Source organism: Rhipicephalus microplus, chromosome X, assembly GCF_043290135.1.
Source record: "Rhipicephalus microplus isolate Deutch F79 chromosome X, USDA_Rmic, whole genome shotgun sequence".
Classification (NCBI taxonomy): Eukaryota; Metazoa; Arthropoda; class Arachnida; order Ixodida; family Ixodidae; genus Rhipicephalus; species Rhipicephalus microplus.
In genome coordinates, this window is record NC_134710.1 from 431,044,789 (window position 1) to 431,116,877 (window position 72,089).

Below are 72,089 nucleotides of genomic sequence, written 5' to 3' on the forward strand. Positions count from 1 at the left end.
TGATTCACTATGATGGCAACACCTCCGGATGATGTCATGGCATCAACACGGTCCTTTCGGAAAATAACGTATTTACGAAGAAAATTTGTGTGTTTTGAATTAAGGTGTGTTTCTTGTACACACAGCACCTTTGGTGAGTGTTCGTGTAAGAGTTCTTGGATGTCGTCAAGGTTTCTGAGAAGGCCCCTGACGTTCCATTGTATAATTTGAGTGTTCATGGTGAATGTAAATAGTGCTGTGTGTACGAAAAGCGAGTGGCTGTTTAGACAAGGAGTTTGAGTTCACTGAGCAGGGCCGTCACCACGCCCTGTTATCTGCTTTTTTGTTTTCTTGGCGCGCTCCAAGGAGCCACGCCGCTCTTTCGGCACCAAGGGCACCGACGTATCCATTGGATGCCCGCACGTGCGGGCTGTTAGTTCGAATTTCAGGCCTCGCCTGGTGAGGTGAGGCCTTGAGACCCGAGGACTCTGGAGTCTCCGGTCTCTGTTTGGGAGTAGGCGGTGTAGCCTGAGCTACAACCGCCTTGGGGGCAGGTGCCACAACCACCGGCTCGGTATGCGCGGGAAGAAGGAGTGGCGAGGGCTGGTGCGGCGGTGCCCCCTGACGCATCGCATCAGCGTATGTAGGTCCATAGAATAGAGCGACTCTTCGCCGTGCTTCCTTGAATGTAATGTTCTCCTTCACCTTCAACGTAATTATTTCTTTTTCTTTTTTCCAGTATGTGCAGGAGCGTGAATATGCGGCATGGTTTCCTTCGCAGTTTACACAGTGTGGCGGTTTTTTGCAGTTCTCAGACACGTGGCTTAGGACTCCACATTGTGCACAAGCCTGGCGACCACGACAGGTTTTAGAGCTATGGCCATACCTCTGGTATTGGAAGCAATGACGAGGGTTTGGTATGTACGGCCCGATAGATGTCTTTGTGTACCCTGTTTGAATAGATTCCGGTAGTTTACTGGATGCAAACGTGAGTATTAAGTGTTTTGTCGGTGTTTCCTTATTATCTCTTCTGATGATGATTCTCTGTACATTAGTGACATTTTGGCTCTTCCACCCCTCCAAAAGTTCAGTCTCAGTCAAGTCAAGCAAGTCCATGTCAGATACCACTCCGCGAGTTGTGTTCATTGATCTATGTGGTGTTATGGTTATTGGTATGCCACCGAAATCTGAAAGACGGTCTAGCTTTTTAAATTGTTCTTTGTCACGGATTTCGAGGAGAAGGCCTTTACTAGCCATTTTGGTTACCTTGTATCCTGTGCCAAGAGTTTCGGTAAGACATCTAGAAACTAGGAAAGGAGAGACGGTCCTGGCTTGCTTTTCAGTTTTTTCACAGTGAATGACGTGGAAGTGGGGAAAAGTTTCTATTGGCTGGTTGAAGAAATTTATGTCGTCGGTGCGTACCCGCTTTAGGCCGGTACGATCAGACAGAAGAGGGAATGCTGCATGCATGCCGGTCTTATTTTTGTTCAGCAGCGTTGGCGGCCACCCACCACGTAGCCCAACAAGGGGACGCTGCAAGTTTGCAGGTGCTGAAAGCTTGCAGACGTCAGCCGTACAACACTGCCATAACCCAATGCGCCTAGACCAAGGTAGGCTATTTGCACAGGGTTAACCCTTGCCGCCAGGAAAAATGGAAGTAAACAGAAGAGAGTAGAAGACAGGACAGATAGATAGTGAGAGATAACGACGAAGATGTAGGCAGAGAGAGATAGGAAAAGGCGACTGCCGATTTCCCCTGGGTGGGTCAGCCCAGAGGTGCCGTGTACATGAAGCTAGGGCCAAAGGGGTGTGTTGCCTCTGCCGGAGGACCCTAACGGTTTAATCAGCGAGCGTCGGCTCAACCCCCAGGATCCCCTTTTCCCCGGACACGGCAAAGCCACGCACGGCTAGGCGTGGGAGGGAGTAGAAACTCCCCCGTTAGCTCGGGTCCGGGGTGTGGCTACACACCAAACGCCTGCTTGCGCAGGCGCCCCTGCGGGGTACAATTACAATTAGTACAATGTACAATGTACAATTACAGTGTACGATTTCAATGGTAATTACAATTACAATGTACAATTAGTAGTGCTCTTCTGGCTGTTACACCACTTATTTATGTTCCACTTTCACCGTTAACTACTACAGCTACCACAGCGTCCACGACCACAAGACCATGTTTACTCATTAATGAATCATTATACATGGACCTTAGTCGTCGGGATGAAGATGTATCACTTAGCGTTAATGGGGATGCTTTTACGAAAAAAGGTGCTTCGTGCTCTAGCTGTCGAACACCAACACACATTGTTGATGATTTGATTGATATGTGGCATTTAAGGTCCCAAAATCATTATATGATTAATAGAGATGTCCTAGTAGAGGACTCCGGAAGTTTCAACCACCTTGGATTCTTTTACGTACACCCAAATCTGAGCACACGGGCCCTACAGCATTTTCCGCAACATTGTACAAGCTCTCTTATATTAATGTACAGTAAGCACGGAACTACTGCTGTAAGGAGAAGTCGTCTTTTCGCGTTGTAGCGATTCTAATGACGGAGGGATTGACCATGTTTTTAGCGCTGTTTTACTACCTTAATCCTTTCAGAAAGCCTATTTCAAGGGCGTCGGCAGGACTTCGTGTCGGGATTACAAACTAAGCGTTGCATGGTGGCTGCTTGAGGGTGGAGCGCTTGTGTGGCTTAGGAATGGAAGGAGGGAACAATGGCCCTTTTTACACATTCTCGCAGCCGACGCCCACGAAATTGCATGAATTGCAGCACTGACACCGCAAGGAGGAATGCGTGTTTCAAAGAAGTACGAGCGAGACTCGTATTGAACGCCTGTGAACAGGAGTACGAGTACGACCACAGACTTCACTGAAATAGTGCGTATGTCATATACTCGTGCTTGAAAACAACACGCACAGTTTTCTCGAAATGTTTATTGCATTATCTTTCTTCGGTGATACAAAGCCTAATGCCTAAAAGCAGAATTTTATTGTGTACTAGAATAGACACACCAGGCCCCACCGCCTGCTACTAAAAAAAGATAAAACAACCACGCGAAAGCGTCTGACATGGAAGCAATGTGGCTGCCACATTGAAGGTCAAGATGGAAAAAAGAGCAGCCTCTATAGCGTTCACTTTTAACTCTAGACAAGTTTGAACTCCGGCGTTTTCATTTGTGGATGACGCCAATATGAGCTACCTGAACGTCAAGGTATTTCTGCGTTGCGCAACGTTATCTTGTTCAAGCCTCCTGAAAGTAAAAAAAAAACTCCCGAGTAAAACACACAGCTTCACAAAGGCTTAGTGCACGTGCTCACCTTGCGGAAAACTTCCAGCCTTTGCGGCTAGTGTTGAGCGAGAAAAAAAACTGTTGAATATACTTCTAGGAGCATGTGCAAATATGCTTCAAAAAGAAATAGCCAAGTTGAGCCACACACACGAACAGGCCTCGGCTTAGTTGCTTGGATAAATTGGGTCTTGTAAATAGACTGTGCCCGCGTGCGGTGCGAAGTCTTCGCTTATGAATTCGTCTCATTCAACAGTCATGAATATTAAAATGTCGACGTTATTCGGTGCGCCATATTTCGAACAACTTAATTCTTGCGGAAATAGGTCTTTTGTTTTGGGTATTTAAATCTTGGAGCTCCACACGATGTTTCTTCTTCGTTGGTTATTACAGAATAATCCTGAAAGCACACGACTCAGATAATGAGAGCCAATATAAAAACATTTGAGGGATTACGTAATCGAAGTTTGATAGATAAGATGGATGATAGATAAGATCATCATTGGTATTTGTTTGACCACCAGCGGACTTAAAATGTTTTTTTCGTAGTCTTAGCAGAAACTCTGAACCAAGAAAACTTGGTTCAGAGTCTTTACTGCCACCTGTGTCTTCACGCCAGAAAGGGATAAGAATAAAGGCAGTCACCGAGATGGGTGGGTGAGAGGCTGAGAAGGTTGGTCTCTAGGCACAGCTTTAACGCAGATGACGTCGCTTACGCCTCTGCTCATTCTTCCCCGCTGAGGGTACGATGGTACCCTGTTGGTTGGAGTGGTTGCATAAGAGATCCGAAAGCTTTACGCATAGTTGGACCAAAACACTCATGTCGGCGATGCAGCGCGCACACTCAACGCCGGCTTCGTGGCTTGTTGAGCCCTATGAAGGTGGCAGTGGAGCAGAGGAGGCAAGGTGCGTTCACAACCACGTGGCCGCCATTTGGCTTCCCCGCTGGGCGTATCCACGAGACCTTCTGCTGGGAGCCGTCCACGCAGTGCCGGTAGTGGACGTGCAGGTAGCTGAGCCTTCGCAGCCTCGTGCCCAGTTGTTTAGCGTGTTCGGTTGCGTTGTCATGTGATAGGAGAGCATCCGTGAGCAGGCACAAGTACTCGAGCCGCGTGACGCGGGTTAAGTTGTCCTGCAACGAAAGCATTGCGCGCAGGAATGTTCTGTGGCAAATCACTTCTACTGCAAATAGCAAGGTGGAATAGGGTTTAATAATAATAATAATAATAATAATAATAATAATAATAATAATAATAATAATAATGATCATATAATCAGCCTGACTACGCCCACTTCATAGCAAAGGCCTTTGCCATGATCCACCAATCAACCCGGTATTGTGCTTTCCGTTGCCACGTTATTCGTGGCGGCGAGATAGTGCTATAAGAGGGCAGCAGGCGTTCCAACTCTGCCGTGAGGGAGGGGGGGGGGCAAACGTACCTCACGGTCATACTAATATACATCCATGTTATATATATATATATATATATATATATATATATATATATATATATATATTGTGAGCATCATTACTCGTTCCATCTTTTCATCTGTACATACTCATCATAACCAATCCAGTTTAGGTTGTGGGGCAGATACTCTAGACAATAAAGAAGAGTCTTGAGGGTACTGGACGCCATCTTACAAATGGTGGAGAGTGCTGCCCGATTCCTGCGTCCTCTCGTGCTCTCGGACAACCCCAGCGTCTTCTAGAACACATCCCTGGAGCTCCGTTCAGGCCGCCACTTAAACGACCTGGGTTCGGTAATGTCGCAAGCCGACCAGCCCAGCGCAGCAGCTGCTCCACCGCTCCCACCACCAGAAACCCTTCTCACCTGGTCACCAGCCCTCAAAAGGATCCTCCGCTGTTCGCAGGGCTTCCGAGTGAAGACGTTAAAGACTGGCTCTGGGAGTATTACCGCGTGAGTGTTAACAACTGGGATGAGCCTGCGAAACTCACCCATGTTGCGTTCTACTTGAACGGCGTCGCAAAAACGTGGTTTTTAAACCACGCTACAGATTCTTTGACATGGCCCGCCTTTACGCACCAGCTCCGCCAGATATTCGCCAACCCATCAGTGCGCTCGGATATCGCCAAGAAAAGGCTTGGTGCACGTGTTCAACGCCCCGGCGAGTCTTACACTTTTTACATTGAAGATGTTCTCGCCCTTTGCCGCCGCATCGACAACCATATGGCGGAAAACGACCGTGTGTGCCACCGGCTAAAAGGCATTGCGACTGTCACTTTTAATGCGCTTGTGGTGCAGAATCCCCAGACCGTAGCCGATGTTGTAGCTACCTGTCAGCGCCTCGAGGAGCTTCAAACCACTGATTCTTCGGCATTGAAAATTTTCTGTGTGCCACAAGATCACCTGCTTGTGACGGTACATCACGAATCTGTCAAATGGCATAGTGCTTATTACAGTGCATGCACATTAAACAGCGCATTCACGAGCTAAACAACACAGAAAAGTTTTTTTTGAATAGCTGGAGAGCGTCTCCTAAATGTAATTCAAGTAGGTTAGCCGCTGATCACATTAGTAGCGCCTACTTTTAGCAGCTGGTGAGATAGATTCGTATGAGCTAGTATAATTTGCAGCGAAGTGTGTTTCGAGCGAGTTGAGGAGCAACACTACCACGGGGTGTTGGAAGGAGCCGGCAGTTGCTGCGACTGAGCGAGAAAGTGACGTCAACGCGCAACTGCGCCTTGACCTACTTGGCATTGTTCCAACAACTGTGGCAGTTGGAACGTGGTGCGGCGTGTTGGCACGGAGACACGACGGCCAGCTATACACAGGCTGGCCAAAGAGCTGCTTTGCATTTGAAACCACGGTGTTTCACCTTCACATTGGGCCGGTGGGTCAAGTTGTGGGGCAAATTAAAATCTGAGTTTCCCCACTGTGCTCGAATCCACTGCTTCATGCGTCACCACTTTGCAAGCTGCCGCCATCGCTCTAAATATCACAAGCAAGGCGGATTGGGGTGATTGGAGACTACAGCAAAACTAAAACATTTGAAAATGTTCACAATAATCGTCTCACTGCCGTGATTCTATTCCTTTTCGATGAAAGAGAATGATTCTTCTGAAGCAGCAAAGGCTCTTACTGGTCCATAAAAGGTTTATTCATTTCCCTGCATAACTGCATCGGTTAGTCGCAGCAGAATAAAAGCATGAACAAGTGATGTAATGTTAGAGGGCCCCTGTTCAGCGCTAGCCTGCTCTGCAATGCCAGAGCACAAGGCACGAAAACGTCGCATAGGTGGAACGCACCGCAAACCGCCTTCAAGAAAAACTGTCACACCAGAAATATTAGGAAAATTTCACTGTATTGCAACATTCAATCGTAGTATTTTCATTTCATCGTAACAATATAACAGTGATTACTGTGGTGAACAAAAACTTCGTTTAATTGTTCCGTTTCCTCAGCGTGCAGCCAAGCGAGAACTGTCGAAAAAGGGGGGGGGGGCAAAGCCCCCCCCCAACTTTTCACAGTGGGGGGCTAGCACCCCTTTGCCACCCCCCGGCTGATACGCCTATGGGTGGCAGCACCATTCCCATGAAAGTGTGGATAAGCGGTCGGTGGCGCGTCTACAAATACACGCAGCGGCGCTTCGTTGCGTGTGGTCTGGGCCGATTGTCGGTGGATAAAATGCGTTTACTACAGTTTACTGTTAATATCTATGCTCTTCCATACCGAATCGGTGCACGACGCTTATGCAACGTTAACATTCATCATGATCATCATCATCATCATCGTCGTCGTCGTCGTCATCATCATCATCCTGACTACGTCCACTGCAGGACAAAGGCCTCTTCCATGTTCCGCCACTCAACTCGGTTCTGTGCTTGCTGCTGCTGCTACTGCTGCTAATTTACACCCAGAAACTTCTCAATTTCATCTGCCCACCTGTCTCCCCCTAACCCGCTTGCCTTTTCTGGGAATCCAGTTACCCTTGTGGACCAGTGGCTATCCTGTCTGTGTGCTATGTGCCCGGACCATGTCCACTTGTTTTTGATTTCAACTGCGATATCCTTCATCCCGTTTTGTTCCCTGACCAACTCTGCTCTTTTCTTGCTCTTAAGGTTGCACGTATCATTTTCCTTTCCATCGCTCGCTGCGTCGTCGTCAACTTAAGCAGAACCCTCTTTGTAAGTCTCCAGGTTTCTGCTCCATAGCTAAGTACTGGCTAAATGCAGCTGTTATATCCCTTCCTCTAGAGGGTTAGTGGCAGATCGCCATGCATGATTTGAGAAAGCTTGCTGAATTTGATCCATCCCATCCTTATTTATCAAGTTATTTCACTCTCATGGTTCCGCTCCGCAGTTAGTTTACCTGTCCTAAGTCGACATATTCCTTATCAACTTCCAGCGTCTCTCCACTTACTCCAAAGTGCCGTTTTCTGCCGAGACTGTAGCACACTAGTTTTGTGCATATTTATTTTCAGACCTACTTTTATGCTTTCCGTGTCCAGTTCTGTAATCATGAGAAGTAATTCATCCACTCATCAAGGCAATGTCATCAGCAAATCGCAGGTTACTAAGATATTCTCCATTAACTCATTCCTAACTCTTCCTAATATAGGGTCCTGAAAACATCCTGTAAACACACAGTAAATAGCATTGGAAAGATCGTGTCTCCCTGCCTTACACCCTTCTGTTCAGGAATTCTGTCACTTTAATTATGGAAATTTATGGTAGCTGTGGATCCAATTTGGATTTCGTCCAGTGTGTTTATGTAGGGCTCTTCGACACTGATTCCGGAATGCCTGCGTTTGCTGACGTCTCAACTGAGTGAAACGCTTTATCGTAATCTATGAAAGCTATGTATAGGAATTGGTTGTTTTCCGCGCATTTCTCTACTACCCGATTAACAGTATGATTATGGTCTATTGCGTAGTAGCCTGTACGGAATCTTGTTTGGTCTTTTGATTGATTTTATTAGCCTTAATGTGCCTTAATTCTATTAGCTATTATTTTTGTGAATAATTTGTAGAAAACGGACAGTAATCTGATCAGCCTGATTTTTTAAGTCTGTGACATCTCGTTTCTAATCAATTAGGATGATGTTGGTGTTCTTTCAAGATTCTGGTACCCTTCCCATCAAGAGGCATTTCGTATTAGCATGGAATTTTTTTTTCAAACAGAATTTCCCCGCCATCTTTCAGGAGGTCCATTGTTACCTCATACTCACAAGCTGCTCATTGCATTCCTTCTAGAGCTTTCCTTACTTCCGTTATCGTTATTGGTAAGATGTCAAATTCCTTCGGACGATTATTGTTTTTCATGATGTAATCCTAGTTGTTTTGGCTTCTGTACACCTCTCTGTACAACTCCTCCGCCCCCTCGACTATCCTAATCATATTGGTTATGACATTGCCTTCCTTGTTCCTCAATGCATAGATTCAATTTTGGCCTATACACAAGTCTGCCTTCGCAGCTTTTAGGCTTCTGGCGTTTTTCGCAAACTGGTCAATTCCTGCCATGTTATATCTTCTGGTTTGGGCTACCTTGCGCCTACTGATTAACTTCGAAAGCTCCAGTAGCTCAATTTTGTTGGTTGCATTTGAGACTTCCATCGTTTGTCGTCTCTTAAGATTTTTCGTCTCCTGAGATAGTTTGCCAGTTTTCCGTCTAGTGACTGAACCTCCAACTTCAATTTCACACTCTTTGGTGATACTAGGAAGATTATCATTCATTGTGTCAACGCTAGGGTCGGCTATCTCATTTAGTGCCTCGAATCTATTCTGAAGCAAAAATATAAATTTATGTTCTTTCCCTCTCTCCACCAGTACATTAATTGGCTTCTTGCGTATCAGTTTTTGACTTCGTTTGAAAATCTCGATGAAAACAAGCTCTTACGATTCTATGGTCACTGCATCTGATCTTCCCAACTACTTCTACAATCTTTATGATGCCTGGATGTGCACAAATATGAAGTCTATTTCATGTTTAGTTTCGCCATTAGGACTTCGCTACATCCACTTACGGTTAGCCTGTTTTTGAAAGAAGGTATTCAAGAACAGTAAATTATTATGCTCTGTGAACTCTACTGATAACTCCTCTCTTTAATTTCTTAAGCCGATGCCATATTCACCCACTATATGGTCTCCAGCCTGTTTCTTGCCTACTTTGTCATTAAAGTCACCCATCAGAATAGTATGATGTGCCTTTAATTTATTAGGCGCTGAATCTACGTCGTCATAAAAGTGTTCTAGCAAATGATCATGACTCAATGTAGGCGCATAGGTCTGTACCACCTTCATTTTGTACCTTTTGTTACACTTAATTATGATACTTGCCACCCTCTCACTGATTCCGTACTATTCCTCTATGTTGCCAGAGATATACTTGCGTATGAGAAACCCAGCCTTAGTTTTTTCTGTCGACTAATCCACGGTAGCATAGGACGTGTCCGTTATTCAGCACTGTATTAGCTTCACGTGTCCTCCTAACTTCGCTGAGCCCTATGACATTCCATTTAATATCCTCCAATCCTTCGAATAGCACAGCTAAATTAGCCTCACTAGGTAGTGATCTATCGTCGAAGGCAGCCAAGTTTATAATGCAAGGGTTATATATGTGGTGGAATTAAAAATATATGGCACTCACCTGTTTGTAGCTCTAAGGTCTACATGAAAGTTACGACAGATGCCAGAAAAAGGAAGCGCTTTAGTTGAAAAACTAGTTACGCTGGTGAGGGATTGAAACCCTAGACCGATGATTTTCCGGGGCGGTCTCTGAACCGTATGAGATGAACATAGGAGATGGAAGGGCTAGGGTGCATCGCAAAACTATAAGCACACCTATAGTAAACCTGGTGTACATTTGCAGAATTGATTACAGTATCGACCATTACCAGTGTGGTTGGCTGAGAAGCTTTTAAAAAAAGCTTTTAAGAGAAGCTTTGAACAGTTTAGATTTCCTTGTATTCCTATAGTAGCTTTTAGGAGAGTTTTAAACCTCCATTCCTCTGAGCAGAGACCCTCATAGGGTGGCGCCCAATATAATATTCGTCTTATCAATCCGTTTCAGCATAGCAAGAGCAGCGGCACGTGTTGCTATTAAAAAAACTCGCGGTCACCTCAATAATTACTCTCCAAGACCAAATAATAAAGCTAGTTTTTTTTAATGGAGCAGTGCACAAAAGGTTACAAAAAACACACATAGGAAGGACGCAAACACAAGCGCTGTTGCGCTGCCTAATTTATAGATCCTTTCTCACCAACCAGCCCATCAGTACATGTGAAGCAGGCTTTTTTTAAGGTGTGCAGGAGTGAAGAAAATCTACATTTCCGCTTTCAGTTAAAAGAAAGGCGCTTGAAGTTAAAGAATAACTCTTGTAATGTAATTTGTAGCTTGAAGTCAACTATTTGAAGTGCTTGACTAGACAGAGGAACAAAACTGTTGAATATAAGCGGGCTACGCACTAAGGTGTTTTATCTGCGAATACTATATTCCAAAGGCTACGCTGGTGCCTAAAACCGGAAGCCATCCTGAAGATGTTTATGTACAAAGCGAAAAGGTCTATAGCGGACTGATGGACGGACGCACACGCACGCGCACACGCGCACATTTTATAATACCCAGGAAAGCCAGTTTTTTTACAACGTTTTCTCGCAGGCCACAGAAGTTGTTTGGGATGATCAGATTGTCTAGACGTGAACCTATGCTTATGAACAAATATTTTTCGAAGTGTACTGAGGGCATTTACTTAATGTGCTGATCTTACCAACCCCTCAGAAAATGGACATTTTGGAAACAGTTTTTCAAAAATAATTCGTGATGTAAAGGATTATTAATATGCGACCTTGAATCAAATTACTAGATGTGACTCTGAACATTTACTCATTACAATGCGATCATGAGGTAGAAACCCGCTATATGTATTTTCACGCCTACTTAACCGAAAAAAAGTAGGCAGGATGCACGCGTCTTCAATATGACGCCATATTCTTAATGCGCAATACAACTGAAGAAAGAAGAGTGGTAACCTCAAAAAATCAAAGTGAATGTTCGCTGACTCTCGGGAAAATACCTTCAAACGCCGATAGTTCGCGAATCACGTGCCAAAAAGCTACGCCGAGCAGGGCGATGACCCATCACGCGCTGTGTCCCGAGAAAATACGTGCAGCAGTACGCCGATTCCCATTTCCTGTTCGGCGTGTGCCACGTCAATCGAATAATCGCGACTCAATCATTAGGCGAAAAACGGGAGTTGGGAATTCTCCACACTAGGCGCTCTTGCCAAAAAAAGCAAACTCCAGCGCTTGTCAGATGGCTGCTGCACTGCTTTCAGCCCACCGGCCGAGTGTGCGTGTTTGTGGGGGGAAGTGCGTTCACCTTGAAAATAAAAATATGCCCCCCCCCCCCCCGGACCATAAGCCTGTTTGCGTTGTAAAAACGAATGAATGGGAAACCCCAGTATTTTTGATCTATGAATGGGGCTTTATAAACCGGAGTGTTTAAGTCATTTAACACTCCCAGTGTCCGGCTGCTTCACGTGCAGTGTTATACAGTGTTATGCATATTCTTCGGCGGAAACGACGTGATTCTACGCTCATTTTAGTTCTACAATACTGTTATATTGACTGCAGAAGACTGTCGTAATAGAGCCATCACAGTATTCGTAAATTACTGAGATTGTATAAGGAAGACCTTGGCCTGAAAACAGACCACTTATGGCGAGCCCCTCACCAACGACTATGTGTCTTGATCATTATAAACGCTTCCAATACTTGTGGTCGAATTAAATGAATCTTTTATTGTTCCTTCTGAAGATTATGAGAATCCTGTACTAGAAAATTATCGGTTGCCATCGCTAAGATTATTGAGATCAGTGGTACTTGGAGTATCATGAGATCTACGCAAATGCCATGGCTGGCTTTCGACGTAGTCGATCATCGATCGATAGCGTCATCGACCTAATCACGCCCGTTGAACACGAGAAAGGCCATAAGCGTCTTTGCGCCTCTCTGTTCCTTGACGTCAAAGGAGCCTATGATAACGTTACACATGAAGCCGTCCTTACCACACTAGGAGAGATTGGAGTGGGTGGCCGAATTTTAAGTGGATGCGCAGTTATCTCCAAATGCGATCCTATTTTGTGAGTGCCGAGACCGGGAACACGTCTACACATTTCAGTTATTGTGGCGTCCCTCAGGGTGGTGTACTGAGCCCCGTGCTATTCAATAAAACACTAATTGCTCTCCATACGCACATACCAAACAACATTTATCAATCAACATACGCTGATGACATCTGCATCTGGACATCTGCGCTAACTCGCCTGCAGTTACGAGCGAGAATACAGAGAGCTGCTACTGCAACTGCTTTGTATCTACGCAATCCAGGCCTAGAAATTTCCTCCGGAAAGTGCGCTCTTCTGGCATTTATGCGCAAACCCATGTAGAATTACAGAGTGCCAATTAACGGTCAAAATATACCATATCGTCGATCTCACAATATTCTGGGTGTCATAGTCGACAGAGACATATCATGGAGCCCTCATGTGTCGTATTTGAAAAAAAAAAACCATCGACAGGCATATGCCATCTTTTCAAGTTTCTCGCTGAAAAGACTTGGGGAATGCAGCCTAATGCTATGTTACGACTGTACAGGGTGCTTTTCCTTGGTTTTTTACGATACAGTCTGCCTGCATTATCAAACGCCAGTAAAACAAGTCGACGCATGATACAAAGCGTTCAGGCACAGGCTCTTCGAATATGTCTAGGTCTGCCTCAGGGTGCCTCAACAATGGCGACTATAGCTATAGCCAAAGACCACCTCGTGCAGACCCATATTGAAATTGAAGCTCTGAAGACACACATAAGGCACGTGGGCCGGACACCCCATGACCACCTAGCCTCTCCACCAGCGGATAGACCCCATACTTCCTTTTGTCGAACAATAACTGCACATGGTGACTCTCTACCATCTGGTTTTACGCCCGCGGCGAGACCTTCAGTTCCTCCATGGTGCCTCAAACAGCCAGTCATCAACCTGACAATACCAGCCCTCAAGCAGCTCGCCTTACTTCTGCTGTACGAGAAGTACCAAGACTGCACCCACGTCTACACCGACGGCTCCGTCCTGCCAAACAGCTCAACTGCGGCGGTCGTTATTCCAACGCACGCCACAACCATCAAATTCAGAGCAGCTCATGCAACCACAACAACGGCAGCAGAGCTTGCAGCGCATCGCGCTGCGCTGCGTTTCATTAACGACCAAAGCACGCAACGGTGGACGATTTTCTGCGACTGCAAGGCGGCACTGCAGTCATTTCTGTCAAATCTACGCCGTGGTCCACACGAGCAGTTCATATTTGAAACAGCAGAAATGCTACACCATATAACAGAGAAAGGGCACTACGTTATATTTCAGTGGTTGCCAAGCCACTGTGGAATTATTAGTAATGAACGAGCTGATCAAGCTGCCCGTTCAGCCCATACAGAAGACAACAACCAGTTAATACCTCTCTCAAGGACGGACGCTGCTAGGAGGCTCCGCATGCTCGCTCGCCAATGCTCCATGGCTCGTTGGAATGAGCCTCCTGTTACGCATGCAAGATTACAATACCTTGATCCAACATTAAGCATACAGCTTCCAACAAAAATTCGACGAGGCGATGCTACTGCTCTGTGCAGACTATGGTTGGGAGTCGCGTTTACCCGCGCGTACACGTTCTGCATAGGTATGGCTGACACCGCCGACTGTGCACACTGCGGAGATAAAGAAACCATTCACATATCCTGTGTGACTGCCCGAAGTACAACCTGGAAAGACAACAGCTTTCCAATAAACTATACAGGTTAGATGGCCAGCCGCTGTCGGAAGAAAGTATACTGCGCCATCGTAATGACTCATCGTCACAGAAAAAAGCCATGCAAGCACTACTGGGCTTCTTACGAACTACTGGCCTGTCAGAACGCCTCTGAGTGGACTGATTTTGTGTGTGAATCTGTGTCGGTGTTTTTCTCTTATTTTTTTAACTCTCCCTTTCTCTTTCAACCCCCTATTCTCCAACCCCAGTGTAGGGTAGCATTCCGGATATTAGCATCTGGTTAACCTCCCTGCCTTCCTTTTTTTCTCGTTTCTCTTCTACATAGTTTGGCTTGAAGTAAGAGAAACACACAAAAAAGAAAGGGATGGGCAAGGTCGTCATTCTGTGTAGGTGAAGCAATGCTCTGGACAAAAACAAAACAAAACAAAAGACAACATGACACTTGCTCCAAGTGCGTTTCCTAATCCCATGTGCTGCCGTACTAGATGATGATAAATCACCCATTCGCTCAGTTGTCCACATTGCTGATCGGGCAGGCTGTCTTCCTTGTGTATGTGTGTATGTGTGTATGTTGGGGCAAATTAAGTTCTTCAGAAAGTTCTAGCTATATGTCAATAAGCAGTTCTCTTATAGCAAAAGGGCTTTGCGAACTCACTATCAGTCCTGTCGTGCCGAAAGGCAATACGCTGTCCCGGAGCACAAGGTAGCGCAGGTTGGCGTTGCTCCACAGTACGCCTCCAATGTGTACAAAGTCCGAGAACGATGGAAGCCGACAGTCGACAAGGCGTAGTTCCTCAACCTGGAAGTAGTCAAGGGACACCGTTCGTAAATTAGACAGATTGGCAGCGAAACAAAGGTGAAAACAACGAGCCGATGAGTTAGAGTAGACTAATAGAAAAGACTCGCAGTAGGCCTGATAGAAAACAGCGTGACGTCACTGCAAGCACCACGCCCACCAATCCTTCCCTCGGCGTAGCTGCTAGTTGGCAAGAAATTTTCGCCAACGGGACCTTTATGCATAGCAGGGTGGGTGTGTCTGCATTCTTTCAACAGAAATATAAATGAATTCCTTTTTTAAAACCACCAAAAAGAAGAGTGAATGCCTCTTACGCACCATGCTGTTAGGCTAACATGTGGTGATTTTCCCATCGTAGATGACAGTCAATAAAAAATATCGTGTCCTCTTCGAAGGTGACCGCTCTGCATGTTGATGGTGGCGGGTGATTTGAAAAAAATATTGACAGAAATATTGGGTGTAAATGTACTCGATTTTCGTCGTGACATGTGCAATGCAGTTTTAAATAAGGTATAGCATTCATGGCAGCATCGCATTGGGCTGCCGTGCGCGAGGCCATGGACAAGATTCTCACTCACTGCCTAAAATTTTGATCGATTATGAATGAGGGTAAAAGGAAATTTAAAACAAGAAAACACTTTTTGCTGTGCGTTAGGCTGAGGTTAATAAATACTTGTGAGAACTAGTGCGAAGTTTTCGTCGGCGTTCCCGATAGCCCACTGAAAATTTATGCGATTTCAAACCCAATACCTAATTACATACACAAACCTTTGCGCAGTTACCTCGCTGCATCTGACGCCTACAACGTATATGAATATAAAGATTGTGCCTTTACACCTGATTTTAAGAACTTGTAGTGAGCATTGTCTATTCGTAAAGATAGAGCCGTTAGTACGAAGTACTTGTAAAATAATCTCCACTGTTTATATTGAGATGATATGAGGTCTGCGATAACACGAGTTATACCTTTATTGAACTGGCCTACTCGCCGTCATGAAGCGTGTGCGCAGCTTCAGCGGTGCTAAGCAGGCATATTGTCAAGGATAGTCCTATCTTTCAGCCCGAGTTGATGCACTTTTTTTTTTGCACGCAGCGCAAACGTTCACATGTACCCACTTGCAGACGATCGTGCCAAATGCATTCTTTCCTTCACTAAAATCTCGGATCAAGAAGTTTCATTGTCAACGAGTTCCTAGCGTCAGCCAACAAGGAGTGGTAATGTTTTCGCAAGCAAGACGCATCGTTTTAAATGCAAAGCATTTCTTAGCGAACTTCGACTATTTTGACCGTGTCACTCACTCACTCAGTCACTCAGTCATTCACTCAGTCTGCAGAACTGGTATGGTATGGCATGACGGAATTATGAACATGAGGGGTAGACCCTAACATGAAAATCATGACATGCAAGTAATGCAAGTGATGACTACCCACCACGCTCATGATGCGTTCGCGGTCGTTTCGCTAGCTTCACGTATACGAAATTCAATATTACGGGACTTGAATGAATGATGGAAGTATATGACTGATGTAAACACGTTAATCTTGACATGAGTGTCATGTAAGACCATGGCTACATGCCGCACTCATAATGCGCTCGCGGCCGTTTCGCTCGCTTCCCATACACAAAATTTCATATTACGGGACAAGAACGAAGGACGAAGGTAAATGACACGTCGAAACATGCGACATTTCATGACATGAAAGTCATCCATGGCATAACTTACATTCGTCTCGTAACGTTGTGCTGATTTCGAACTGACGTCATCCATCCTCACTCGTGCTTCGCATAGCATCGATTCCTACAGTACTTGTGATCTGCCAATTTTTCACACTGCTCACACGAAACAATATTCTCAGTGTCACCACACGTAAAGGTGTACTAGCATTGTTGATGCCTTCCAACGCACACTACACGCCACAATAAGCACTGCACACTTTCGAAGACGATGCTGCTGTTTCTCGCACAGGCCGCCACATTTGTTCGCTTATATAAGACAGTCAGCCAATGTGACAAGTATTTCGTCACGTAGTTTACTGCACACCTAGACGTTCTCTGCCACTTACCACAGCCGCCGCAGTAAAATGAAGTTTAGGCTTTGAAAACAAAAAAGAAACCTTGCCCGATGCACCGCACCAGTGTACCACGCTGAGCCATCAGCGGGTGTGTGTTCCAACCACGCCTTTTGTTTGTGTCATTTACCTTTGTTGTCTATTCACGTCACGTGATACAAAGTTTGTTGTATGTGGAGCAAGCGAAACGGCTGCTAGAACGCGATGAGCGTAGCATGCAGTCATGTTTTCTATGACCCGAATATTATGGTTATGTGTGGATGTGTCGTTTACTTTCATCGTGCGCTGGCGTCACGTAATGCTGAACTTGGTATATGTGAAGCTAGCAAAATGGTCGTGAGCGATCCATTAGCATGGCATGTAGTGATGTTTTTACATAACACGCATCACATTATTATGTCTGCACCAGTCATATACCTTCGTCATCCATTCACGTCCCGTAATACCAAATTTGGTCTGTGTGAACCTAGCGAAACGACCGTGAGAGCACTATGAGCGTGGCATGTAGTCAAGACTTGCATGTTATGCGTGTAACGATTTCCACGTTATGGTCTACCATTTATATTCTTCATGAAGTCATGTCATTCCATGCCAGTTTTGGAATAAATTATCTGAACGAAACCACCGCAAGAGCAGCAAGACCATGAAATGTATATCATGACCTCAAGACATACATGCCATGATTTTTATGTTATGACTAGTCAATTTGCCCATCATGCAGTCATGTTATGCCATACCAATTTTGGTATCTGCACTATTATCCGAATGCCCAGGAGAGCTAGAAGTCGTAGGCAACTAGACAGACAGACAGATATTGTTACGGGAGTAAAGTATAGGCGATGAATACTGAGTTCGTGACAAGATTGATTGATTGATTGCTTAATTGCTAGATAGATAGATTAATTGCTAGATTGATTGATAGCGAGATTATATATATATATATATATATATATATATATATATATATATATATATAGATAGATATATAGATAGATATATAGATAGATATATAGATAGATAGATATATAGATAGATAGATATATAGATAGATAGATATATAGATAGATAGATATATAGATAGATAGATATATAGATAGATAGATAGATAGATAGATAGATAGATAGATAGATAGATAGATAGATAGATACGCTCAAAGTCGCCGAAGTTCCCTAAGAAATGCTTCGCATCAAAAACGAATTCAGGAGCCTTGCAGCAATAGCGTCTGCCGTATATGTTGACCGGCTTTATATGCCAGAACCGCAAGAGCAATTCGATCATAAGACGCGCTTCGGCGAGGGAAACCGCATCTGTTTTCATTTTGAACAAATTCAGAGCCTTAATGTCCAACGAGACGGAATGTCCAACAGGTCAAGTGGCCAGCGAGACAATATCCGATGGAGACGAAATGCGCAAACGAGACTGATTGAGCAACTCAGATTGATTGTACAACCGAGACGCAATTTTCAGTTTGTAAAAGAAGATTGCACTTTAGTTAAAAATTTGTCAGATAACTAATTCATTGGCTGAAGATAGCGTAACGCAAGAACAGAGTTTGTGTGTTTTTGAAATACTTTGTGGGATCACGCGTCGCATTCTTTTCGTATTGTCTTGCATTCACCATTATTTGAACTTTTTATTTTTTATTTTTATGAAAATATTAAAAGTCTTACTTCATTTCTTTATGTACTGCAGGCACACCTAGCGTCTTTCTATCTATCTAGCCACCAACTTTTGTGTGCTCTCGTGATCGCATCATTAATTTGCGGTAAACCGAAATATGGAGGGTAAGATGATTTAACGAATATGGCTTGCTGGTCATGACATGAATACCGCTACAATTCTGTCACGTATGTCGTCAACCGACACGCCTGGTGCATTGATTGATTTGTGAGGTTTAACGTCCCAAAACCACCATATGATTATGAAAGACGCCGTAGTGGAGGGCTCCGGAAATTTCAACCACCTGGGGTTCTTTAACGTGCACCCAAATCCGAGTACACGGGCCTACAACATTTGCGCCTCCATCGGAAATGCAGCCGCCGCAGCCGGGATTCAATCCCGCGTCCTGCGGGTCAGCAGCCCAGTACCTTAGCCACTAGACCACCGCGGCGGGGCAGGCCTGGTGCATAACCGTATACCAAAGACGGGTACGTGTCACAGGTGATTGAAAGTTTATATCTACCTAGTATCTCAGAACATTCGTAATTAACACTGTCGCGTTAAGAAAAACCTGGGAAAGGAAGCATTGACTTGAAAAAAGCGAAGAATAAAGGTCAGTGTCCCAGCGGGAATCTAGCAGCAGCATTCTGCCTGGTAATCAAATATTCTGCCACAGAGCCATGGCAGCAATCACAGAACTGCTTTTCAATAGACCCTGATGTTTAGGATAACGTCAATTGTTGAAGTGCTGGCTATCCAATTTTATAAACATTACATATGTAGTCGTATGATACAGCCATTACACATGTAGTCCTACGACTACATATGTAATGGCTGTATCATACGACTACATATGTAACGACTACATATGTATTCACGTTAACCTATGTCAAGTTAACGTGAATTGTAGTAAACCCCATCCGCTGACTGATTCATGTAGCCATGCCAAGCTCCACCATCCTCGCTAGCACAGGTGCTACATATAAGCTTACTGAACCTGGTTTTGCTGATATCCTTGTTGCTGTTGGCATCGTTGCGCAACCATAAACAACTTATATAAACTCAATGTGAGTGTGTGTGGGTGCGTACAACAATTGCAAAAATGTTTACTTTCCCTGAATAAAAAAATTACGTCACAGTCAACTTCCCTGCGCATGCTTTGCGCAACATTGATTCCCATGGTACGTGGAATCTGTCGACTTTTTTCGCGTAGTATGCCCCTTCTCTTTATTTCTGTCATAAATTCAATTTCGCACCCCTTTCAAAACCACGAGAGAGGGTGCTCCCTCACCAATTTCGCGCGATATTTGTGCGTTTATTTTCCGTGATCGCTTTCCGGTGCCACTGCACATGATGTTCACACGAGGTGGCAGCTGACCACTAAATATGTTACCTAATGCATAATGTCTGCCGACTGCAAGGCCTGGTTACGAAAGTGCAAAAGAAGAATAATTGTTCTAAGAACTCATTTATTTGTTGGAAAACCAAACGCCAATTTGGCAAAATGAATTGTGGGAGACAACATTTGTTGGTTTTTACAGCACCGCTGTTAGGCACCAGTTCCTGCACTTAAGCGGCATGGCCATCGCCAAAGCCATCGGTGGCGTACCCGATGTACATGAACATGTAACATATAGACATGAAAAAGTTCAAACGCAACAAAAAACAAGACTGAATGGTTATCAAACTTGTGCTTTTTCATAACAGTACGGTATTCTACCGCGGAACAACGATTTTACTTTAAACGTATCTGCCAAAAATTCCATTCAGGCGACATGTCTGGCAAAGAATACGTTTACCCACGTAATTCACCGCGCAGAAGAATAACAGCCAATAATAACACAAACTAATTGTGCAACGAGCATGGGATTTACACCCACTGAAAGTAATCAACCTCCGTTGAAAAATACTCAACCATACTTCTTCATCGTTATCGTCTAAACGACGTGTCCAACCAAGCGCACATGATATACCTTACAGATGTGCAGTGGGCACGCCACTTATGCGCATATAAACGAATAATGGTGTAGTGGATGTTGCGCAACTTCACACACACAAAACAAAAATTATGGTGCTGTGGATACCTTGTGAATATCGAAAACATCAAACACAGTTGGCATTGTCGCAAGACTGAAACGTAATAATTGAAATTTAATAAAAAAATTCAGAAGGAATAAAATGCACCCATTTCGTCTGTAGAATCCTAACCCACCACCTTATAATTACGGCTGCGAGTTTGGCTTGGCTTATCAACACCCGGAAATCTAACTCGCATTAATACCCCAAAAGGTGGACCCAGGAGCGATCTCCGGCGCAGCTTCATTAGAACGGACACGTAATAGGAAATTCGTGGGACGCATCCCACAGACAGAAAGGATTATGACTCGCGTCCTTCATTGTTTCAATTTAGACCAGATTCATTACACATTCTGCAGTTAAAAAACAACAAAGCACCTATGCTTTCCTTGGCTGGATTTGTTGTTGGTTTTATGACAAAGAAATAAGCATCTCGAACGATTCTTTTTTTTAATGTTGGTCGGAAAAGTTTCGGAGGAAGCTTTCGTTTTAAAGTTAAGTTCCACACACACACACACACACACACACACACACACACACACACACACACACACACACACACACACACACACACACACACACACACACACACACACACACACACACACACACACACACACACACACACACACACACACACACACACACACACAATTCATCAAATTCAGCGAATTCAGCGAATTCAGCGAATTCAGCGAATTCAGCGAATTCAGCGAATTCAGCGAATTCAGCGAATTCAGCGAATTCAGCGAATTCAGCGAATTCATCTGACTCCGCAATTTCCAGAAACGAAACAAAACAAATTCAGCCCGCGCATTCTTTACCTATGCCTGGGAGGTTAACAGCTCTCCAATGCTGCGTCAAAAGAATTTGTGGTGGCGGGCTCTGGGAAAATTCAATGAAAAAGTAACGAATAACGTGACAGCACACGTTACTGGAAAGGGGTTACGTAAGTAGATTACCCGTTACAGTTACGAAATTCTTGTAATGCGCACGTTACTTAGCTACCGATAAAAGTAACGAGTTACCGGTAATGGCATTGCTTGTAACGCGTTACCGTCAACACTGACTACAGCTGGAAAAGTAAAACAAGCTTGCTATACTCTCTTGACTGCACAGTATGACATATTACGCGTAAAAGAAAAATAATGGCGTGGTACTAGTACTACCAAAAAATGTGTCGCCATACACTGTTGTTAGTGTACTACATATACACAGTGCCTTTATTGCGTCTCGTATACATTTCTTGTCACCACACTGTTGCGCTTCCGAGCACAAGGGTTCTTGGCCGCAAGGGCACATTGTTTAAAAAGTGGAAAGACTAGCCAGTACACGTGTGCTTGTATACGCACGATTCCAGTGGACCGCGCATGCAGCCATGACGTTAAATCTTGCAACAAGTCCTGCGTATAAATACGCAACACGTTGGTCAATATTGTGCCAAGTACGGGGATAATAAAAAGACTTATCACTGTGGCGTTTCGAGCACAAACCCTTGCAAAATGTCTAACGTGCTCCTAATTGGTTGAAATATGTTGCAGGAAAATAGTTTAGGTGTTGTGTATTGGTTACAGGAAGGTAGCAGAACCTCGAGGCACTAAAAAGAAGGCCGACTCACACAGCGCGCTGGGTTGTGCCATTCTGCCTTCTCATGATCTGTGGCTTTTCTGGCATGTCAAGTAACAAACTAGGTGGCTCAGATTTTCTGCATCATATATACCATTGCTTATTCGAATAAGTAGCGTCGGATCGAATAAACCACTAGAACAAAAGTGTAGGTAGCTGCACGCGCGCATATATATATATATATATATATATATATATATATATATATATATATATATATATATATATATATATATATATATATATATATATATATATATATATATATATATATATATATATATATATAGATTATATATATATATATATATATTTATATATATATATATATATATATATATATATATATATATATATGCCCGCGTGCGTATCGGGTGTTGACAGTTGAGCTTTATGAATTTTTTAAAACAAGGCGCTTTAGCAAATAGGTCAAGTTAAACACTTGTGCAAATGAGTTAAGTGGCCAGGGAGACAGAAATTTAAATGATAATTACAGCTCCAGCAGCCCAATACACAAAAATTTAATAATTTACTCTTTACTGGCTGCGGTAAGTTGGCATGTTTATATTAAGAAAATGTAGGCAGTGGTGTTTGTACACAGTTTCAGTTGTACAATTGTTTCTAGCACGCCTGTGCTCCGAGATATCTGGCTTCAAAGTTTCTTTGTCTATCGCATTATTACGCATAAAAGAGGGTCAGCACGAAGCTCCTCCTAAAGTGACGCATCTGTTGTGTGCGCTGTTTATTGTGTGAAGAGGGTGGAAGCGAAGGCATAGGTGATAACAGGTAGCCTTGCCCTCTCAGCTGTCGAAATCTAAAATTGAAGAACCCTTGAAACCAGCGTCGTAACACGCAACTGCAGAGTCTCTAACGATAGTGGCAGATACCATGCCGAGATGATGGTGCACGCGGAGAATCTGGATGCCAGTGCGCATGCGTAATAATGAAAAGAGAAGCGTTCGTGGTCGTTTCCTTGGCTACGCGAATAACGTGACTGCTGATGTGCGAGTGCTGCAACTCATTGAAATCAAGAGCAACAACTCCGCCAATAATAAACGAAACAGTTTTATTCTTGCTAACGTATATTTCCTGGTGCTACACAATGGCGTACCAACTCTTTCGCGCGTGGGGGGGGGGGGGAAGTACCTCACTCGTCAGCTGGGATATACGTATATATCAACAGAGAGAACTTATATCAAGAGAGAGAGAGAGAATATCTCAGCGCTCGCACTGAGATATGAATATGCATACCCAGAGCCAGAGGTGACACGACGCATTTTCTTAGACACCACGAAGTTCAATCACACTTTAAGAGGCCGAGGAATGGCATCCGTAGCCCAATTTCCACGTCCGATATGCGACGCTCATCTTGCTATCACGCCTCTTTCTCTGATTATGCTTTGGCGGTTAACATCTACAGATGCCACAATGGTTTCTTTAATGAGTTCATCATGAATGTGAGTCGCGAGATGGAGATGTACCAAGCGTCAACGAGGATACATCAACGTTTTAGAGGGCTATAACTGACAAACAGCAAAACATACATTCGGAAACTCCTCCTTTACCAACGTACAGTAAACATTTAGTTACCCCTGTCCAGGTGCGTTTGGTGTACGCGTTATAAGACGATTTTTATGACGGAGGGATCAACCATGTTTTTTCAATGAATGATTGCTGTTGTATTTTTTCCGTAATAAGTAATACACTTTCTTGCATATATTCGGCCTTGTGTGTATTATATTCTGCCTTGTTCGATAATAGTCTGAACACTGTTACTGGCGCATGTAATTATTATTATTGCTATTCTTATATTACCATTCATAACTTACTACCATTTTCTTAACTCTTTTCTTTAAAAGTGCATATTTTTTGGGTTAGGGGCGTACTACATTTTTTACACTCATTGTATGTGTATGAGCATTTCTCCCTGCCTAAATAGGTCAATACAAGCGGTGTAAACAAAATTTTCCTTAGAACAAAAAAGATGTTCGTGATTATAACGTTAAACTTTTCCTCCTTGCTTCCTTTCGAAATGGTCGTAAGCTGTATATGATTGGTGTAAACAGTCTTTGTCATGCACACAGCACCAGCTTGTTACGCGGGGCAACAAATGACGTGAAAATTATCCACCGCGTAAGGACAACTTATGCACGACCACGTAAAAAATAACAGAATAAACTTTTTTGACACGGCGTATTGTTCGCCATCGATGTTCCTTCGCATTTAAAATGTTTGTGCGCGTATACACCTCGGCTTGTGAGGTCATACTTGCTGAGAGAAAAAGGAATAGAGAGAAGTAAGCAGCGCTGCGTGTGTGCTTCCCTGCTGTTCGAGATGGATTGAGCTGCAAAAGACAAATTTGAGTGAAAACCAACTAGCGCGACTCTTAACTTGCCCTCCATAGAGCTAAAAATCACGGTCTTCCTCCTTCTCCATGGTCCGGTGTGTTATGTTGTGGAAAAAGCTCAAAAGCCGAGGTTCATACTGAGCTCGAGTCCATTGCTTTATTCCTGGCCACTTTGCAAGCTGCCGGTATGGCTCCAAGTTACCATAAACAAGGCTGATTAGGTTTGTCAGAGACTAAAGCGAAAACAATATTTGGTGGTTCAGTACGGAAAACTTAAACATCAAAAATGATTCGTCGCACTCTTCGGCTCGCAACAGTTTTGACAGAGCATCGGTGATGATATCGCCGTTTTGAAGAACATTATTTTCCGGAAGCAGCAAAGCCTTCGATCGGTCTTTGAAAAGTTTGCTTGTTCCTACCCATAAGTTCAAGTCACTGCAGAATAAACGTATCAACAAATGATGTACTATTATAGGACCCCTGTTCAGCGCTTGGCTGCTCTGCAATACTACTTCAAAAGACGTGAAATAATCGCATAGGCTAACCACATTGCAAAGAGCTCACAAGAAAAGTCATAACAGAGGAAATGTTGGCAAAATTTCACTATGTTGTAACATTGCCTCGTAACATTTTCATTCTCCCGTAAGAACACAATGGAGTGAAAACTGTTCCGACAGAAAAGTTCGCCTACCTTGTTGGTTTCCCCAGCGTGCAGCCAACAGTGACCACTGTCGAAAGGGGGGGGGGGGGGGAGGCTCAGCCGCCCCAACTTTTCTCAGTGGGGGCGGGGGGGGGGGAGAAGCTCGCGCTTTGTACGGCTGATGTGCCTAAGCTGCTACATAAGCTTATTTCGGTCATGCACAAATCTCGTCGAAACTTTCCACCTCTCAACACACCAATGCCTCAAAAATGTTCAAAATGTCTGCCTTCGGCAGCAACGCAAAAAGTGGACCACTCAAGCGTCACCTCGATGACTCGGCGCACTACTTCTGCAGGAATATTCGCACCGACCGATGTTATTCTGTCCATGTCCTTAACATTGCTGGACTCTGTTACGTAAACTCGATGATTAATGTAGCCCCAAATGAAAAAAAAGTCGAGTGGGTAAAGGTCAGGAGATCTTGGTGGCCAAACATCACTCCTGCGTGCCCAATCCACTGTTGTAAAAAACGTGTGTCCAAACATTTCTTTACCCTGGTAGAAAAAAATGTGGTGGTGCTCCATCGCGCTGAAACCATACTTGGCGCAGGTCAATCAGGAAAAGGCTTCAGACAAGGTCTTCAATGACAACGCCCAATATTCTTCTTCTGTGTACATATTTCCGTTGGAGTTGTCCTCAAAAAAGTGAGGTCCTATGATCCTGTCCCCGAGTATGCCACACCTCACATTCACTTCATAACTTGATGATTGTGCTGCCTCAGCCAGTGTGGGTTTTCTTGTGCCCAATAACGGGCGTTGAGAAGAACAACATTTCAATTTCGACAAAACATAGCTTCATGCAGCCCATATTATTCTGCGCTAAAAGTCATTTTCTTGATCAATTTTGATGGGGCCCCAATCGCAGATGTCAAATCACCCTTCAATGTCCGCCTTATTTAGGTCCTGATGAAGGTTAACGTGCTTTGGATGGAACTTGTGCTTTATTGGAACATTTGCGACTGTTTCGATGCTGCGCACACGGATCCGATATCTGTCGGATGCCGAGCTCTGGCATCGAGATTACGCTCGTAACAACGTCGATATCAGTGTCTTCATCGACGATTGCCTTCGTGATCCGTCTAGGAAGGTGGACAGAGCCTGTTGTGCCAATGCGTACAAATAGGTTTATGAAAGTGGGACTTGTTGGAAAGGGACGGTGTGGGTGGCGAGACGCATAAATCTCCATTGCGAATGAAGCGTTGCCAATCATCCCAGTCATTGCAATGACCACGTTTACTTTTTCTTTGGTAGAATACCTCACGCCAGAAGTAGCCATACTATTTCGAAAGGACTCCACGCAGATTTCCTTGGTAGACCTTCAATGCAGACACTCTGTGTTACTAGAGGCACCATATTATAGGGCGGTCAAGTTAACGCGTTCACAAGGAGATGTCTTCATGTGATCTAAAGTCACGAAAAAACTTCGCGAAAAATGGTCTCTGGTTATCACGTTCATCAGGATCATGCGCATGCAAGGCTCATGGTGCACCGCACTTTCACAATTTCATTTCGCCGGCCGAGAAGGAAATGGTAATTGTTACACATGCCTACGCTTCCACCCTCTTCACACATTAAACAGCGCACACAACAGATGGGTCACTATAGGGAGAAGATTCGCGCGGAACATCCCTATCTTGCATGCGTGACCATGCGAAAGAAAAACTTTGGAGCCGGATATCTCGGAGCACAGGCGTTCTAGAGAAAAATCTTCCAACTGAAACTGCGTTGAAACACCACTGCCTACATTTTTTTTCAATATAAACATGCCAAATCACGGAAGCTAGCAAAAACTTAATTATTAAATTTGAGATAATTGGTGTTCTAACAGGGATAGTTATCTAACTTTCTTTCCCCTTGGCTACTTCACTTAATTGCCCAAGTGGTTCTCACGTGCCTTCGAGCACCTCATTTAAAAAAATTCATAGAGCTTAACTTTGAAGACGTGGTATATATATATATATATATATATATATATATATATATATATATATATATATATATATATTCGAAATGCTTGCGGCATCTCCAGTGAATATAGAGTTTTGCGCATGCTCAAATCATGATGGCACGCATGCACAACCAGTGTAAGCAGCAGAGATACAGTGACACCATAACCATAAGCAGTATCGACAGATATGCCACCATGCTATTAACGTTCTGCTTTTCTGTCATTGATTCCGGTGGCGGACAAGCAAAGCGTGCCGCCAACGCTGTCGTTCACGCTAATCGTCTGCAGCCGAGACGACTGAAATCGCAGAAATCCCACACTAAGTTCTGACTTGTCGCCCAAAATTGTTTGGTTCCTCCTACGCGCCCACCACGAGGTGCATTTCCTAACGGCCAATTTTCAGTTCCATTCTGTCACGAAGTCAAGCATAACTAACTTTTGACCTCTACTTATAGGATATTTTTGTGGAATGCTTCGTGTAAAGGAAAGAACATTGGCTAATGGGATGGAATGTTACAAATTGCAGAGCGAGGCAGCGCCATTAGACAGATTAGGAATAGGACACCCATAGGTCTGTGTGCACCACCGTGGTCACCAGTGCGTATGTTACGCAGTAACAGCAGCGCTCCGGCTCATATTCTCCAAAACTTGGGCGCGTAAAAATCCGCCACTCTATGTACTATTTCCATTGCATTTTTTTAAAAGTGTCAGACTGGAACAGAGCACTCTCGGATTTAAACGCAAGACTTTTTTGCTACACTGAATTTAACGAGCTATTGAGTGATGTCGTTCAAGGTAACGTTACCTCTGACCCAACCGTTCCCAGTCAGATTTGCGCCCAAAGAACATGAACTACATAAACGTAAACGAAAGTATACGTGCATTACATAGCCTTCAGTTTTCGCGTTTCAATCCGAGTACTGTAGTACGCGCTTAACAAGTTTCTGTGAAGTTAGCCCTAGTTTCTGTGTCCGGATTAGGCTTTTTGAAAAAAGACTCGCGAAATATTTGCGGCTGAGTACTGGGTCGAGCACTCTGTTAAACTGTCGGGACATTCGCGTTTTCTATCTAAAACCAGTAACAGAAACGAATCGGTGCGTGACAAGTTGTGGCGCAGTGTAATTTCAAGCAACAAACAGAAAAAAAACCGCAATCGTTATGGGAGGAACCAATTCAGCAGTTGAAACCAAACATGGTAATAACACTACTAATATTTCTCCTGAAGCACGGTTTTTTGGCGTCATCTTAGATACTGAACTAAAATTTCATAAACATGCCGCTTCACTCATTAAAAAATTGCATTCGGAATTAATGTTAACAGTAAGACACGTACGTATTTTCTACCTCACGTCATACGTTCCTTGTATTTTGCCTACATTCACAGTCATATTTCGTATTGTGTATCATTTTGGGCCAACACTATACATCACGCACATTGAACGACCGCAGTGACTGCAGAATCAAGTAGTTAGACTAATGAGTTTTATACCATTTTATTCTTGTAGTTTATTGTTTCTAACACTTAAGATACTATCATTAAGACAATTATTTCACCACAGATTATCCATAGTAGCCTATAGGCTCATCACGCATGGTATTGTCATCGCATGCATTGATCATCATCATTTAACTAGCTGCAATATTACCAGGTTTTCCCAGAGCAATAATCTTTTACCAGCCGTAAGAACGAACTACGGCCAGTTCAAAACCTTGTTTTCAAGCATAGCAATTAGGAATTCTTTACCCTTCGAATTAAAATCATTGCACGACATTCATATTTCCACCTCGCGTAGCGAAAAACATTTTTTCAGGAATAATGGAATAAACTCATTTGTGTATTTAACTGTTGGTAGCTTTCAACAGTTCAGTCTTAGTTCTATATTAGCATTTGCCTTTCTACAACTTACGCAACTGACGAAAAAGTCGTTGCATTTGTTATGTACAGTTCTCTCATTTTGCTTTGTTCTAGTTTTATCCCCTGCTATTGATAATTTTTATGTCTAGTTTTATTGGTAGTGTTACCATCATGTTATGTAATTAATGTATTATGTATTGTTACTATTAATTAGTTTTATTAGCCTTTCCTCACAAATTCGCATCATTTACTGTACTTTTTGTAATTACCCCATTCATGTCGTCATAGGAGGTCCCCCCGTCGGTTTCTATGAAACTTTGGGACCTCCTCCCGTACTATTTCAACCATGTAAACCGAATGTAAAGTATGTAAAACTTGACTAGCAGAGTGCGACTCCTCTAGTGTAGCTTAGCTTCAGCCAAGAACCACCGAGCACAAATAAACGATTAAAAGTGAAGAAAAAAGGAAGACTATACCTTGCAGCTCATTAGGAAACGTAGGGACGCCAGGTTGGGCACTGCACTGAGCGTCAGTCGGCTGAACCTGCAACGAGACCTCGGAAAGTCGTCGTGAAGCTCGGCCACGTCATCGGGCTCGATGTGGAGTGGGAGCTGGCATACAGTGCATCCGAGATGCGCACCTCGCTGAATCACGCGAACATCCAGCTCGACGAGCTCCCGACAGGCCTGTGCCAGCCGGTAGACCGCGCGGGAGTGGTGCAGCCCACAAGGTGCCACTGAGAGCGCCTTCAAGAACATGAGGTTTGCGTCACCGAGTAGCTGCATCAGGTCGACGTCCGGGCCAAAGTGAAACGAGTGGACGTTCAGCTCGACGAGGTACTGCAGGACGAGAAAGAACTCGCGGAGGCCGTTGAGGTACGACATTCCGGCCATAGGGTGGGGCTCAAAACTGAATGGTTGCTGCGGAAGAAGAACAAGACAGAGTTGGCGCACAGCCGTCCAGACGTGTCCTTGAACGGCCACGCTGATTCTTTCTGCTGGTACGTCGGCTTCATCAGTGAATACGACGACAAGCTGTGACGAAAGCTCCTTGCCCGAGGTGTCGAGCGTGTTGTCGCGAAGCCAGACGCAACAGCAAGAATCGAGAAAGTTCCAGTAACAGACATTGGCACAAACAAGTGCTTGTGCGTGGAAGTCGGTCATTTCACGTGGCGGCAGATGAGCCGTCGGCGGAATGTCGGAGGTGAACGTGAATTTCTCTAGCTGGCGATTAGAGAGCAGAATGCCATTTACGTGAAATAATATTTTCTGGAATTGTCCGCTCAAAACGTGCACGTGAAGTTCGGTCACGTAGGGGCAAAAGTGAAGCAGCCACCAGAGAAGCTGAATATTCCCGTCACTGCTAACTTCGACGTACACACGGCGCAGGCTGGACGCCAGGAGTAACGACTGTTCGCCGGAGGACGCAGACAATTTCTCGACCTCGCTTCCAATAAACTCGTCGGGAATTATGAGCGAGAAATCGAGCTCTTCGAGCTCGGTGAGCCGTTGCTGCAGCAGCGGCAGCAGGTAAGACGCTGGTATTGGGCAAGCGAGGCAACGCAATAACCGCAGGTGAGACAGCACACCTACGTACTTCATGAGTAGATCGAGATTGGCCTGTACGCAGTTTGAGACGTCCAGTTCTAACACCCTCGTTGATTCGTCGACTGATCTCAGTAGTCTGGCAAGGTGTCGTACCCTGGCGTTGACAGGAAGGCTCAATATCATGGCGGTGGTCTTCCTTTCATCTGGCATATTTGCACAACCTTCGCTCTTGAGCTTAAACCACAAAACGCTTTGTTTCGGCGAGTGATTGACAGACAGGACCTTCCTCGGGAAGCACTCAGTGCTGCCGGCATTGAATATGAGGCCACGTTTACAGACACATTAACGGCCGCTAACAGTCGTTCGTGTCACTAGGTGGGCGGATCCCACTGACGAGTGGTGGTGGCAGTGGTTAAAAGAAAGCGCCAAATTTCTGCAGCCAGGCAGCACGCCATAGCACCTGTTGCCGACTGATTAGAGCCCGATCTAGTAACCTTGGCGTATGCCCGCCCTAATCACAGTCGCAGTTGGTCGTTATAACGTGAGGGTGGCTATCAAGACGCATGCGCATGAGGCAGCACGTGTCATCATTTCTAAAAACCCTGGCACTGAGCGCGTATGATAAACGTATGCACTGGTTCGCAACACAATCGCAACACATGAGTGGTGCGCAAACGGTTATGGCGACGGGCACTTAGACCAGTAGAGGGACGTCACTTTAGCCTTTCATATTGTCACGACGTCAAAACAGAGGTCTTGCCGCAGAGATTGAGACACCAGAAGCAGGTCGGTTCGTTTATTAGAACGCGCAAGAGAGTTCTTCTTTTTCATCCATTTCATTGTACTTCATGGCACATGCACAACTGCCATTGTCGTTCTTTTCGACAAGCACGTGACATTTGCCTCCCTCCGAAAGAGGCATCGTCCCGATGCGCAGCTTAGGCGCTCTACCAGGCGTATGAAGTAGTCGCGTCAACTCGATAAATACAGTTTCATACCCACGATGTGCACGACTTCGGGTAAATGCTTTTGGCGCTTAGAACTACAGTCTGAGTCGGGAACAATTTCATAGTTGACGTCGTTCAAGCGTCGCTTGACGCTGTATGGGCCAAAGTACCGTCTTGGCAGGTTTTCTGACAGTCCACGTCAAAGTATTGGAATCCAGACCCAGACCTTGTCGCCTGGTGTGTAGCTAATAAACTTGTGTCGGTGGTCGTTCTGTTTTGCATCTTGATGCTGTTGATGACAGATGCGCACACGCGCGAGCTGTCTGGCTTCCTTGGCGCGCTGAGTGAACTCTTCAGCGTCTACATGGATGTCGTCACACTCATGCGGCAACATGGCGTTCAACGTTGTCGTGACTTCGCGACCCTAGATCAGACTGGACAGCGTCATTCCAGTGGTTTCTTGTCGAGCGGTATTATAGGCAAAGGTCACGTACGGCATTATCTGATCCCAGTTTTCATGTTCCGTGTCAACGTACATGCTGATCATGTCTGTGAGGGTCCTATTGAGGCGCTCCGTCAGTCCGTTTGTCTGCGGATAGTATGCAGTTGTTCTCCGGTGAATTGTACCGCTGAGTCTGAGAACCGACTCCAAAAGCTTTGCGGTGAAGGCAGGTCCTCTGTCTGTGATCACTGCTGTCGTAGCGCCATGCCGAAGGACGATGTTTTCGATGAAGAACTGAGCGGCTTCTGCTGCTGTGCCGCGCTGCATAGCTTTAGTCTCCGCATAACAGGGGAGGTAATCGGTGGCCACGATTATCCATCTTTTTTCTGTTGTGGAAGTTGGAAAGAGACCCAGGAAATCCATTCAAATCTTGGTGAATGGCTTCGCTGGTGCTTAGACTGGGTGTGTAAGACCGGCTGGCTTGCTCGGAGGTGCTTTGCGTCTTTGGCAGTCGGTGCAAGTTCGCACGTGAAGGTTAGCAGCAGCAGGTAACTTTGGCCAGTAGTACTTGCATCGTAGTCGACACAATGTTCGGGTGTAGCCTAGATGACCAGAAGTTGCTTCATCATGGCACGCTTCCATAATTTCTTTTCGAAGAGAGGTAGGCACAATGAGCAAGTTCGGGTTACCGGTTGGTGAAAAGTTTTTCTTATAGAGAACATCGTTTCACAAGCAAAAAGATGGCAGTCCTCTGAAAAATAACCACGGCACGTCCTTACGTCGTCCTTCTAAATATTCAATGAGTGGTAACAGCTCCGGGTCACTGCGCTACTCCCGTGCAATAGTGGCCGTGTTTACAACTTCCAAGAATGCCGCATGAATGTTTTCGTCATCACGAGCGACAGTCTTCACTGGCAACCGTGAGAGACAGTCGGTGTCGGTGTGTCGCTTCCCAGATTTATAGACGATGGTCATGTCGAACTCTTGAGGCCTTAGGCTCCAGCGCGCCAAATGGCCAGATGGATCTTTAAGGTTGATGAGCCAGCACAAAGAGTGATGGTCGCTAACAACCTTGAAGAGGCGGCCGTACAAATATGGACGAAATTTGATGACCACCCACACCATGGCGAGACACTCATTCTCGGTAGTCGAGTAATTCTCCTCCGTGCGAGAGAGTTCTGCTGGTGTAGGCTATTACTATTTTACAGCCGCCTTGCCACTGCAACAGAACGGCACCCAGACCTACATGGCTGGCGTCAGTGTGAAGTGCTGTAGGGGCTTCCTGGTCGAAGTGCGCGAGGACTGGAGGTGTTTGCAGGCGTTCTAGTAGTTCATTGAATGCCATTTGCTGTTGTTCACCCCAAAAGAAGGGGACGTCCTTACGTGTGAGTCGTGTCAATGGCGTCGCAATAGACGAAAAGTCGTCGATAAATCGCCGGTAATAGGCGCACAACCCTAAGAAGCGTCTCATGGACTTTTTGTCGCGTGGTGAAGGAAATTGCGCTACGGCGTCTATTTTGGCTGGATCAGGCCGAACACCCTCGTGACTGACGACGTGGCTTAGGAAAGTGAGTTCGTTAAAACCAAAATGACATTTTTCCAGTTTTAAAGTAAGGCCGGCCGAACGTATGGCTTGGAGGACGGTGAATAAACGGCTGAGATGTTCCTCGAATGTTGCTGAGAATACAATAACATCGTCCAGATAGACCAAGCATGTTTGCCACTTCAGGCCTGATAGTACGGTGTCCATGAGACGCTGAAAAGTGGCTGGCGCCGAGCACAACCCAAAAGGAAGCACCTTAAATTTGTATAGGCCATCGGGCGCCACGAAGGCCGTTTTTTCACGATCTTTCTCGTCGACTTCTATCTGCCAGTAGCCGCTTCGGAGGTCCATTGAAGAGAAATAGCGCGCATGACGCAGCCGATCGAGTGAGTCGTCTATGCGGGCAGCGGATAGACGTCTTGCTTCGTGACTTGGTTCAACTTGCGATAATCAATACAGAAGCGCAAGCTGCCGTCTTTTTTTTTGACCAAAACCACAGGGGATGCCCAAAGACTTTTCGAAGGTTGTTGTCACAGAACGAGCGCTAAACAAGAGCGCGCCGCCAAATACTTGCGACAACGGGCGGCAGAAACGCCGCGACGTAAAAAGAAAAAAAAAGAAAGCAAGCATCCAGGGCTCCCGGGCGCGCGCTCTCCCCGCAGAAGCACGGCTTCGCAGACGATCCTCCTCACCCCACATCGGCGGCCCAGCAAGGCCGCGATTTTTCTAGAACGAAGGAGGCGGGGTCAGACCGAGTGAATCATTCTCCGGAGAGGGCAGTCGAACCGTCTCGTGCCTCTCCCCAGCCTTCGCTGCGCATCACGCCGACGAACGACAAGAAACATCTGGAATGTCGCGCGCAAGGTATTTAACCGAGCGGCCGAGACGAGAAATCAGGAGGTGACGGAAGTTAACCCCAGAGCGCGTAGGAATTCCGCCGTGTAGTCGGCGAAGGTTCTGCCCGTAGTGACAGAACAGGAGGAGACGGAAGTGAGCGCCAGAGTGCGTAGAGATTCCGCCGTGTAGTCGGCGAAGTTTTGGTCCGTAGGGACGGCTCGAGCTACAGGCAAGAGCGTGGGTTTACCGCTATCGAGCGAAGACGCGGGCAACAGCTGCGTGTGTGAAGCCGACGGATTTCCGGCGAAGAAGTTTGAAGCTTGGAGAGTGGCCATTTGAGGACGCGAGGTTTCCTGGAAGAGAAACTTCGAGAACTACGGAACGACAACAACGCTGGACTTTGAGTGAGTGATTCTCGGAAGAGTATCATTCAGACTTTTGTTCCAAGGACTTTGGACTGAATAGGTTTTCTATCTCTTTAGTCCTTAAGTGTCTTGGTTGTTCAATGCATGCGACTGCATTGTAGTGCGTATCGTTGTCTGTGTCTGTAGTTTTGAGTGTGGCTGATTGTATTGTGCAGCACGTAGATTGATTAGTTTGATTGGTGACATATTGTATGCAACTATTGTGGAGTGTGCATTTTTGTGTATTGTTTTCGAGCTGCCATTTTTTGAGAATATAATATTTGTTTTGGTTATCAACTCTCGGCTCTGACTTGTTCTTTGGGCCACAGCCGGCGTCCGCTGGCGCACCAATAAGGACCACTTCTAAATTGTCCACGCTTTCGTGGTGCGGTTCGGGGGGCCGATACTTCGGCTCTTGGAACTAGCCCGGCGATCGCCTCCCTAATAACGGGACAGGTGTGACAATTAATCTGGCGTCCGCGAAACAGGACCTTTTGGTGCACAGTGTGTCCAAAGTAGTGAGAAAGAGCCTCGAGTTGTTGATAGTGCTATCGGAACGATTTTGTGGGTTGTTCAGTGTTCTCGTTAACGAGTGCAGGGGAGTGTTTCGATAGACTGATTTAGGCAGATACTTTTCGCACGCGGCAAGGTTTTATTTGCGAGTTGCGAGACACAATGGATCTCGAAAAGTTAGTTGCTCTTGGTGAAAAGATGGGTCTTTCTGGCGCCGAACTACGGAAGTGGGTCACCCAGAAGGAAAAAGAAGAAAAAGAGAGAGCCAAAGAAGAAAAAGCAGCCGAGCTGGAAAAAGAGAGGTTGGCGGTCGAAAGAGCCAAAGCGGAAAAAGAAGCTGAGGTGGAGAGAGAGAGGTTGGCGGCAGAGAGGGCCAAGGAAGAAAAGGCAGCTGAGTTGGAGAGAGAAAGGCTGGCCGCTGAAAGGGCGAGAGAAGAAAGAGAAGCAAAGGAGCGACAGCTGAAAGAAGAAAGAGAAGCAAAGGAGCGACAACTGAAAGAAGAAAGAGAGGCAAAAGAGCGACAGCTGAAGGAAGAAAGAGAGCAGCAATTGAAGTTGGAGCTGGAGAGAGAAAAGTTGGCAGCCGAAAGGGCGAGAGAAGAAAGAGAAGCGGAGATGGCTGAAAGGGAGCGGCAGCGGCAGCACGAGATGGAACTCGAGCGGCTCCGTTTGCAACAGCGAAGCGAAACTCCCGTCCAAGCTAGAGTTGAAAGCAGCGAACGGGAAGATCACGGCTTCCGCTTGAACCCAAGCAAGCTGCTCGTAGCGTTTGATGAAAGGAAGGACGACCTAGACGCGTACCTCCACCGATTCGAGACGATTGCGAAGAGCCAGAATTGGCCGGAACATCAATGGGCAACTGCTTTGAGTACTTGCTTGAGTGGTGAAGCGCTCAGTGTGTACGGTAGGCTGACGCCGACCGATGCAGCCAACTATGCAAAGGTGAAAGCTGCTTTGCTGAAGCGATTTAGATTTACAGTGGAAGGATTCCGGGACAGATTTCGGACAGGAAAGCCAGCTGATGGTGAGACGGCTACACAGTATGCCGCCCGACTTTGTCATTATTTGGACAGATGGATTGAACTTTCAGGGACAGCACAGGAGTACGATGAGCTTAGAGAGCTCCTAATTAGAGAACAATTTCTTACTAGTTGCCACCCAAGCCTGTCGCTGTATTTGAAAGAGAGGAAGGCTGAGTCACTTGAAGGAATGCTTGAATTGGCTGATCAATTCTTGGAAGCGCAACGTGGCACTAATTTGGCCAAGGTCAAGAAGGATTGTCCCGATGATTCGAAGAAATTGGCTCCCGAAGAAAAGAAGCGTGCACCAGAGAGCATTCCGCGATGTTTTCTGTGCAACCGAGTGGGTCATCGCGCGAAAAACTGTCGAACGATCTTTACAAGCCCTACGGTTGTAAAATGTTTCAAGTGTGGTCAGACTGGGCACAAAGCAGATGCATGTCGGAACGGAGTGAGTCAAACTCACCAGGTATCCTGTGTGCAAGTGGCACCGAAATCTGATAATAATGCCGTCACCGATGGATTCGTAGAGTTGAAGAATGGGGAGAAAATTCCTATTGTGGGTGCTGTAATGTCAAAACAGCCAACCGGTGTTACGAAGGGAATGCCAACGCTGCCTGGAAAGGTTGCGGGGAAGAAGATTACGGTGTTAAGAGATACCGGCAGTTCCACTGTTATCGTGCGGAGAAATTTGGTACGGGAAAGTGAGTTGACAGGCAGAACGAAACCGGTTTGCCTAATTGACCGTACGGTCCGGATGCTTCCCGAAGCAGAAATTGAGGTTGAAACCCCGTACTTCAGCGGGAAGGTTACTGCGTTATGCATGACGACCCCCCTGTATGACCTTGTCATCGGAAACATCGACGGGGCGCGAGGGCCAAGTGATCCAGAATGTTTGGGAGAAGACCCGAAGATAGAGCCCTCGCCAACACAGCGGCCGCGAGATACAGTGGAGGAGCATCCCGTGACGGATCTCACTAGAGCCCGAGGCGAAGCCGCGGCGCAAGAGACAGCGAAGGAGAAGACGATCGTGTCGAATCAGTTCACGGGCCGAGCAACCGGACTTACGTCGGCACGACCTCAACCGACCGACAGTGTAAAGGAGACGGAATTGGCCAGCCGGGCAAAATGTAGTGGCATGATCAAGCGGGTAAATAAACAGACAGGACCCGTCGAATGTAATGACGCGTTAACGGTGTCGGAAGAGACAACGATGGCTGAGACGACGCCTCAGATATCGTCGTGGGAAAGGGCTCGCCGAAAAAGAACGTGGAAACACAAGAATAGATCGAGCGAGCACCGCAAGAAGGGACGCAAGCGCAGCTCGAAACACACGGGATAGGTGCTGAGGTGGAATCAGAATGTGTTTGGCAGGGCTGAGTGACATATGTTGTGTTAATGTTCTTGTTATCCTGTGTCACAAGTGTCGAAGTGTTGTGCTGTGATGTGATGTATAGTGTTGTATAATTGTTGTATAGACAGAACCTTGTACGTTTGTATTGTTTGGAATGTGTGATGAAGTGTTGTAACCATGTGCCTGTGGTTATATTTCATGTGCTGTGGAATTGAACTACAATGTAAGATTGTATTGAGTGATATATTGTGAATGTGAAGTGTCATGAGCGACGGATTGTGTTACAGTCTGTGAGAATGTGTGGTGACTGTTCGCGCTCGTTTGTGTGGTTTTGAATATTATGAGATAATATTCTTAAAGTGGGGGGCAGTGTCACAGAACGAGCGCTAAACAAGAGCGCACCGCCAAATACTTGCGACAACGGGCGGCAGAAACGCCGCGAGGTAAAAAGAAAAAAAAAAGAAAGCAAACATCCAGGGCTCCCGGGCGCGCGCTCTCCCCGCAGAAGCACGGCTTCGCAGACGATCCTCCTCACCCCACATCGGCGGCCCAGCAAGGCCGCGATTTTTCTAGAACGAAGGAGGCGGGGTCAGACCGAGTGAATCATTCTCCGGAGAGGGCAGTCGAACCGTCTCGTGCCTCTCCCCAGCCTTCGCTGCGCATCACGCCGACGAACGACAAGAAACATCTGGAATGTCGCGCGCAAGGTATTTAACCGAGCGGCCGAGACGAGAAATCAGGAGGTGACGGAAGTTAACCCCAGAGCGCGTAGGAATTCCGCCGTGTAGTCGGCGAAGGTTCTGCCCGTAGTGACAGAACAGGAGGAGACGGAAGTGAGCGCCAGAGTGCGTAGAGATTCCGCCGTGTAGTCGGCGAAGTTTTGGTCCGTAGGGACGGCTCGAGCTACAGGCAAGAGCGTGGGTTTACCGCTATCGAGCGAAGACGCGGGCAACAGCTGCGTGTGTGAAGCCGAAGGATTTCCGGCGAAGAAGTTTGAAGCTTGGAGAGTGGCCATTTGAGGACGCGAGGTTTCCTGGAAGAGAAACTTCGAGAACTACGGAACGACAACAACGCTGGACTTTGAGTGAGTGATTCTCGGAAGAGTATCATTCAGACTTTTGTTCCAAGGACTTTGGACTGAATAGGTTTTCTATCTCTTTAGTCCTTAAGTGTCTTGGTTGTTCAATGCATGCGACTGCATTGTAGTGCGTATCGTTGTCTGTGTCCGTAGTTTTGAATGTGGCTGATTGTATTATGCAGCACGTAGATTGATTAGTTTGATTGGTGACATATTGTATGCAACTATTGTGGAGTGTGCATTTTTGTGTATTGTTTTCGAGCTGCCATTTTTTGAGAATATAATATTTGTTTTGGTTATCAACTCTCGGCTCTGACTTGTTCTTTGGGCCACAGCCGGCGTCCGCTGGCGCACCAATAAGGACCACTTCTAAATTGTCCACGCTTTCGTGGTGCGGTTTGGGGGGCCGATACTTCGGCTCTTGGAACTAGCCCGGCGATCGCCTCCCTAATAACGGGACAGGTGTGACAGTTGTATGACGTCATCCGCGAGCATCTTCTGTACTTGCTTCTGAATCTCCTCGCGCTCTTTCGGAGCCACATGGTAAGGGTTCTGCCAAATAGGTCGCGTGTTGTCATCAATAATGATGCTGTGCTTGGCAAATGGTGTTTGCTGGACCTTTGACGTACGCGAAAAGCAGTCTTCGAATTGGTGTATAAGTTCAAGCAGGCGCTTCCTATCAGAGGGTGGTAGCGTAGAGCAGATGTCCACCGACAAAGTTGTCGAGGCGGGGACAGCCGCGGCATTTGGTTGCAAGGCAAAACAATCCCCGGCTTGGTATACATCGTCATAGTAGGCAATTGCGGTACCCTTCTCGATTTGACGGCGCTCGTTGCTGAAGTTTCTGATGAGCACTTCTGTCTGTCCACCAGTAAGCGCCAGGACGCCCCTCGCGATGGAAATGCTTTGCGTGAACAAAAGAGCAACTATGTGCTCCGCTATCACATCTTTATAGCAAGGACACCCACTCGACACCGACACAAGGGATCTCGGTGGGAGTGTCATATTGTCGGCTATTCGCAAATGGCCGCGTGGTTCTTCGCTGCTGTTGTCGGCATACGTATGTGCGCAAAACGTCACCATACGTTGAGGGATGTTGATAACAGCGCCATGATCTTGAAGAAAATCCATGCCCAAAATTAACTCTTTACAGCAGTCTGGCAACAGGACGAAAGTGACCACGAAGCTAGAATCCCCGATGCGAAGTCGAGTGGTGCATTTACCCGTGGGTGTCATCAGCTGACCACCAGCACTCCTTATGTGCGGCCCTCTCCACGGCGTCTTGACCTTTCTAAGGCGGTCGGCGAGCTCTTTTCGCATGATTGAGAAGTCGGCGACAGTGTCGACCAGTGCTGTAACGTGACGTCCGTCAATGAGAACGCTCAGATCGGAACGTACATCTTCATCGGCATTAGTATTTGTCGTCGTATTCATCATCGTTGTTGTCATACCTTCTTTGGATGATAGGGAGAACTTTTCAGTGTCTCGACAATTGGAAACCTTGCCCCCCGAGGTCGCATCAGTTAGTTTCCCCGGTGCGGTTTAGGCGAACGGCCTCTGGTGACGTCCGCGTAGCTCTGAGGGAAGTCACCGTGACGCGCAGGGGATGAAGATCGCCAGCGACGCGGTGGGGTTGCTTGGCCGGGCGATAGTTGATTGGCATCGTGGGCACGACGGTCTTCGGAGCGGAAAGAAGTGGGACGAGAAAAGTTCCTGAATCCGGAATCGCCATGACAGAATAGCGGGCAATGTGACCGGGTTCTCCGCAGCGGAAGCAAATAGGTCGACGGTTGGCCATGCGCCATAAGTCAGTACGGCGAACTGGTGGTCATCTCGTAGAATCCAGTTGCCACCAAGGTACGGCAGCGGGTCGTGGCTGGAAGGGCGTCGCCACAAATGTCGGTGGAGGGCGACGGTACACATCAGCGTAGCTCGCTGGATGTGGCTCAGGACTTGGCGCGGGTTGTGTAATGGCTTGCCTCAAATCCTGGCGAACGATTTCGGCAACAGATGCGACTGGCGGTTGGGCAGGGGGAATGCAGAGGGCCCGAAATTCCTCATGCAGTATTTCCCTAATCATTTGTCGCAGGGAACTTTCGCATACGGCAGTGTTCTGAGCTGAATCACTTACTGCCGTGTGGTTCTGCAGGCGGTCAAAGTGTCGGCGTCGTTGTTGCAGTGCGCGCTCGATGACAGTCGCCTCTTTTATGAATTCATCTACTGTTGTAGGTGAATTTCGTACGAGGCCCGCAAACACTTGTTCCTTAACGACCTGTATTAGGTGACGCACCTTCTTCGTCTCGGGCAAGTCAGGGTCAGCTTGTCGAAACAGATGGATCATACCCTCTGCGTACATGGCGGCTGTTTCATTGGGTTTTTGCACGCGGGCCTCAATCACTTGCTGTGCGCGATCCCGTCGGTCCCAGTTGAAAAATGTAGCGAGGAGATTTCGACGGAAATCTTCCCAAGATTGGAATGTAGCCTCGCGGTTCTCATACCACGTGCGAGCGCCATCTTTCAGTGCGAAATACGCACGGCCAAGTTTGTGCTGTTCGCTGCAGTGGTTGGATACAGCGTCCCGTTCGAACTGTTTGAGTCAGTCCTCGACATCCTCGTACTCTACCCCATGGAAAACTTCAGGAACGTGAGGATGTTCAAGAGTCACATGCGAGGGAAGAGTGGTCTGCGATGGCGGGATAACCGTGGATATCGTAGAAGCTGCCATGCCGGAAAGAGGCGGAACAGGTGCGGACTCTGGACTTAGGCCTAGTAGGTGCCGACTGAATTGGTGCACCGGAGTCGTGACGAGGGGCTGAGTCACTGGACTAGGTGAATGGGTCCGAGCAAGGCTGTCCTGCATCAGGTTGTAGGCTCAAGCACCTCCAGCAGTGTCACGATGTCAAAACAGAGGTCTTGCTGCACAGATTGAGACACCAGAAGCAGGTCGGTTCTTTTGATACAACGTGCAAGAGAGTTCTTCTTTTTCATCCATTTCATTGTACTTCATGGCACATGCACAACTACCATTGTCATTCTTTTTGACAAGCACGTGACAATATATCAAAGCACCGGCTATACAGACTGCCCTTGGTCAGATTATAGCAGCCAGAAAACTTTGAATAAAAAATGGCTGGAAGCCTAATGCCACAGACATCAACCAGTACCGTACGATTTAAGCGCGACTAGGCGAGGAGGGTTTAAACAAAGAAAATCAGAAACTCAGGATTACTTTTTTCGGATACTCCTGATTTTATATATGACGAAATACAGTAGATATTTACTTTACGGTTTATTTACCCATCAGCTAAGTAATTTGTTGCCTCAATTTCTTGTCGTGTGCCCTAACTGGGTAGCAGACGGGGGGGAGGAGGGGTAGGCATCAGCCGGCAATCTGCTAGCTGGATTTTTGTTTAGTTTGGTGCAGTGCCAAGAGGCATCGCTCACTTTCACGCGGTGGTTTCATGCCCAATGTCTTCCGTAGTTTATTTATTTCCTTGTATGCTGTTTGCTGGGCCGGCATTTATAAGCTGCGCTAGCTCACAGAATGCGTAGATAGTTGCTCCTGTGACGGCCAACTGCCTTCACTGGCACATGGCCAGCCGGCCCTCGTCTTTCGTAATGGTGAATGCGGCATGCTAAGCAGAGAGAAGCTGTACTCTCTAAGTTGTCAAAGTGATACTCTCGCGGCTGCTCTCTCATGCAGTGGGTTTTCACGATTGGGTAATGTGAGTTCTCCAACAATTGTTGGAGAACTTGACGAATTTGATTATGACCGGGGAGATGATCATGAATTGATCATCTCCACGAATTAAATCTTGACGAGTGGGCGAAGACCTGGGGAGTTTAATCATCCATTCACTCGCTTTTGTAAATTAGTGACAATGCATGTGTGCAGTATACACAATGTTTTATTTGTCATAACTCGTATGCTGTGTTGACTTCTGAATTCCGTTTTGACTTCATTATTACTGCTTCGTGGTCCGTGAAGTGTAGAAGCAATGGTTCTTCGAAGCGATCTAGGCTGAAGTTGGCAAATACGAGGTGCATGCACCTTTTATTTATATTTAGGTATTTGTAGAGGGCTTATAATTCAGGAACTTTAACGTCACGTGAATGCTTCGTTTCTTGACTAAGCAGGGCTTGTACGAGGGCTTTTTATCAGCCTTCGCTTTATGTGCACGTCAAAAGCTGCGTCGTCCGGTATGTTATAACTTATTACGAAGGCAGTGGGCCCTTTTGAGAACATCCATCGGGACGTCGGCCACTTGACTTTAGAGGCTGAACTGCCTGTTTCCGTGCATTAAATGCCTGATGCTCATGAAGGGGAGCCGCGGAATGATTATTCGCTGCTTCCCGAGCTTTTGCCTCCGCGTAGCTTGCTGTATGTGCGGAGTTTGAACCGCCGCATGCCGCGCTCTCACTCAAGAGCAGCAGATTTTATCGGCGTTGTAGCTTTTGCTGCTGCTTCCTGTTGTATAATACTTTTGGTTTTAGTATCAATGCATGCGGTAGGAGGCGCTCTCGTGCTGTGTAAATTGTAGCGCTAATGAGTTTCGTGAGGGTCAGCCGGGGTCTCGGCTTCTGTCACGTTCTTCTTCCCGGCACGCACTCCTGGCGCCGGGCCCCTTTGTTCTCCGTGCGTCGCGTCTGGCGCAGAATACCACACTTCCTGAACTTTCGACTACGGGCTAGCTTGTTTTCTGCGTCAGCATCGCTTGCGTGCTCGATCCTTGTGTCATGGCTCTAACCGACTTAGGGGGACTGTCTATGAAACCGGCGGTTATAGAGGGATAAAGATTTGACTAAAAACGAAGAAAAAAACACCAAGAAAAGCCATCTAAGTGGTTGACTGAGATTACAGAAAAATGGTTTTCTGTAGATGATTGTTTTATGTACCAACATGTATATAATAGAACAATACAGTGGTTTGCAATCGGCTAATCACAAGTGCCAAATAAATTTAGAAACAAAAAATAAAGAAGCAAGGAATTATATTGGCAGTTTGTCCGGGTCGCGACGTAGAGAAAAATCCGTGATTATGCTGGCGCGGCGACAGTGTCAGGTAAAGTTAGGAACGGCTGTGAACATAGAAAAAAATGTAACCATAGGCAAGCCTTATGAAGCCATGTTGTTGTAAAACCTAAGTAGCTACGCATAACTAAGGTAATGAAACCACACTGCAACAAACCTTAATTAGGCCGATGTGAGATCCTTGCATGCCACTAGTCATGCTGAGCAAAATAAAGCAATATGTGTGGAGCTCAGTCTAAGACAAATTAAGACTCAGTATAACTAGCAATAACTTGGCTAGTTAGCTAAATACCTAAATTAACATAAGATGCTACATAATATAGACCAAGCCTATATAAAAATCAGGCCAATTGCTCATTTACAAAAATAAGGTACTTTTTTCAATTTCAATTTTGAAATTTGTTTTATTGTTTTCTTGTACAAGACACAAGAAACAAAAGTATGTTGGGGCTAAAGGCATACAGCCTGACAGAGGACCTAACATCCTTGTACGCAGTTCGCACATAAAAAAATAAAATAAAAATAAAAATAAAAAACAGCTTTCGCGGCATCAGACCTTCATGACCAAAAGAAGCAGCAGAGAAAAAAAATAGATGCCAAAATATCATGTTACCTTGAGTCTGACTGACTGTACAAATCTTGTAACATACTTTCTACATAATATACTTAAATAACAATCACTCAGGAAAGAATCAGACTAGAACATTAGAGACATGTGATACATACCGTTATATTTTATAGTTAATAAAATACATGCAGTACAAGATTGCCATCGCCCGACTACTACCATTGCTAATATCAGTATTTTTAGGATCCATCAAAAAGTATGTTTTCCTGCATGAGCACTTCTTTAACTTGTACCTTAAATGCTTTTTCTGAACAATCATAATTTAGCTTATGTTCTAATTTGTTTAATATGCAAGCTGTTTGATGGGTAAAAGTTTGTTTACCATAATTTGTTCGTGTTCGTTGTGGACGGCGTAAGATTTGGCGGATAGGATAAGTGTGTGGTCTAGCTCCTTCGTTGGGCTCATACGGTTTATGCTGTATATGATTTGCAATATTTTGATGTAATAGACTTGATTAGCACGAAGCATATGATATCTTTGAAATAAAGGTGCTGTCCTCAAGTTTGCGTAATTTCCTCGGTGTTTGGAGTATATGCGGAGAACACTTTTTTGTAGAAGTACAAGCTTCTTGTAGTTAGTTTTGGTAGTTGTTCCCCTCATCAGAGCTCCATCGCACAGCTTAGAATAGAAAAGGCAATTGTATAGCTTTCGTTTCAGTCATAGGGGAATCAGTCTAGAAATTATGTACATAATACCAATGCTTTTTGATAAGTCTACACATAGTTGGCTAATATGCGCGTCCCAGCTAAACTCTTTATGAAACGTCGCTCCAGGAGACTTCTGGTTGGTCAATTGCTGCAGTTTCATTCCTGCATAAGTATAGGTTATTTCCTTATCGATGAGTGTATTGTGCAACCTGAATATAATGTATTTTGTTTTTTTTTCAGCGTTTCATTGCAATTTATTTTAGTTCATCTAGCAGGCTAGTGATACGAGGTAGTGATTCACACTGTATTCTAATTCATTCAGGTCCCATGATTTAAAAAATAGGTTGGTGTCGTCGGCGTACAGTAATAATTCTGGGGAATCATGTATACTAACTATATCGTTTACGAAAATTATGAATAATAACGGACCTAGCTTAGAGCCCGGAGGAACGCCTCGTTCGAGCGTTAAACAACTAGACGAAACATCCTGCATACGTACGAACTGTTGACGATTATTTAATTAGTTTACCAGCAACCGACTTGCAACACCCCTAATTCCGTACTTCTCTAACTTCTGTAACACAATTTTGTGATCTAGAGAATCAAACACCTTCTTCAGATCTAAAAATAGACGAAGCGTAAAGTTTTTGTCTTCTTTATTAATTATTATTTTATCTTTGATGTACAAGAGTGCTTGTTCAGTGGATTTATTCTTTTGGAAGCCATACTGACTCTTTGTAATTACCTTGGGTGCGTTAAAAATGTAACTAATCGAACGTAAATTATATCTTCGAAAACCTTTGAAAACACAGTCAAGATAGATATTGGTCTGTTATTACTAAATTGTCCATTATCCCCCTCCCCCCCGTCGTGCATTGGGGTTCGAAGTAATTCCGTCTATACCGGCAGCTACATTTCGTTTTAGCTTTTTTATTACTGATACTACTTCGCTGGGATCTGTTGGTCTCAAGAAAATAGTTTCACTGACCTCGGTTATAACTTCATTATTATTTCTACTGCTTTCTGCACCAGGTGGATAAGCCCCTGCTTTTATAAAATGTGTGTTCATATCATCAACTAGTTTTATGTTTTCTGCTGTCGTCAGGGCTGTGTGGGATTGGTCACTTTTTGTTCTTCCTGCTAGATTGTTAACTGCTTCCCACAATTTTTTTGGTTGATCTTTTGAGTCAATCTTTAGATAAATCAAGACCAACAAGCCCGGCTGTCAATTACGCTTCCTGCAACGAGAAAACCATGCACCCTGAGCTTCCCCCTCATCCGGTAGGTAAGTTGTGAGGCAGGCTTGAAATTTTGGCTTTGCTACATTTGCTCGAGTTCACCGCCTCCTTTGTCGCCTTGTTGCAAGCCACCGCGATCACTGAAAGCTGATGAGGAACGCCGCAGGATAAACCAGGCGAATCCGGTTAATCAGAAACTAAATCAGATATCTTATTTAGCTTTCACAGTTCGGCCGGACAATGCTGCACACTCATTGCCTCGTGGAAGCTTGAATACAGATAGCAGCACTGGTGCCGTTCCTGATTAAAGAAAATGAATTTTCTCAGGCATAACTATGCTCGATTGGTCCAAGAAACGTTTACTTGCTACCACACGTATTTTGCGTCGTCGACAGTATACATTCTAGGCTAGGCAGAGCTGAATAAAAGCCAGACAGAATGCTCTAACACTGTAGACACTGCACAGTGGTAGCCTCCTCAGCAAAACTGGAGAGCAAAGCAAAATCGTACCATAATCGGCCTGCACCGAAGAGACTCTAAAGTGCGTGGTCTATCTTCATACCAGAAGCGTAGACGAAATGCTTATTATATAATTACTTTATTGAAGTGTTGAAGAGAAATTCGACAGATTTTTTTACTGTCCTGTGCCCAGGTTACAGCGACCACTGTCGAAGGGGGAGCTTCCCTCTCCCACAACATTGTGGTAGAGGGGCTAACGCCTCCCTTGCCTCCCGGTGGATTTTGTAACGTGCACCTAAATGAACTCAAGCATTTTCGCACCAGTCAAAAGCGTGGGGCTGCCGCGGCCGGGATTCGACCCCTCGACCTGCGGGTCAGCAGCCGAGTGTCTTAGCCACTATAGATAGATAGTTTTACTTTAGCGTGCGCAACGACGTAGAGTAGAGAACGCACGAGAGGGTGAAAGAGTGCTCTTTCGCTGAACCTATGAGAGATGCGTCTCTTGTCACACGCAAGGGATGTGCACGCTAGACTTTGACACGTACGTTGTGCCCTGTGTGGTCGTTGCGTACGTTACCGGCGGCTGTCGAGAGATCTCGAACTGCCGAGATCAAAACAGACAAGATGGCTCTGACACGCTATGGTGGTCGTGGCATCGAACAATGTCCGTGTGAATAACGGTGCATTTAGAATTTAGGTAAGTAACCTTAAACCAATACGTGAACAGGTGCAGTGGATTGGTTGGGATCACTGCTGAGTCGGAGTGCAACGTTAGACGACCAGACTACGTCATTTACGAAGACGCAAGAACGAAATGTTTACGTGCAGCACTACGACGAGTTCGTGGGTTGTTTAGGGGCGTCGTGTGTGTGATCCCTTTGAACTGTCGTTGTTGCTGCGTTCGTCTGACCGGAAAAAGTCTGTATAATCACTTGCAAGGTTATTCCAGTGTTAGAAAGTAAGGGTTAGATCTGTGCATGCATTTAGCATGCATGTGGATGCACGTCCATGTTATATGACGCTCAGGTGATTTTTCTCGTGCCCTGCGTGGTGGTCTAGTTACTAAGGTACTCGCCGGATGACTCGCAGGTCGAGGTATCGAATCCCGGCTTTGGCGGCTGCATTTTCGAAGGAGGTGAAAATGCTGTAGGCCCGTGTGCTCAGATATGGCTGCACGGTAAAGAACCTTAGGTGGTCAAAATTTTTGAAGCCCTCCACTATAGCGCTTTTCACAATAATATGGTGGTTTTGGAACGATAAACCTGACATATAAATCTATCAATAGTAATTTTTTTTCGCACATGGTGCCCTCATCATTGTGAAAGCAGCTATCATGACGTGAGCAATTATATCCAATGACTCCGCCGTAAATGGGGGCATTTTTGTATTTAGCGTTGAGTAACCCCAGCTTGGTTCATTTTTTTCTTTCATATCGTGATATTACAAAATGTCTGTAGCAATCGATAAGTATTAAGTTGGCTGGAATCGATCGTCGTCACTGTCTTTGACCCTCATAGTTCAGCTAGCCTCTACACCCCAAAGCACTACCGTACTCGGAAAGGTCGCCGTGTCCCATGCTCTGACTTTTGTGTTGCGTCAACGAATATTGGTTATGACAGCTTCTTGCTTCTCCACAAGAAAGCGTGAAGCAACACTCAAAGGCAGGCCTGTTGACACTCAGGTGCAGTACACGTGTCAGAAGTTGCGCACGGTAAACTAATGTTGTAGGAGGCAGCCTTATACGTTGCGTACTCAGTGCGCAGCTGGTTGCGGACGTACAGCCTGGCGTAAACTAAATTAAGATTGTTTGATAACGTGGCGGTTGCGTCTAAAAAGCCAAAGACAGCTTCGCAGAATGCACGGGCACGTAATTAGACAAGAAAACTACATAAGGATACATATTAGCAATACGTGCTTAGGTAAGAGGATGCAAGCCAGTCAACCGTGGCCCCACTGTCCCGATGTGTTCCCGCTGTCACGCTTTATCTTCCTCAACACTTGGAAGCGAACCAAGGTTGGCCAATTTCAGCAATATTATTTGGGATTTTACGTACGTGCCAAACTACAATGGGATTACGAGGCACGCTGTATTGGAGGGCTCCGAAAATTTAGGTTATCTGGTGCTCTTTAACGTTAAATGACATTGCTAAGTGCATAGTAATCCACCATTTTGCCTCCTTCGGAATATGGCCACGGTATCAAACCCACGATTTTCACGTTAGCAGTCGAGAACCAAAACCACTGTACCACTGAGGCTGCCGTGATCGTGTGTCTTTTCATTTTCCGTCTTTTAACACGAAACTGTTTTATGCTGGAGTCCACCAAGATTTCAATGATAAACTTCCGTGACGGAAATGACGTCTAAAATAACATAATCAGAAGACAAAAAACAGTCAGTTGGAGTCGAACCCACGACAACTTGGTCAGCGGCAACAGGTGAAGGTGATGCTTCTCACAGCGCCACAGTCACATGCTTCGGAAACGCTAAAACGCGCCTTTTATATCAACCCCAACCCTTTCCAGTACTGTTATAGAAAAGTGTAATAATGCATCCTGACCATGAATTTCATGATTGGTTCCTCCAACGTTTCATTTCTACAAGTCCGTTCCACTCGGTGCGTTTCCAATAGGAGAAGTGCCACTTTGTCAATGCGTTAATACACTGCCAGGTGGCGAGCTTACCTTAAGCGTCGGCGTGGATGATGGCATTGATTCATACCTGAAATACTCCTGTGACGCATACAGCAACGCACCTCCTTCGCCCGGACGAAACTCCGCGTTGCCCGCTCAAGGTCGCAGGCGAAAAACCATGGCCGGCTTACAGGGAATGAATCGCTTGTTCCTTTTCCCTCTATAATCGGAGAGGGGCTTTCAACAACTCGAACATGCCACGAGTAGGTGGCCTTCGCGGATGTTTGGCGTACAATTAGTAGTGCTCTTCTGACTGTTGCGCCACTTAATTTGGTTCCACTTTCACCGTTGACTACTAAAGCTACCACAGTGTCTTCGCAAGTCTTCACTTACGAATTCATCTAATTTGCAGGCGTGTATATTCAAACGACGACGTTATTGGGAGCGCTACCTTTCGAATAATAACTTAATTTTCGCGGCAGTTTGTTGTCTGTTTTCGAATTTAAATGTTTGAGCTCCTCGCGATGTTTCTTCCTTATTGGTTATTACAGAGTAAGCCTGAAAGCACACGACTCAGATAATGAGAGTCAATATAAGAACATTTGAGGGATTACTTAATTAAAATTTAATAGATAAGATCACCATTGGTATTAGTTTGACCACCAGTGGATGTAAAACTTTATTTTCGTAGTTCTAGCAGTAACTCTGAAAAAAACAGCGTTTACTACCACCTGTGCCTTTACGCCAGCAAGGGATAACAATAAAGACAGTCACCGAGATGGGTGGGTGAGAGGCTGAGAAGGTTGGTCTCTAGGCACAGCTTTATTCAAGACGGCCTCGCTTACGCCTCTGCTCATTCTTCAATGTTCAATTTACAATGGTACCCTGTTGGTTGGAGTGGTTGCATAACGGATTCGAAAGCTTTGCACACAGCTGGACCGAAACACTCATGTCGGCGATGCTGTGCATACGCTCAACGCCGGTTTCGTGGTTTGTTGAGTCCGATGAAAGTGGCAGTGGAGCATAGGACGCATGGTCCATTCACAACCACGTGGCCACCATTTGGCCTCCTCGCTGGGCGTATCCACGAGACCTTCTGCTGGGAGCCGTCCACGCAGTGCCGGTAGTGAACGTGCAGATAGCTCAGCTTAGGAAGCCTCGCGCCCAGTTGTTCAGCGTGTCCGATAGCGGTTTCATGTGATACGGGAGCATCCGTCAGCAGGCACAAGTACTCTAGCCGCGTGATGCTGGTCAAGTTGTCCTGCAACAAAAACATAGCGCGCAGGATTTGTCTGTGGCAAATGACTTCTGTAGTAGACCGCAAGGTGCGACAGAGTTAGATGCGTGGCAGAATTGAAAAACACGGCATTCATCCATTTGTAGCTCGAAGGTCTATACGGCAGTGCCTGCGGATGTCTCAAAAAGAAAGCGCTTATTCAGATGACAAAAAAAAAAACACGTGGGTCAGGCATTTCAACTCTGGATCGATGACTCTCCGGGATGGTCTCCGAACCGTAAGAGATGAGGATAGATGATTGACGAGCCAGGGCGACTAGAAAACTCGAAGTACACCGATATTTTACCTAATGTATTTTCACAGAGCTTATTGCCACACTCTTAAAAAAATGTAGTGACGTTCTCTCCATTTAGGGAAGAAGGGCGATGTCCCCAATGTTCGTCTTTAAATAGAGAAACGTTGCTCCCTTTGCCACGGATAGAGTGTACTAGAACAGGGGGAGTGCCCAGAACGGCCGCAGCACCAATGCATTAAAAGTGAAGCCTAAACAGGGTCAACACACTTGTGCACTGTGATCGGTAGTCTGCAATGTGTCGTCGTTTTTAGAGCAGCGCGCACCTCCACCAAAGCGGTCGAGAGGTAGAATGCTCGCTTCACACTCAGAAGACTCAGGTTCGAATCATAGCCGCGGACAATGCATTTTTTTCTTAATTGTATTTGCACAGGTGTATTGGTTGTTTTTTTAATCTGGCCTCAGTTCCCACATATCGCTACGAAAAATTACGTGAAATATGACGGTGTGCTTTCATCGCAGGTGAGTGAAAGCGCACAGTCTCTCTTATTCGCCAAAAACTCGGAAGTCATGCTATAAAGTTTTCGTTAAATATCATGCGGTGGTGCGCAAATAAATGCGCTCTGATACATGTTTTTTTATTTACTTCGTATTTCGCGTGATTTTTTGTAGCAATATGTGGCAACTGAAGCTGGATTAAAAAAAGCCAAGCAATGCAGCTGTGAAAGTAAAAAAAAAGAAAATCTATCGTCCACAGCTGCGATTCGATTCTGGGTCATGTAAGCGGGAAGTGAGCATTCCACCCCGCGACCACTTCGGTGGAGCTGCGCACAGCTTCTAAAACGACGACACATTGAAGACTACCGATTGCGGCGCCACAAGCGGATTGATCTGTTTAGGCTTCAATTTTTGGAGCTCGGTCCGGGTACTCCCCTTATTCTAGTACACTCTACCATGGAGAAACATGTTCCTCCCTATGAAAATCAATATGGCTGCTCCCAGGTTAGCGAAGCGAGTAGCCTTAGCAAACGCAACAATTCTCGATTGATAAGGAGTACACGGCATTGAAAGTTACAAAAAACGGTCCCGCTAAGCTTGATATCGAACGAAATGAATATAAAAATAAGCAGACGAACCTGTGGCGATGAAAACATCACGAAAGAGAACGACGGAGCAAGTGGGTTTCGTTCGGTCAGCGAGGTGACGTTCACTCCGAAAGACACGGATACTACAGAGTATTCCCCTGAAGAGTGCATGCTAAGCTTGCTGTATTTATTTCTCGCAGATTCACATAGTGTAACTACGTTATCCATGCGTATACGGGGCCGCAGGTCACGAGATATGCCCCCTAGCCGTAGACTCGATCGCAGCGAAACCACTTCGACTCAGTAATGCAGCTTCGATAGATAGATGTTCAACGTTATATAAGTAGCTGGAGGTGTGAGAGCGTCATATTCGTGAAGTAGATGGTAGCTGGTGCCATCTGGAGGGGCTGAATGATACTAAAGAAAGTTGTCTGCGGCGACGTACGTTTTCATACCCACCATCACGGCTCCCTTGCGGATAATTTATGACTCAACCCCTTCAGGATTACTCACTGGCACCGGACGCGTAATATATGCTGATGCAATGCATATAGCTACACATGCACACAAGGACACATACTACACATAATACGCATACAGGGTGAACAAGAGCACAATCAACCATTCACAACAGCGGCACACACTTCGACATGTTTACTCAAACTCTACTACGAAAGCGCACAAGCTTATATAACGATGAATTTCGACCGACCATAGTGGCACAAGTTACAAGTAGGTTTTTTTACACATTTTACGTTTTGTGGCAATACCACAACATGCGCACACGTAAATGTATTGTATATAATGCTTAAACAAACGAAAGTTTATGAACGGTTGCACAATAATGAACGGAATAATTACTAGAGCTTATCTGGTTTTTACGAAAGCGAATACCCCCAAGCCATGCATAGAATGCCCACGGCATTCCGAACGCTGCGCCTTCTGTCGACTACTGCCACAGTTATTTTTTTTTTCTTGCAGCCTCCGAGAATGCAAACGCTTGCCGCGCGCTAGCCATTTCGGAGGTCACGTCTTTTTTTTTCTTCTTTTTGTTACTCGAGAGGGCGCAGCATGCAGACCAGACTTAGTCTCCATCGTGGTAGGTGTTCGGTGGTCCCATCGACCTCGTTTAGTTGTTCTGTGTTAACGTTTGCTTATATTCTTTTTACGCGCTTACCACAAGTGTGACCGTTAGCCATGGATAATGTACACCGTTAGCCCTTCAATGACAATGTTTTTGATGTGGTAACGACTGTCCTAGCAGTGTATACGTACGTTACAACGCGGGTTTTGCGAGAGAAATAAGCGATGACCTCGCATCCGACGGTATTTTTTCCTGAGCTATGGCAGTGGCTGTTGGCGTCGCGGCAGCTCTATTACTGTAGTGGAGGAACTATCGCTGCGGTGCACAAATTTACTATAACGTTATGGTATGCTGTGCCTACATACATTTCTGCTTCAGACGCCTCTCGCGATTCACCTCGCGTGTCAACTTGCAGTCATAGTGCATGCCACAATTTTGTTGTTAGCGCTGTGGCTGTGGTGGTTATTACTCTGGATTTGGAACTCTTTTCACAAAGGTAAATAAGTGTTTGTACTTACCTACTGTGCACAGCTGTTACTAAAAGTGCATTTGGTGTTGAGTTTCTCACAACAAAGGAGAATAATGGACGAGAAAGGCATACTGCACGCGTGCATAATTCCGTCTTACCACTCAGTGCTGGCATGGGCAATTCAAAACGCACACGATTGAGAATTTGGTTTAACTGACAGAAGTCATGGGCTTACTTTTCACAAAAGTGTAGTTATGATGATGTTTAAAACGTCTCTGATGGTTGTAACCTAGTCTGGCGAATAAACGTTCGGTGAAACTTCGCAGCCTGTTTCCCATTGTACTTTCACCGGCCGTGGTAGTATAGCCTTATTGGGTGTCGTGTGACTATGCTGGAGGACGCAGGTTCGACATCCGGCCATGGCGGCCATATTCGAATGGGGGTAAACTGCAAAGAACATCCATATGGCGGTAGGGGCACGTATAACTCTATCAATTGTATATGATCGTGCTTTCACGCATGGACTGTAGAGTGGTATCAGGCTTCCTAGATTGTTGAAAAAAAAAGTGTGATGCTGTTTTATGCGCCTCGTTGAATTCATGAGTGCTGTTGGTGCCGTGCGAAACTAAAAATGCGTGGGCTTACCAAGTATGTCGACACCGAAAAAATTTATCATTTTTGTACAGTGTAAGGTAATCGGTAAAGCAAGACTGCTTGCGATGCAGAGCTCCTTGTATTCGTGACAAATTGGTAGTATGAAACAACACGAGACACACATGGAAGTGTGCGGAGCATCGTGCGAGTGCCTGGCGATAAAAAAAGAGAGGCTTCTACTCTACACCAATAAAACAAAACAAAAAAAACGTCAATCCTGCATTGCTTACATCAGTCTTAGGTAAAAACAATCGCTCGCGACTGGCCGCGGCTGGCTAGGCTTGGCGTGCGCATGCGCGCGCGCAGTACGATACATGAACGCTGAAGGAGGAACGTTGCTCCTTTGGTCCTTACCGCGAGAGGAAGCGACAGGTAAAGCACCCGACAGGGAGGAAGTCACTGCGCTGAAGGAGGAAGGGAGCCCATTTCTCCATTTTCGCTCCCCCACCCCCTTTTTAGAGTGCATGCCTGACCATGACCACTCTTCTTTCGTCGGCTGTGAAGATTTTAAAAAAATCAGTTGAGCTTTCCTTGCCTTCCTATAGTAGCTTTGAGCAGGGCTTTAATCTTTCATTCCTCTGAGCGGAGACCCTCGTAGGGTGGGAATCAATACAATAATCGCCTCTTCAGTCTGTTTCAGGATAGCAAGAGTACCGGCACGTATTACAACTCAATAAACTTCCGGTCAATTCAATTATCACTCTCTAAGATCGAAGGAGGAAGCTTGTTTTTTTAAGAAGCAGCGTACAGGAGTATACAAAAACACATGCACATGAAGGACGCAAACACAAATGCTGTTTGCGTCATTTATGTGTGTGCGTTTTTGTACACTTCTTTGCGCGGCTTAATCTAAAGATCTTTTCTCACCAATCCGCCCATAAATAAGTATTAGACATGTTTTTAAGTCGTGCAGGAGTAAGAAAAATCTCTATTTCCGCTTTCAAGTAAAAGAAAGACACTTGAAGTTAGGTAATAACTCCTAGAATGTTGTTTGTAGTCTAAAAGAAACTATTAGAAATGCTTGGTTAGATAGAGGGAGAAGACTCATGGAAATGAGCAGGCTGCTCACTAAAGATTTTGTTCTCCGCGAATGCTTCATGCTAGGCTAACCGGTGCCTGAAACCGGAATCCATCCTGAAGCTTTGTTTATAAATAGCGAAAAGGTCTACAGCAGACAGATGAACGGACGCACACTTTATAATCCCCAGGAAAGTAAGCTAAATCCCAGCGCTCTTTCGCAGGCCACAGCCACTGCTTGGGACGATCACAATGTTTGTATTTAAATAGATGCTTACGAATGAATGTTTTCAAAGTGTACCAAAACATTTATTTAACGTGCCGACCTCACCAACGGTTCAGAAAATGGGCATTTTGGAAACATTTCAAAAAAATTACCCGAGATATAAAGGGTTAATGATACTCGACCATGACTCGAATGATTATCTGGGGAGCAGAACATTCACTCATTGAATTTTTATCATCGGGTAGAACAACACTTTATTTTAGTTTCACGCTTACTTACTAAAAAAAGTAGGCAAGATGAATGCGTCTTTGGTATGACACCAGCTTTTTAATGCGCATTTAAATGATAAAAATGAACTGCTAACGTCAAAAAAATCGAAGTGAATGTTCGCTGACTCTCGGGAAAATACCTTCAAACGCCGATAGTTCGCGAATCACGTGCCAAAAAGCTACGCCGAGCAGGGCGATGACCCATCACGCGCTGTGTCCCGAGAAAATACGTGCAGCAGTACGCCGATTCCCATTTCCTGTTCGGCGTGTGCCACGTCAATCGAATAATCGCGACTCAATCATTAGGCGAAAAAATGGCAGCATATTTACGGGGTGGATGATGGAGAGTGGGGCGAAGCATCCATCCGTGTATTCGTTCTTGCTTCCGTCCGTCCGTGCGTCCATCCATGCGTCCACCCATGCGTCCATCCGCCCGTCCGTGCGTGCGTCTGTACGTGCGTCCGCACGTCCATCCATGCGTCCGTCCATGCACTCGTCCATGCATCCACCCTGCGTCCGCCCATGCGTCCATCCGTTCGTGCAGCCATCCGTGCGTCCGTCCATGCATCTGTCTGTGTGTCCATTCGTCCATCTAGTCAACACTCCAAGTGCATCAATCTCGCATCTTTTCATTATATATTCCGCATTTAGAAGCACCGCCATCCAGCAGACATTCCAAGGACTAAACGAGAGGTGGCACACGCAAACTTTCTTACGGCTGGCGCTTCGTGTCTGTTTCCCATCTTTAACCACCTCGAGTTCATGGTATATACTAGTTCACTGTATTTATGGCACTGTGGCCCAACGCTCGCTAAACCTTTCTGAAACAAAGGAGGTTACGTCCAGCAAGTATAACGTAGCAACCTTTTCTTGTCAGATACTGCTCAATGTACATGCCAATGGCTGCTAATGGGGAATGAAAGACAGAAGAATTTTGCTTTAAGATAACGCGAACGCTGCGATTTTTTATTGTTCAACAACGCACAGAGGAAATCTCCCACCGGCACCCCCTTGGAGGTCAAAGCGTAAGACATGTTACGTACTACGAGGGACGAAAGGGTGCCGCTTTGAGGAGCTTCAAAGCGGCACCCTTTCCAAAAAGCAAACTGCAGCGCTTGTCAGGTGGCTGCTGCACTGCTTTCAGTCCACCGGCCGAGTGTGCGTGTTTGTGGAAGTCATCATCATCATCATCATCATAATCATCATCATCTTGACTACGTCCACTGCAAAACAAAGGCCTCTCCCATGTTCCGCCAGTCAACCCGGTTCTGTGCTTGCTGCTGCCAATTTATACCCGCAAACTTCTTAATCTCATCAGCCCACCTAACCTTCTGTCTCCCCCTAACCTGCTTGCCTCCTCTGGGGATCCAGTTAGTTACCCTTAATGACCAGTGGTTATTCTTTCTACGCTATACGTGCTCGGACAGTGTTCATTTCCTCTTCTGGATTTCAACCATGATATCCTTAACCCCCGTTTATTCCCTAGTCCACTCTGCTCTCTTCTTGTCTCTTAAGGTTACACCTACCATTTTTCTTTCCATTGCTAGCTGCATCGTCCTGAATTTAAGCTGAACCTTCTTTGTAAGTGTCCAGGTTTCTGCTCCATAGCTAAGTAACGGCAAGATACAACTGTTATATACCTTCCTGTCGATAGATAGTGGCAATATACCTGTAACAATTTTAGAGTGCTTGCCAAATGTGCTCCACTCCATTCTTATTCTTCTAGTTACTGCAATCTCGTGCTTCGGCTCCGCGGTTATTACCTGCCCTAAGTAGACGTAGTCTTTTACAACTTGAAGTGCACTATTACCTATCTCGAAGCGCTGCTCTTTTCTTAGGTTGTTATAAATTACTTTCGTTTTATTCGGTATAATTTTAAGACTCACTTTTCTGCTCTCCTTGTCTTACTCCGTAATCATGAGTTGCAATTCGTCCCCTGAGTTACTCAGGAAGAAAGTGCGTCTACCTTAAAAATAAAATGTGCCCCCTCCCCTTTATGACTTGGCTGTGACTTTATGACTTGGCTGTAAGCCTGGCTGTGTTCTATAAATGGGTGAATGGCAAATTACCGTATTAGATGCGAAGCAGCTCTTTCACGAGCCTGTGTAACGCTGTCCTTCCGTCCACATCACTCCCATCGCCGCAAGTGTTGGAGTGGTGCCAAGTAGCTCATGCCCTCCTAGCCTTGCGCGGTTATGTCTCTCTGCCTCACCTGCCGTGACCCCGCCGCGGTGGTCTAGTGGCTAAGGTACTCGGCCGCTGACCCGCAGGTCACGGGTTCGATTCCCGGCTGCGGTGGCTGCATTTCTGATGGAGGCGGAAATGTTGTAGGCCCATGTGCTCAGATTTGGGCGCACGTTAAAGAACCCCAGGTGGTCGAAATTTCCGGAGCCCTCCACTACGGCGTCTCTCATAATCATATGGTGGTTTCGGGACGTTAAACCCCACAAATCAATCAATCAATCAATCAAGCCTCACCTGCCGTGCGCTCGTCACGTGTCAGCTCTCTCTCTCTTCACCCTCTCCACCAATCGGAACACTGGAGCGCACTCTTCACTTGGGTATCATTTCACCGGCGCCACCTCTATAAATCTGTCTGCGAGAAGAAGTCGCGAGCATGCGGGTGAGCGCACTGCGCGTGCGTGGGGAATCTCGCGGCGCCGACAAGTGTACAGGGCACCGCTTCTTGCCGCGCGATGGCGACGATGGGCGGGACGCCGTCGTTGCATGCTTCCCGCTAGCGTGCGCGTTCTTTTCCCGGCTGTTGCCGGTGTTGCAGTGGTTAGCGAAGTTGATCGCGTTAGCGAATGGCGACGTCAATACTGACGATGTGCAACCCAGGGAAGCCGAACGTAAGCGTCAGCAGGGGAACATCAGTGCCACTACGAGGTGCGAGTCACGAACACAAATCGCGTTCAAGAATACTGACGGCGCGTGGGTAACACCGTAGAGACGCGAACCAAATGAAGCCGAGCGCAAGCGTCTTCACTGTGTCTCGCCTCCCGTGTGTTTGCGTTTCATACAAACGTTTATTCGAGTAAGCGCTACAAAAAGTATCGCTTCAAACCGTGCTTCCTCACCAGCTTCGACGCCCGTTTGAACCAGGTACATGCCGTGCGCACCACTGTTCTTTCGCATCTCACCAAGATTCCCTTGCGGTAGACGGTCCATAGTTTTTTTTCCTATAAATTGAGCTTTATAAACCGGAGTGTTAAAGTTATTTCAATCTCCCAGTACACGGCTGCTTTACGTGCAGCATTATACATATGCTTCGATAGAAACCATGGGCGTCTACGCTCATTCTAGTTTTCCAACACTGTTCTTTTGAGAGCAGAAGGTTGTCATAAAGGAGGCATCACGGTAGGCGTTCATTACTCAACTCGTATAAGGATGACCTCCATCTGAATACAGATTTCAAATGGCGAGTCACTCACCAACGTTGATGTGTCTTGATGAATATATTGCCACGGTAGTGACACAACTGTGGGCAGTACGGGGGATGATTCATGAGAACGACGAGGGGTTTGAGTAAACAAACGTGTGCTGATTCAAGATTTTATGTGATTTTGTCAGTGACAAACTGGTGGAACTGCTGGGTACAGGTCTATGTACTCTGACCTCCAGGAGTTGGAAGCTCTCGACACGGGTTCAAACTTATAGAAACCACAGAATGTACGCAAAAGCCGATGGCTTCAAGGACTGCCTTCGGAGTACGGCCCGTGAGGTTTACTGGCGATGCCGACCACAACCGAAAGTCAGACAGTAGAGACATACTGTACGGGACAGGTACCTCCATCGCTGGTCTTCGACACACCACGCTTGCTGCGGCCCTTCCATGGCGACCCCTCTGAAGACGTGGATGACTGGCTATCTGACTTTGATCGGGTGGTCAATGCCATCTGTTGGAGCGAAAGGAAGAAGCTAGGATATGCGTATTTTGCCCGGGAAGACTCTGCCCGCGTATGGTTCATTAACCACGAGCCGTTTATTACTTCCTTGCATGAATTCCTACGGCAGATACGCGAAACCTACAGCAGTCCCCAAAGAAAGAGGGAGCCAAGCAGGCCCTTCAGAGCAGATTTTAGAAGCCGAATGAAAGCGCAGCCATAATCGTAGAGGACATGTCGCGTCTTTATAAGCGTGCTGATATACACGTCAGAGGCAAAAAAGGTGCGTCTGCTGATGCATGGCGTAAAGGAGAAATTGTTCACTAGACTGATGCGAAGCTCTCCTGGAACACCCACAAAGTTTGTCCATGAAGCTACTTCAATGGAACGAGCTCTCCAGCAACGCTCCTTAGTCTACTACCACCACACCATTCCGGTGTCAGTAGCCGCCCCGCGTTGCTACACAGATGCTTTTCGTGAGCTTGTGCGCAGAGTCATGCGTGAGAAGTTCGCTTGACTTAAGAAAAGATAGTTTCAGCCACCCGTAACTTCCCTCGCCAATATTGATCGCGAAGAAGTTCACCAGAAGGCGCAGACGTTCGTGCTAGCGAGACTCGTGACCACTACCGTCCTGGCTTACGCGCAAGCGCAGTGTCGGCCTGTGCAGCCCATGACACACATACCAGCCACCCTCTCAAGAACCACTGCAACAGTTCCAGAGACCTCACCGCATATGCCTGCACGTACGATTTCGCGAGCCCCCAGGGAAAGTAAAACGTGTGGTGTACGTCTGACAATCAATCTCTTTGCTTTCACTGCGGACAAGTGGGTCACTCGTATCATTCCTGCTATAACAGAAGAATGGGACTCCAAGAATTGGACCCCTATGGTAGTCGTCCACGCGAGCGAGAGCGGCCGAAAGAAATTCAGCAATATCTGTCCAACCAACACTCGTTACCGTATTACCAGTTCACGCTTTTCAAACTAACCTGGCCGCATGCCCGATCCTCTTCCCCAATGAGGCGACACTGTCGTGTACCCCCTCCTCGGCGATCAATGTCATCTAGCCGCTACCCGACGTTTTCTGCTTCTGTGGGTAACCGGACTGTGAGCCCAAGCCGGGGAAACTAAGAACAACGACCTCTGGGGGTAAGGCCGCTGACCATCACCCTTCGACACATCTTTCGCAGTGCCAATCCGACATCGACGACAACAACGACAACGAGAATAACGATTGTAATATGGACGATGATGGTGGTACCAACAACAATCACGATGACGATAACAATGACAGCGACTCTTCACCCCCGAAGCCTTCGTTTGAGAACGGCGACATTGTTTCAGACGACATACTCGTTTCTGTTGATAACCACCTGGTCACCGCTCTCGTCGATACTAGTGCCGATTATTCGGTTATGAGCAGTCAACTGGCTACTGCACTTCGCAAGGTGATGACGCAATGGCCAGGGCCTAAGCTTCGAACAGAATGCGGTAATCTTCTCACGCCAATCGGCAAATGCACAGCAAGAGTAGAGATTCGTGAAGCCACGTTTTCGGTTCATTTGTTATACTACCTGAGTGCTCCAGCCAGATAATAGTTGGCATGAACTTCCTTCAAGAGTGCGGGGCTGTTATAAACCTTCGTGAGCTGTTTGTGACCTTTTTCAGCGAACGAGAAACTGGGATGGCTGACCACCCCGCACACTCCACGGTGTTGCGTATTTCAGGTGACTTCACTACTTTACCACCGCGAACCACTGCATTTTCATTCTAGGCGTCACTGAGGGCAATCTGTCAGTCTTGTTGGTTCGGCAGGTGTGCATAGCCCGAGGCATCCTGCAGATTTTGTCAAGGACTGCACATATTCTACTGACAAACTTAAGCTATTACTATCAGCATTTCACCTTAGGAACTGCATCCGCCCATTTGGAGCCACTCAATGATTTTGCTGCTTCCCTCACAATTCTACAAGATGGCACAGATTCTCGCGCTGACGCATGGACGCACGTTAAGATTAATGTGAATTCGAATCTGTCTAGTGTTCAAAAGGCTAGCCTTTGAAGCGTTTTAGACTCTTTTGCTGTCTGTTTCGCCTCAACGTCCAGAGTGAATCAAACGCCCATCACAAAACACAGCGCAACCACACAGCCTAATGAAAGACCCGTACGCCAATAAGCCTACCGCCTCTCTCGTAGGAAGCAAGACGCCATCCGAGAAAGAGTCAAACAAATGCTTGCGCACGCCATCATACAGCCTTCCACCAGCCCATGGGTGTTACCCGTCTTCATAATGAAATAGGAAGACGTAACTGTGCGTTTTCTCTTGGACTACCGCAAGCTCAACAATGTTACAAAAAAGGAAGTCTATCCCCTACCCCGCATTGATGACTCTTCGGACCACCTTCGAAAAGTCCGATATATATTCTCAATGAACCTTCGCATACTCTACTGGCAGATCGAGGTTGACGAGTGAGACTACGAGAAAACAGCATTTATTACGCCAGACGGCCTCTGTCAAGACAAGGTCCTTACTTTCGGCTTGTTCTCCGCTCCTGATACTTTTCAGCGCATGATGGACACGGTTATTTTAGGTCTGAAGTGACCGTCATGCATTGTCTATTTAGATGACATAGTAGTCTTTTCTGAAACATTCAACCAGCATCTAGAACGCCTTCAAGCCGTCCTCAACGCAACTCGCATAGCTAGATTTTCTTTCAAGCCTGAAAGTGCCATTTAAGATATGACCAGCTCAAACATTTAGGACATGTCGTCAGCTTCGATGGAATTCGACCAGACCCTGACAAGACATTTACCGTTGCTTCATTTCCGACACATAAGAACGAAAACGATCTCCGGCGCTTTCTGGCACTTTGCTCGTAATACATACGCTTCGTTGCAAATTTTTCAAAGATGACTGAACCTCTCCACTGGCTTACAAAGGACAATTATCTATTCATTTGGGAGCAGGAGCAAAAAAAGTGCCTTTTAGGAATTACAGAAACGTTTGCAAACAACAACCAATCTGGGGCAGTTTGCAAAGACGGAGACTCTGAGCTGCATACGGGCGCCAACAACGTTGGTTTTGGTGCCGTTCTCGCACAGTGGCAAGATGGGGCCGAGCGCGTTATCACGCTAGTCGCATTCGGTCACAAGCTTGAAAGATCTGTTCTACAACGGAGAAGGAATGCTTGGCAGGAGTATGGGCCATTGCCAATTCCCGACCATACCTGTACGGCCGACCGTTTTGTGTCGCGATGAACCACAATTTCCTGCGCCTGCTGGCCCATCTGACGTATCTATCTAGCCGTCTCGCACGCTGTAGTCTTCGTTTACAAGAGTAAGACATGACGGCTTCGTCCTTGACCACATGACTGACGTCCGTGTGCTTGTCACATGCTTCATTTCAGCCTTCGCAAGTTGACGTTGATGAAGAAGGCGCATTTTATCCGTTCTCACAGCGTCCTACACGAGCAAGCAACAACGCGACAATTCAGATTTATGGCTCCTCATCGACAAACTCGATTGCCGTTTATCCAAGCCACCTCATAAGTTTGCGCCTAAATTTTCATTGGTTTCACTTCACAATAGTGTTCTCTATAATTTAGCTTTCCAATCAATTGTGGCCATCTACCTCTATTGAAGACATTTTACGTGCCTCTCATGACGAGCCTTCATAGGGCTTCACACGCACGTTTTCGCGTATACGCCAGAAGTATCTCTGTTCCAACCTTCGCAATGACGTGAAGCAGTATGTCAAAACATGCCGCGGCTGCGAACGATGCAAGAGACCACCCACACGTCCTGCCAATTTCTGCATCCTCTTGATCTTTCATCGACTCCTTTTCAGCAAGTTGGCATAGATTTACTCTCACCATTTTCCATGTCCAGAGCAGATAATCACTGGATTGCTGTTGCCACAGACTGCTTCACGAGAGACATACATCTCCCACGTGGCACAGCAACCGATATCGCCACCTTCTTTGTATATAGAATCGTACCCTGTCATGGTACTCTGAAAGTGGTGAAAACTGAAGAGGCACGGCATTTACAGCCCAGCTTATGAAAGATATCATGCAGCTCAGTGGTACCACTCACCGTGAAGCCACGTCTTACCGTCTCCAGACAAATCAACTCACAGAGCGATTAAAAAAAACGATAGCAGATATGATTTCCATGTACGTTGATATCGACCTCAAAAACTGCGATGACGTATTTCCATACGTCATCTTTAGGAATAATACCGCCATACAAGAAACTACTGGCTTCGACCCTTTCCACCTGCTACATGGTGGGAAAGTTGTAATAACGTTGGATGCGATGCGGTTACCCGCTGGCTGTTCCAATATTGGCTATGATGCTGCTGAATTTGCTAGACACGCCGAAGAAGCGCGCCTGCTTCTTCGGAAATAATCGGAAATAATGGGTTGCCTTCGCTAACATTAATGAAAGCTCTGCATAGTTTCACCCGAAATAAGAGATACACAGAATAAAGAAGACACGGGCATGGTCGTCATTCCGTGTAGGTGAAGCAACGCTCTGACCAAGACAACACACAACACTTGCTCCATGCGCCTTTCCTAGTCATTTGTGCTGCTGTGCTAAATGATGATAAATTGCTAATTTCCACAGTTGTCCACAGTACTGATAGGGCAGGCTGTCCTCCTTGTGTATGTGTGTATATTGAGGCAAAGTGCGTTCTTCAGAAAGTTCTAGCTATAGGTCAATAAGCAGTTCTCTTATAGCAAAAGGGCTTTGTGAACTCACTATCAGTTCTGTCGTGCCGAGAGGCAATACGCTGTCCCCGAGCACAAGGGAGCGCAGGTTACCGTTGCTTCCCAGTACGCCTCCAATGTGCACAAAGTCCGAGAACGATGGAAGTCGGCAGTCGACGAGGCGTAGTTCCTGAACCTGGAAGTAGTCAAGCGACACCGTTCGTAAATTAGACAGATTGGCAGCGAAACAAAGGCGAAAACAACGAGCCGATGAGTTAGAGTAGACATCTCCCTGATAGCAAACAGCGTGACGTCACTGCAAGCACCACGCCCTCCGATCCCTCCCCTCGGCGCAGGTGCTTGTTTGCAAGAAATGTCCGCCGACGGGACCTTTCTGCATAACAGTGTTCGCGTGTCTGCATTCCTTCAAAAATATATATATGAATTCCTTTTCTAAAACCATCAAAAAGAAGGGTGAACGCCTATAATGCACGCTGCTTTTAGGCTAATATGTGGCGATTTTTCTTTTTCTCTGTTCGTGCAAGTGTACGCATATTGTTGACGCAATTCAACGTACAATACGCCCCAAAATAAGCACTGCACTTTTAAGATGACAATGTCTTATCCTCCCACAGGCCGCCAAGTGTGTTTGCTTGTTTCAGACACACAGCTAGCCAACGTGGAAAATATTTCGTCACGTAGTTTACCGCACACCCGACGTTCTCTGACATATAACACAGCTAATCTTGCCACATTAAAATGTAGTATGGGTGTAAAAAACAAAAGAAAAAAAAACTCGCCAGAAGCACCGCACGATTGTATCACGCTGTGCCACCAGCGCGTGTGTTTTGGCAGCTGCACCTTACACGTGCGCCAGTGTCGTCACGCTGTGACGTACCCTGGTAAAGGTACATTACGAGCTTAAACTAGACAATTATGTTACCGGGTTGTGACATGAACAAAGGGAGCAGCCATCTAGCTCTACACTCATTAAATAATGCAGACAGCGAAAGTCAGTGTTTTTTTTAAAAAGGCGACGAAAATGATATCCAAAACTACAGACCGATAACTATTCTTCCGGTGTTTTAGAAAGGTTTAGAAAAGCTTATGCACCGCCAACTGTACGAATTTTTAGAAAACACAACGTGATTTCCCCAACCCAGTTTGGTTTCATAAAACATCGATCTACGGAAATGGCATTATTAGAACAAAAAGAGTACACATTATTTGAATTTGAAACCAAACGTGCTGTTTTCGGTATGTTTCTTGATGTTAGTAAAGCCTTCGACAACATTCAGCATTCCACGTTGATCGATGATTGATGTTTAGGGTTTAACGTCCCAAAACCACCATATGATTATGAGAGACGCCGTAGTGGAGGGCTCCGGAAATTTCGACCACCTGGGGATCTTTAACGTGCACGCGAATCTGAGCACACGGGCCTACAACATTTCCGCCTCCATAGGAAATGAGCATTCCACATTGTTCGAAAAGTTGCAGTGCTATGGAATTCGTGGTCATGCATTAGACCTAATAAAAAGTTACCTTAAATATCGCAAACAGGTGGTTGAAATAGATAGAAAATTCTCAGAGCTGAAGCCTATTACTAAGGGTGTACCTCAGGGAAGCATCCTTGCACCCCTTCTTTTTATAGCCTATATAAATGATTTAACACGTATTTATCTAGATGCTAAATACGTCTCATACGCCGATGATATCAGCTTGTTTGTTTCAACTTGAGGAAAAAATTAACCATTTTCTTGTGAAACTAAAGCTCTGGTCATGCTGTATTAATTTGAACATAAACACTAGTAAAAAAAAGGCGGTACTATACTGACCTAAAAATAAGCCCGTTAATGAAAACATACATATCAAGTTTGGCGATACTTCTGTTGAGCTTGTAATTAGTATAAAAATTCTTGGAGTTACGTTTTCGAGCAATATGCTTTGGAGTGAACAAATTGACAGTGTGCTGAGTCAGTTATCTCGCGTAGTGGGTATAGTCTACAGTGGCAAAACTGTTCTACCATACAAGGTAAAACTCTTACTTTATAAATCACTTTTCTACTTACATCTTACCTATTGTTTCTTGGTATGGGGGACTACAACTTACACGAACTTGCAAAAACTGTACCTGATGCAAAAGAAGTATATTAGAATCATTTTTAACTTGCCGTATGATGCTCACACAAGCGAACTGTTTCAGGAGGCTGGAATACTACCCGTACATCGTCTTTACAATTTTAAGTTAGCATTGGCGATCAGGCGTGAATTGAAAGAAAGTCTACATTTTTTGTATGACCTCTCGAAACTGCAGCCAAATATTACATTGTTTGAAACACGAAATAAAGAAACATGGAAAATAAAAACTTTGAGAACAAACTACTCCACAGATAAGTTATCCTACATAGTTTCTACGTTGCTTAATAAATATGTGAAAGCTGGCATGCATTTTGCACATGTTTACTTTTTAAGATTTCTTTGCAGTTTCTGTATTATCAAGGTTGCTATTTTTATTTTTGCAATTTGGACGTCATTTTTATATCTTTATTCATTGTTTTATTTATCTAGTTGGTGTTGGTATTATTGTTGACATCACATTGCTGATTGTTTGCCACTGCTGTCGTGCTAAAAGGTTGCTGTGGGCCTTTGTGAAGCTGCCTCTTTGGAGAGCAGCTTTTACCTGCAGCTGTCCCTTATCAAACTATTTATGAAAAATGAACATAATAATAATAATAATAATAATAATAATAATAATAATAATAATAATAATAATAATAATAATAATAATAATAATAATAATAATAATAATATTATTATTATTATTATTATTATTATTATTATTATTATTATTATTATTATTATTATTATTATTATTATTATTATTATTATTATTTGAACAAACTCGTGCCCGAGAAACCACAACTCAAAGTAAACAGCAATACACGCTGAACACTGACAGCTGTGAACATAGCGTTGGTCGCCAATAATCTGATCACCGGCGCAGTGCGTCGTCTTCAAAGAGTAGCCATCGAACCTTCCGGTGTCATCACTGGTGCCTACGTGATCTCTCGAATAACCTTGACTGTTCGAGTTTTGCGTGTAATCTACACAGAACAGGCTCAAACAATCGCGAAGCTTCTAAAAGATCGCAGCACGTTTTGCGTTAAGCGTTAGTATCTCTTTGCGGGTGATAGCTGAACACGTAAAAAAAAAATTGGCCCCGTATCTGCATGTCATCTGCAAACTTCGTCGAAATACGATAATCTTGCGTAAGGATCGAGAGAGTGAACAAAACATTTATTTCATGTTCTTCGTAGTAAATTCCATGAATGGTATTCCGGAGGCACTGCGTTAGAGTGCCTCGAGCGTGCAGTGGAGGCGAACGAGTGCATGAAGTCACGTCATGGATGGATGGATGGATGGATTGATATGGCTATACCCTTTAGATCGGAAGGCGGCTAACACCAACAAGACGTAATACTTAGTGAACCAAAAACTAGATTTATTTCTTTTTTTCCTTTAAATAGTGAGGCTGAAGACTCATACTTTGCAGTGAAGGGTTTAATTTTAACTAGTACCTTGACTTTAGCCACAAATCAGGTGACCTCCTTCTAGGTAATTTTACCCACTTAAAGCCTATTTTGTCCTCCCTGTCCCTAAACCTCAGTGCTTTGAAAAACTCTGCGCCATCATCCTGAACTATATGGGGAAGCCCTTTAGAGAACATTATCAAGTGTTGGGCAGTTTCCTCTTCCTCTTCACATGCACTGCATGCCGTGTCTACCCCTTCGTATTTGGCCCGATATGTCTTGGTTCGCAATACTCCCGTCCTGGCCTCAAACAGAGAAGAACTACCCCGAGTATCATCATAGATTCTTTTCTTGGCAATTTACTGCTTAAAAGTTCGATAAGTTTCTAGTGCGGTCTTCTTAATCATGCCAATTCTCCACATATTGGTCTCAGCTTGCTTCACCTCCTTCTTAACCGATAACTCTTTTTGGTTTGGCCCCCTGCTGTTTTCTAAGTATTCACCAGTCAATTTTTTGGTTCGCTTCTTCCATTTTGTATCGACATTCTTCATGTACAAGTACCTGAATACCTTCCCAGCCCAACGCTCCTCCCCCGTTTCTCTTAATCACTTCTCAAATTTTATCTTGCTGCTAGCTTCGCTGTCCTCAAATAATGCCCATCCCATATTACCTTGTACTCCCGAATTTGGTGTATTCCCGTGAGCTCCTAAGGCAAGCCTACCTATTCCACGTTGCTTAATTTTTAATCTTGGTTGAACTTCTGATCTTATGCACAAGACCGCATTGCCGAACGTCATACCAGGAACCATGACCCCTTTCCATATTCCTCCCACAACATCATACCTATTGTAATTCCACAGTGCCCTCTTTTTCTTCACCGCCGCATTCCTGTTACCTTTAGCCGTCACGTATATTACGTGTTCCCTTAGGTACTCGGCCCCAATGCTTATTCATCCGCTCAGATATTTGTATTTATTTGTTATCTCTAGTGTGACCTCCTGTATTCTAAGCTCACTACTTTCATTATCATTAAAAATCATGACTGCTGATTTTTTTCTTACTGGATCTGAAATCTGACCTATCTCTCTCATTACCGCAGATGTCCATCAATCTGTGTAAATCTTTCTTGTTGTCGGCCATTAGCACTATATCATCTGCGTAAATCAATGCTGGTAGTGCCTGTTCAATGAGTTTTCCTTGTTTGACGAGAGAGAGGTTGAAGCCCAGTTCACTTCCCTCTGATTCGGCCTCTAATCCTTGTAGGTACATCATGAATAACAAGGGTGACAGAGGACACCCCTGCCTAAGTCCCCGTTTTACCTCTGCAGGCTTGTAAACCTGTTTTTTCCACTTTATAACTGCCCTGTTACCTTTATAGATATCACACGTGAGACTGAGTGCCATATGGCAGTTTTTTTGGAAAACAAAGCGCGTAGCCTTGAGACGGGTGTGCGCGCCCGTCTCAAAGGTGATAAGGTGTAGAACGCAAGGCGACGGATAGGGGCCACCACCGTGTCTTCTTTGCAAAGCGTTGGAAACACTCGCCTTTTCTTGCAAGCGTTCCATAATCAGCGCAGCGTAATACGCGCTATGGTCCTTACAATTACTTATGTGTGCCTTTTCTTGTAAAAGACGAACATGCAGAATATATAGGTGTTGTTATGGGGCCTCAGATATGCGCAATAATTGTTTTTAATTGACAATCGCACACGTATGAACGTTGATTCTTGAGCAACCTTGGTGGGCGCTGCGGATGGGGTCGGCCGTTCGGGGTATCGGCAGGCGTCGTTTAGAGTATCCGGCTCGCGGTAATGGTGGACAAACAGGCAAATGTACCTACAGACAAATGCACAGACAGACATACAGACAGACAGACATACAGACAGACATACATACAGACAGACAGACAGACAGACAGACAGACAGACAGGCTAACGTTTTTTCATCGAAGGTCTCCAAGAAAGACTATCGTCTTTAAAAAAAGCAATGAACACTCGGCACTATCCCCCCGTGGGATAAGAACATTGCATAGAAAGCTGATGAGGGGAGTTTCCTTCAGACGATGCTTTCTTAAAAAAAATGGCTCCGTATCTGCATTTAATCTGCAAATGTCGTCAAAAGGCGATAGTCTTGCTTGTGGAGAGAGTGAACAAAACATTTGTTTGATATTCGGCTCAACAAAATCAGTGAATGGTATTTTGGAGGCACTGCGTTAGAGTGCCTCGAGCGTGCAGCGGAGGGGAACGAGCGCATGACCACCATCTGGCAGTTTTTTTAAAAAACAAAGTGGGTGGCTCTGAGACGAGTGTGCGCGCCCACCTCAGAGGTGATAAGGTGTAGAACGCAAGGCGACGGGTAGGTGCCACCACCGTCTCGTTTTAGCGAAGCGTTGGAAACACTCGCCTTTCCGTGCAAGCTTTGGATGGTCAGCGCAGCGTGATAAGTGCTACGGTCCTTGAAATTACTTGTATATGCCTTTTCTAGTAAACGGCGCACACGAAGAATAGATACCTTTTGTTATGGTGCCCCAGACACGCCCAATAATTGCTTTTTAATCGGCAATTGCGCAAGTATGAACGCTGAACCTTGAGCAACATAGGTCGGCGCTGCAGATAGGGTCAGCCGTTTCAAATATCTGATGCTTTTAAGAGTGGAGAAACAGACAGACAGACAGACAGACAGACCAAAATTTTTGCGTCCAAGGTCCCCAAGAAAGGCTATCGTCTTTACAAAAACGCAGAAATTTGGGAACCTTACATCAATGACATCTACTGTTTTTAGGTTGACCTGTTTTACGTGCCAGAATAGCCCTAGCGAATCGACCATGAGACGCGCTTCGGAAAGAGACACAGGATCTGTTTTCATCTTGACCAGTTTTAGAGCCTGAATTTCTGATGAGATGGAATGTCCAAGGGGTAACGTAACCGGCGATACTGAATGTACAATTAAGACGAAATGTCCGAACGAGACTGATTGACCAACCCAGGTTGATTGTACAACAGAGAAAGAATATTAAGTGTATAAGAGGAGAAGGCACTTGGGAACAAAATTTGTCAGACAATTGACTCATTGGAAGAAGATAGCAAAACGCAAGAACACATTTTCTGTGCGTTTTGGAAAATTTTGTAGCGTCGGCTGTCGTAGCCTCGTTTCCTCATTCGTTCTCTAGCACACACCATAATTTCTGCTTTTTAATTTTTTTGTTTTCTGTTTTCATTTTCATAGGAATATTAAAAAAACCTGACTTCATTTGCTTATTTATGTACTGCAGGCCCCCCCTAACGTCTTTCTAGCTATCTCTCTAGCCACCAACCTCTGTGTGCTCTCGTGATCACACCATTAATTTGCGGTAAACCGAAGTACATATGGAGGGTAAGATGATTTAACGAATATGACTTGCTGGTCATGACATGGGTAATGCTACAATTCCGTCGCGTATGTCGTCAAATTCTTTCCACCCGAAACACGCGGTACATATCTGTTTACAAAAGATGGGTATGTGCCACAGGTGATATAAAGTTTACATCTTCCGAGGAACCGGGAACAATCGTAAGTAACACTTTCGCGTTAAGAAAAACCTGGCAACGGCAATGTTGACTTGACATATGCGAAGAATAAAGGTCGGGGTCCTAGTACTATATTAGCCACTGCATTGTGTGTGGTAATCAAGTATTCTGTAACAGAGCCACGTAAGACTCAGAACTGATTTTCAGAGAGACCCTGATGTTAGGGATAACGCCAATTGTGGTTGAAGTGCTGGCTATTCAATTTCATAAACATTACATATGTAGTCGTATTATTCAGTCATTCCATATGTAGTCCTATGTCAGGTTGAATTGTATTGTAGTAAACGCCATTCGCTGAATTTGACCTATGTAGACGTACCCAGCTCTAGTCTTTTCTAGCACAAGCGCTACATATCAGCTCACCGAATCTGGTGTTGCTAATACCCCTTTTTGTGTTGACATCGTTGCGCAATCATAAACAACTTATATAAACTCAATTCGAGTGTGCGTGTGTGTGTACAACATTTGCAGAAATGTTTACTTTCCCTGAATAAAAAACTACATCACAGTCAACTTCCCTGCGCATGCTTTGCGCAACATTGATTCCCACGGTACGTGGAATCTGTCGATTTTTTTTTCGCGTAGTATGCCCCTTCTCTTTATTTCT

The 72,089-nt window shown here is 45.5% G+C and overlaps 2 protein-coding genes across 3 annotated transcripts in view; both read right to left on the reverse strand.

Annotated features, from left to right (window-relative positions):
• Positions 1–2,904: 2,904 nt before the first annotated feature.
• On the reverse strand, positions 2,905–31,177 carry LOC119160914 (uncharacterized). Its single transcript, XM_037413187.2, has 3 exons — positions 29,610–31,177; positions 14,712–14,855; positions 2,905–4,407 (listed from the first exon to the last, which is right to left on the reverse strand). Exons 1-3 carry the CDS (start codon positions 30,888–30,890, stop codon positions 4,120–4,122), a joined length of 1,713 nt encoding a protein of 570 aa, XP_037269084.2. The 5' UTR covers positions 30,891–31,177; the 3' UTR covers positions 2,905–4,119.
• A 19,067-nt stretch (positions 31,178–50,244) lies between these two features.
• Positions 50,245–72,089, reverse strand: part of LOC142776564 (uncharacterized) — a 78,054-nt gene continuing 56,209 nt past the window's right edge. For both annotated transcript variants that reach the window (XM_075880448.1, XM_075880450.1), the window contains 2 exons: positions 64,436–64,579; positions 50,245–50,713 (listed from right to left, as the gene is read on the reverse strand). In XM_075880448.1, the coding sequence (XP_075736563.1) occupies positions 50,426–50,713; positions 64,436–64,579 (432 nt within the window). In that variant the 3' untranslated portion in view covers positions 50,245–50,425. The remainder of the gene's footprint in view (positions 50,714–64,435; positions 64,580–72,089) is intronic.

Bases quoted from the DNA above. Each gene is read 5' to 3' on its own strand.
- LOC119160914 (XM_037413187.2), bottom strand. From the start codon at position 30,890: ATGCCAGATGAAAGGAAGACCACCGCCATGATATTGAGCCTTCCTGTC. The intron at 14,856-29,609 runs GTATAGTCTTCC...GACTACTTCCAG, and splicing joins GTTTCCTAATGAGCTGCAAG to GTTGAGGAACTACGCCTTGT. The intron at 4,408-14,711 runs GTGAGTTCGCAA...CTTTCGTTGCAG, and splicing joins TCGGCACGACAGGACTGATA to GACAACTTAACCCGCGTCAC.